Source organism: Apaloderma vittatum, unplaced genomic scaffold (assembly GCF_000703405.1).
Source record: "Apaloderma vittatum isolate BGI_N311 unplaced genomic scaffold, ASM70340v1 scaffold17449, whole genome shotgun sequence".
Classification (NCBI taxonomy): domain Eukaryota; kingdom Metazoa; phylum Chordata; class Aves; order Trogoniformes; family Trogonidae; genus Apaloderma; species Apaloderma vittatum.
In genome coordinates this window covers 1-54,359 of record NW_009737163.1, presented here as the reverse complement: position 1 = coordinate 54,359, position 54,359 = coordinate 1, and the positions used below count along the sequence as shown (strand labels likewise).

The 54,359-nt window shown below is 37.8% G+C and overlaps 2 protein-coding genes across 2 annotated transcripts; one reads left to right on the top strand and one right to left on the bottom strand.

Moving 5' to 3' along the window:
* Positions 1 to 698: 698 nt before the first annotated feature.
* On the top strand, positions 699 to 8,278 carry WDR12 (WD repeat domain 12). The gene is made up of 11 exons (XM_009877244.1): positions 699 to 788; positions 1,431 to 1,537; positions 2,420 to 2,535; positions 2,992 to 3,146; positions 3,864 to 3,909; positions 4,668 to 4,753; positions 4,950 to 5,090; positions 5,188 to 5,293; positions 6,086 to 6,218; positions 7,022 to 7,094; positions 7,805 to 8,278. Exons 1-11 carry the CDS (start codon positions 747 to 749, stop codon positions 7,880 to 7,882), a joined length of 1,083 nt encoding a protein of 360 aa, XP_009875546.1. The 5' UTR covers positions 699 to 746; the 3' UTR covers positions 7,883 to 8,278.
* Positions 8,279 to 31,033: 22,755 nt separating this feature from the next.
* On the bottom strand, positions 31,034 to 47,268 carry FAM117B (family with sequence similarity 117, member B). The gene is made up of 7 exons (XM_009877243.1): positions 47,125 to 47,268; positions 42,209 to 42,301; positions 41,598 to 41,711; positions 36,151 to 36,294; positions 34,521 to 34,746; positions 33,546 to 33,666; positions 31,034 to 31,586 (listed from the first exon to the last, which is right to left on the bottom strand). The coding sequence occupies exons 1-7, from the start codon at positions 47,143 to 47,145 to the stop codon at positions 31,268 to 31,270; spliced, it is 1,038 nt and encodes a 345-aa protein (XP_009875545.1). The 5' UTR covers positions 47,146 to 47,268; the 3' UTR covers positions 31,034 to 31,267.
* Positions 47,269 to 54,359: the final 7,091 nt, after the last annotated feature.

Genomic DNA, 54,359 nt, shown 5'->3' with positions numbered 1-54,359 from the left:
TGAAGCGGCCCCGCCGGATTGAAGGGGTTTTTCGGGGGGGGGCGGGAAAGGGACCTGTGCAGTGTTGTAAAAAAAAACCATCTGATTTTCTGTAAGAAACTAGACTAGTCATGTCTTTATCTGCCAAGACTTCTTCAAGTTGCTTTTAATGCATGAAATTGCAAACAATCATAAATAGAAAATTAGTGCCCGGGGCAACGAATGTGGTGCCTTCGTGCCTTTGTCAACTGTGCCGTTAGAGAGGGAGAAATATAAACCAACAATTCTTAGAATTTTGTTGTTGCTACCTCTAAGACAAGGCTCTAGCCCATGATCATAAAGATGCGGGCTGGCAGTGGCAAGCTCTTTACAGAACACGATGAAGCACCACTGGAGGTTGCTTAGATGTAGCTCCAGAGAAGATTTAGAAAAGAATATGTTAACAAGTAAGAGGCAAACTTAATTCTTGGAACCTCAGCAGCGAGTTTTCCTTCCTCTTAAGTAATCCTGTGGAATTCATGGGCTGCCCAGTTACAACTGGGAGAAGAAACTGTTTGGGTTTTGTGGGCTTTTTTTGTTTGCTTGATGTTTTGGGTCTTTTTTTTAACCTCTTGCTGGCTCCATTCTCCTGAATTAGCCACAGAATGATGCTGCTCTTGATGATGTCAAATAAATAGTGATACCCAAACACAGATTTTTCCTGATTTATTTCAGCGGATCACAAATATGTGGAATTCGACTTCCTTATCAATGGACAGTTCTTGCGCATGCCGCTGGTCACACACATGGAAATGGAAAATATCTCCACGGTAAGTAATGCTCAATTTCTCCCCATCTTGGACAGTTGAACAGACTTAGTCAGTGTACTCCTGTCTGATTTAGGTATTACAATGTCATCCTGACTCCTTGCTCGGTTTTATATCTTTCTTACTTCCCTAGGAGAATTCCCTGTGTGTTTAAGTCCATTCTGTAGTGCAAAGGGATTAGAGAGTGTGCGACTGAGCCGTGCAAGGAACATCCATATCCAGTCTGTTGTCTGTATACAGTTCAAAGGGGAAATTGTCTAACTCAGTTAATATATTTTTGTCTCGTGCTCTATCTATTAGTTATGTTGGGGGATAACAGGTGAGGTTAGTATTACCTTTAGAAAATGTTGTGAAGTATTTTAGACACCATTTTTCTATGGGATAAATACAGAAGAGGAACCTGAGAAGAGTGAAATGATTTGCTTTTGCTTCCAGGTCACCATTAATAGTAATTTGATAAAATTATGGAAAGGAATATAATTCAGACATTTTTCTGAAGACTTTAATTCCATTAATGTCGCAGGAGACTTGGATACCAAGTTTTGCCCAATAAACTTGTATGTTTGCATCATGCTACAGTTAAATATTACTGTTATTGATTAAAGAACCGGGTACACTAAACAAGTATTTTGTTTGTGAGCTCAGGAAGAAGTGGTGGAAATCGAGTATGTGGAGAAATATATGGCCCCCCAGCCAGAGGAATGCATCTTCCATGATGACTGGATCAGTTCTGTTCAAGCCACAGAGGAATGGTACTGCACCAAGTCAATTCTAAGTTTTTGTCTTGCTTACTCTTGTTGCATGCAGAGGACTCCATGGTGTCACATGGGCTGTTACCCTGACTCTTTCATAACCTGTTGGGTTGAGTTTTTGTCCTCCCCTCTTCACTCTATTTTTTTTTTTTATTTTTGTTAACCTGTCAAGTTGACAGCTACTTGGTCTCTGTAAGCAGTTCAGTTTTAACACCTCTATTCTATGCCGCCAGTGACTTTCACACAAGTTACAAGACAGCTAGGGTCACTGAACGTGAGATACTGTTAATACAAGTGCTGTTCACTGTCCTTTCTCTTAATGGACAGCAAGATTTCCTCATCTCTCTTTTTAGCTTAAATGCTTCACTTTAAAATATGACACTCATTAGCAACAAATTTAATAGTGTACATTTACGCAGATCTTTTCAACCACCAAGCAACCGTAATTGCTCTTTTCTACTGTATTGATATGTATATTGCATTCATTTTCCAATCAACTTAAATTCATTCCTTAAATTAAGGAATAGTTTGAAGATGCTTTGAGATCCACTGGTAACATACCGTAACACCTTTTATTTTAAATGATGTAAGAGATCTTAAATCTCACCTACCAGAATATGCAGTACTGTCATTGCTTTTCTTCTTGGACTGTACTCCTAGCCTTGCAATTGTAGGTTTTAATGAAGCTTTGCTCTGTAACAAAACGTGTTTTTTTTACTTTTCTCAACGTTTTTTTTTTTAACACATAGAGTAGCTATATTTTGAATTCACTTCAGCTAATCAGTTACTGTGCAGAAAGTTTTCCAAGTTTCTGATTAAGGCTTTTTTTCATAAAAATGTTGGGTTTCAGGACCATAATGTTTCAAATTCTGTACCCTGTAGGATATTAACTGGCTGCTATGATCAGACTGCTCGAATCTGGTCTTTGGAAGGAAAGTCCATCATGACAATACCTGGGCATACAGAAGTAGTGAAGGATGTGGCATGGGTGAAGCAAGGTCAGTACCTGTATTAGGGGAGTAGTAATAGTTTACTACTAAATAAATTTACTAAGTTTATTAATTTTTACTTACTTTTCTACTAAATAGATTTATTGGAGGGGAAATATGAGTATTCCTCATTCATGAATATTTAAGTATCTAAACTCTACAGTCATCTGTTAGTGGTATTAGAAACAAAGTCATGGTGCAAGTAAAACAGTTCATTACCAGTAATGAGTAAACTTGGTTTAACCTGTACGCCGTCTATCCAGCTGCAGTCTTCGTTAGCAAATATTGGCACATGTATTTATATTAATCATAATTGCAGGGTAACATGCTGTAAACTGAGATACATATGAATTTCTGCTGATTTCTATCTGTCTGTTATTTCTTCTCTCACTACAACAATTATATGTAGACTAAAGACCTGGGAAAGCTGAGCTGGGTGTGAAAAGGACTTTTTTCCTTTCTCAGATAGTTTATCATGCCTGTTACTCAGTGCTTCTATGGACCAAACTGTCCTGCTGTGGGAGTGGAATGTGGAGAAAAACAAAGTGAAAGCCCTTCACTGCTGCCGGGGACATGCTGGGAGCGTAGACTCCATTGCTGTTGATTGCACAGGAACTAAAGTGAGTGACTCTTGAAAAGAAACCTTTGTCTTTTGGGATGTGACCAGCCCGTGTCTCAAAAGTCATCTTTTTGTCCCTGCATAGGTACTAGTCATCATGTTATTATGACTGATAAATTTCCAGTCTCATTATGTAAATGGTGGTTATTGAGGATGAAGTGTGCGTACCAATGCTCGGCTGTCTCTTCAGAGGGATGCACTTCACCTCTAATATCGCAAAAAGCTGAAGGTGACTTTAGATAGTACAAGCCATTATAGTGCTGCCTTTGAATTACATGATTGAAGTTGAATGTTTCTTTTAACATGTGAATTTTGACCTAAATTTTCACAATAGTTTTGTTGGGGGAGAAAAAAGTCCAGAGTGATGCTGAGAAAAATCAGGTGGTAGAAGAGGGCCTTTCTCTTTATCCAGGAACTCAGCAGTTAAGAGCACTCACACCAAAGGTGGAATCATTGCTCCCAGCTTGACTTAATATCAGACAAATCCAAATAGAACCTTTTTGTGCTGAAGGAAATAGAAATATTTTGTAGATACTTTTCCAGCAAAAGGACAAAGAAGAGTGATTTGATCTATGCCCAACTTTTTTTTTTGAGGAGCCCAGCACTGTTCTTCACATGTTATAACCCACTGGATAACTTTTCAAGCAGGAAGTATATTTAGTATGACTTAAAAGTTGATCCAGACAGACCTTGTAACAAAATGTTTCTGTTCATACAGTTCTGCAGTGGATCTTGGGATAAGATGTTAAAGATCTGGTCTGCAGGTAAGCTAAGCGTAAGCTGAGATTCTTGGCTCTCTTAAAATAGTACTTAAAACAATCTGAAAGACATGAATACTTTTTTCTGTAATAAAATTTGAGTCTGTAATAATAAAAGCAAGCTAGATCATATATTTTTTTAGGCTTTGTAAGGCTCTACATCACTGTATTAAGTTACTGTTTTGGTTGGTAACACAACTTCAGATATGGTTATCAACTGTGCTGATGTTTATTCAGAACACAGTATCTTTTTCATTTATTTTTAATGGATTTATAGAAATGTGCAGGTCTGAGTATAGAATTCTTAAAAGTTTGTAGCTTATTTTCTGGTTCCATTATGAACATCATAATATGGAGGGACAGTAGGGTGACCAGGTCGTTTGTAGAAACGTAGACTAATCCCATTTGATCTGAATGCTTTCTTTGTTCCAAGTCACATCCTTTCAGTTTGGGAGTACATCTAAAAGAAAGATTGTGCTTATCACACACCTGAATTACTGGTGGAATGTTCCATAAGTAAAGGTGGGCTTAAGAATTGATTGGGACTTAATTTTAAAACTGTATGACCTGGAGAATATCACATAATTTATTTGTTTTCCTCTTGCTCAAAATGGAGATAATACTGATCTGATCAGAGGTGTAAGGTTAAAATATTCATGTCTTATAAACATCTTGTAAATACGGAGATTTGCTTAACTTTGCTTTACTTACATGAAAATGCAATCAAAAACTTCTAGATGAAGTCTGACTGTTTTCTGTCACAGTACCTACAGATGAAGAGGATGAAATGGAAGAAACAGCTAACAGACCACGGAAGAAGCAGAAAACAGAACAGTTGGGACTAACAAGGGTGAGATGAGCTCCAGGTCTCTCCAGGATTTTGTTGTAGAAGTGTGGCCAGACAAAATAATTTCTTTTTGTTAAAAGTGACTATATGAAAACTTCTAGTGACATGTCTCAGGCTGATGAGACACATTTTTATTTGTTTAAAGAACAGATTTTTTTGATGACATTCAGTCTAATCTCCTCTCACCTTTAAATTGTAGACTCCCCTGTCAACGCTCTCTGGCCACGCAGAAGCTGTCTCCTCTGTGCTGTGGTCAGATGCTGAAGAAATCTGCAGCGCATCATGGGACCACACTATTAAACTCTGGGACGCTGAGACTGGAAATCTCAAGTCAACTTTGGTGAGATCATTATACTTAGTCCATAGGTTCAGCTGGAGTCTAGCTCAAAATAAAAAAAAGTTGTGCAAAACAGAGTTACTATTTTTTATCCTGACAGACAGGAAACAAAGTGTTTAATTCCATCTCCTACTCACCACTGTGTCGACGTCTTGCATCTGGGAGCACCGACAGGCATATTCGACTATGGGATCCTCGCAGCAAAGGTGACTGAAACATGCAGGTTCTCAAACATGGGGTTTTTTCAAAATCAGAACTTGTGTCTGTTGGGAGACATCTCAAACTGTTTTCTGGACCCTCTGCTTGAAACAAGCCATTTGGGAGCTTTTGTTAAGTACAAGGATGACATCTATTTTTTGAAACTGGGTATAAGACTTCCTTTGATTTCTCACCTAATAATTTAGAAGACTAACTCAGCTTAGGTTGGTTTTGTTTTTCTTTTAGACTTACTGATGAATAGTGAACTGTGCTATTGCAGGCCTGAACTTTTTGTTCTAAGGTTCACACTTAAGTGTGTTGGACCATTGTTAAAGAGAAACAGTGGTCACTTTGTTTGGATAGAGTGGTGCCACGTGTGACAGGATTGCAGATAACTTGCGACTGAGCCTAACAGATTTGTTTCATAGACACATTTAGCTTCTATAAATCTAATTGACAGTTTTACATATTATCTTCTTATATGTTAATAATAGAAGATTTTTTTATTATTTTTTTTTCAAAAATATTTGAAAAGAGAGTTTAGTGACAAGAAAATACATTGGAGTTTGTTTGTTGTATTTTTTTCCCCAGAACTTGTATGACTTATTTTTGTTTTCCTTCTTTGAAGTTCACTTTGATTTTTGAAATTAGAGTTACTGGTGGGAGAAGCACTAGCTTGACCACAAGTATGTTGCCGACTGCTTTTCTCAGTGGGCTTTTGTATGCATCTTAAAATGCCGGTTTCATTTGGCAGCTGCTGATGTCTTGGGTTAGTTTTTTTTCCCTCTTTTTCTGTTCAGATGGCTCCTTGGTTCTCCTGTCTCTGACATCTCACACAGGCTGGGTGACAGCTGTGAAGTGGTCACCTACCCATGAGCATCAGCTGATCTCTGGTTCTCTGGACAACATTGTGAAGCTCTGGGACACAAGGAGGTGAGATAAATGAGCGTTCTTCACTGTTCAAAGCCAGAGTCAGCGAACCTAATGAAAATAGCAAAAGCAGTCCAAGATATTAATTGGAAACTCCTGTGGCATTTGTGAAAATCCTCTAGGTTTTAGGAGCCAAACATACAGCAAAAAGGAGAAAAATACTTGTAAGTCTACCAGAGGACCTGTTGGCTTACCATCCGTGAGAGCTGTTTGGTGTCCCGACACAGGACTTAACTGGCATTAACAGCACTGACTGACGTGCACAAGGCAACTGTAAAATTGCTGCTGGGATTAGGAACAGCAGAAGATCTGCTAACCACTCCTGTGTTCTAATGAACAAATTACATTATCTTTCTAAGAAATTAGTTTAACAGTGTCAAGTTTCAGTCAATACTCTTTTCAGACCTCTCACTACAAATTTCCATGTAATGGTTTGCAATCAGAAGGCATAAATGGCTCTTCTGGAAAACACACACAGCTGAGCAGCATCCACATTTGAAAGAAGGAAACTATATAATAAACTGTTCCTAACAAGCTGATTGATTAAATTTCAGTCTCAAGGTAGCTTGCAAGGAGGTGAAAAACTTTGCTGGTTTTGTATTTAGTGATATAGGTGAGGTTAACAATGACCTGATCAGCTCTGGAGAAAACATCACAGATGGTAGATAGCTGTACTGTATTTGTAACTGCTAGACCACATCTGTTTGATAGCATCCTGATAGTATCTCTTCCAGGGACCAGTTTTGTTTTCTGTGATTGCTTGTGTAACTTCAGATGTGTGAATGTAAATACCTGTGTTTCACCAGTTGCAAAGCTCCTCTGTACGACTTGGCTGCTCATGAAGACAAGGTCATGTGTGTGGACTGGACAGAAGCCGGGGTAAGAATCTTAAAAACAAGTTACCCAGTTTACAGGCCTGGTGGCTAGGCAGAGGGCTACAAGCCATCATGGACTTTTTTTTTTTAGTTTATGCTTAAACATAGAAAAGAACAGGAAGCATTACTTGTGTTCTAGTTCATATGCGGTTGATGACTGGGTGTTATCAGTGTATGTGCTGCAGCACTTCCCAAGCTACTGTGCAAAGGAGTAGGATAAGAGTTTAAGCTCTGTAGCGTGAAGTGGGTGTTACACTGATATTCCAAAGAGAAGCTGAGAACAGCCCCACACCTGGCTCAGAAAGTGTTCCAAGATGCCGTGGAAGCTAAAGCAGCAGCTTGAGCTGATAGCTGGGCATGGCAGTACATGTAGAAGGGAGGAAATATGTTCTGCTACTGTAGTGGTACACACGTCTAAAATCAGGAAAAAAAACATCAGCAAAAGGTTCGAGGTTCTCAGTGTGACTCCTCAGTAAAAGGCAAGAAAAACTTTAGAAATTTTCTTGCAAAAACTTTGCTTCTAATTTTAGGAGGAGAGTGAGAGATAAGATTGCTTCTGCACTTTGATCCTGGTTTTAGTCATGCCTTAACAGTTCATTTATTCATTAGTCTTTTTTTTTTAATGTCTTCAAGGGAAAGAAAGAGTCCTCAACTTCTGTGTACATGTTCTGCTTAGTTCTGATATTAATCACAGTTTTCTTTTCCTCTCATCAGTTGCTACTGAGTGGCGGTGCGGACAACAAACTGTATTGCTACAGATACCCAGCTACAGCTTCTGATGTTGGAGCATGAAGGTCAACAGCCAGAAGAGATTGATTTTTTTTTTTAAAACAAGATTTTTGCAGAATTCACTCTCTGTTAGCATCCTTGCATAATCAACATCTGAAGAAAGGAGATTTTTTGTTGCTCTGAGAGCAGTTGTTCTGGTTTTTCTTTTGGTAACCTATATCGGTATTTGTTACAGAAACATGACAACAAGCCGTTACAAACGTGATCAGTGTGAAACAAAGCAAAGCGCGTTGCTTTCCTTTTTGATGGCTTTGAATTAGTATCTTTTAAATTGCTAGTTGTATAGCCCTTTTAATAAGGAGTGAACTGATCATGATACTTACAGAATAATTACTCACTGGACTAAATTATTTGGGTTTACCTGCTTTCCCTTGAAAAAAAATAAATCTTTTATCTACAGTTCATTGGTTTAGTGCCTCACTTCAGATAAATATCAACTTCAGGTCTCCTTTCAGTATGGCTGTTGGCAGTCCTTACTCTTTGGTCCTTAATTTACGAACCCAGGTTTCTTTCTATGATGAAGGCTTAAGCATGTTTGCAGTGCAAATGGTATGATATAAAGGAACTTGACATATTTTCTGGCAGATGAAATATTTCCTTTTTTTCCTCATAAGTTAAGGCTGTAAATTGCTTTATATATATATAAGAACGCACCTGCCTTTGCCACAGAACGTGTCATGTTGCAGTACAACTAATGTGGCACCTTACTCCTAAAAAGTGGCAGATGCAGAGAAACAAGTGAAGGGTCACACAGAGAAGGCAGAAGAATAATTTTTTCCTAGAAAGAAGAGATACAAAAAGTTGCAATAGGTTTTAAGTTCATAGAGTACTAGCCAAACATGCTCATTCTCTCTGCTGGTTGTCTTGCTTTTAATTCAGCATTTAAATGAACAGTTATTAACTGCAGGGAGACCTTATAACTGCCTTCCAATACCTGAAAGGAACCTACAGGAAGGCTGAGGAGGGACTTCTTACAAAAGTGTCCACTGATAAGACAAGGGGAAATGGATTTAAGTTCAAGGAGAACAGATTTAGATTGGATATTAGGAAAAAATTCTTCAGTACAAGGGTGGAATAAATTGTCCAGAGAAGTTGTGGATGCCCCCTCCCTGGAGGTGTTCAAGGCCAGGTTGGATGAGGCCTTGAGTAACCTGCTGGTCTAGTTGAGAGGCGTCCCTGCCCATGGCAGGGAGGTTGGATTAAATGATCTCTAAGGTCCCTTCCAGCCTAGGCCATTTTATGATTCTATGATTAAACCAGCACATTGTTTAACAATATTAAAACCAAATTTGAATACTCTTTCTCTTAGCTTTCTGTCAGTGTAAGACCTGTACAACACAATCAAATCAAATAGAATCATTAGAACCATAGAATGCATTGGGTTGGAAGGGACCTTTAAAGGTCATCTAGTCCAAATACTAAAATTTGTAAGATTAATAATTTTTCTTTGGCGAGTGAGGACTTTGACCTCCAGGTTTATAACATGGACATGTCCTGAGTAAGCAGTTTAGGAAATACCAGAACAGCAAAACTATGAAGAAAACAGCAAGGGTGCAGGGGATAAATCCAAGATCCCCTGGCTCTGCAAGTGAAAGAGACTGATCTTTACTTACAAATGCTTCTTATAAGGAATTAGTTCTCTTAGCATCACCTTATCCGTGTGCATGTTCTCAGGATGCTCCTCATCCTTTCTAAAGCAAGATTCGCTATTCATATCAATACAGCAGCTAATGGTTTTTTTTTCTTATTTAAAATTTATTCCTTTAAAACACTGCCCTCTACTCCACAAACTGGCACTTACACATATGGTCTGAATAATTATTTTGTTTTGTAAACTTATCAAAAGTACAAGGAAATTTTGAGCTGGAACATGGCACCATTCCTTGCTCCCCATTATTACAGATTTGTATAATTTCACATCCACATCTGTGGATACACCAGTCTATTCTAGCAATTTTCGGCCTATTTTTCATAAAAGTTTAAAAAAATCCCCAATAATTTTTTAGCATGAAAACAAGAGAGTAGTACCCTCTTTAGATAATCCTCAATCTAGTACACCTGACTTTTGGAGGTCTCAAACCCGTACAATTTGGAGATGTTTTTAGTGGAAAGCAAGACAGTGAAGGACAGCTGGAAGCTAGCTGGCTTCAAGACTCCCAGTGACTATTTAAGGTCTTAAGCTATTTTGTGTATAAGAAACATTCATTTTATTACTCTTGGAATAGAGAAAGGAATACACTTTCAGTGAAAACTCCTGAGATAAGAGATTTTATCCTGCAGTTTCTGTGGCATTTCTTCAAGAGAAAGCACTAAATGGGCATACACAGAGATTCCCCAGAGGAGAAATACTCACTTTCCTTACACTCTTAAGTTGATTTAAGTCTTGTTAATTATCAACTTGTTACTTAAAACACAGAATTTCAGAATTTTTAGCATTTTTCTAATAACTATATTAATGAAGGCTACAAAGTTATTGCCTAGATTGCATGATTCTAAACAGGTTTCTGAAAGACAAAAAATTTAAAAAAAAATGAGATGGACCAGATTTGAGCAGATTTCTTCCATGAGCTCACTGAAATTTCAGTATGCTCCTTTCCCATGCCATGGGCAAGGTGACATGATTTAACAGATTAAATACTTAATGATTCAGCATCAAAGAGAGGACTTGCTTAAATTGTGTGATTCTCAGTCTGAAGGCACTTTGCTGATTGGATGGTGGATGCAGACATCCTAGGGGCATCTGCTGAAAACATGTGCCTGGAAGGTGCGGGCATGAGTGTGCATTAGCAGGAAGAGTTGTTTACACTATAGTGTGGTTTGGATTCACAACAAACATCTGTTTTCTAATGTCCTCTGTTAAAGTAAATATAGTAATTTGGTTTTTAAGTTGAAATGCACAAACTTCCATCTCTCACCCATCTTTTCAGGTTTTCCCTCAACTTTAGCCTGAATCTGGGTTTGTATAAATTTGGGAACTCCTTTTGATCTTAAAATGAAAAAAAAATAGGAGAAAAAGCCCACTAAAAAGTCAAAATCTGACAGAATTTCAGCATGTTCCACCAGGGTGCAGAATCTGTTTTTGTACTTTTAAGATCAGAGTGAGCTCCGGCTCTTCCACTTTCCATTTCAGATGAGAGATCTTAGCTTTCAGCAGATCTTAGACTGGTAGTTCATTGTTTTGGAGGACTTTGTGCACAAGATGCGGCACTGGAATTTGCTGGCATTAGGTTTTTAACACTTGGAGAAAGGATCAAGTATAGTTCTCGGTGTTGCACAACAGATCTTCCTTCTACCTTGCATCAACATGCAAGCAGTCCTCTTAATAGGTCCATAGCATTTAAAAGAATAACAAATTAAATAATAATAAAGTTCTGCCTTGAGGTTTAAGAGCATTCAGAGACCCTGAGTTGATAGTCTCTGTGGCTTCTCAGAAAACTGCACTATGGCCAGTAGTTAACTCCTGCAGTTAAAATAGTAAACAAATTGTTTCCTAGATCTGAACAGAGATTTAAGCAGATTCTGGTTTCAGTTACACTGCTGTAACTCCAGAGCATGTCAGTTAAGACAGCAAAGCCTATCAGAATCAATGGACTTAATATAGATTTACAGAGGAGCTTACATGCAGCCTATCTGAAGGTGTAATTTACAATAATTAGATCTTGTATCTTGATGTGGCTGAAAATTGAGTCAGAACCAGTTTCCAAAAAATCAAACACTGCCTTGTCAGCAAAGCCTTTTCTAGAAAGAAATAAGATTTGTCTTCATAGTGACTAAGCTTTGGAGCAGAACAGTGAGGGGGAGGAGATGATGGTTTTTCTCCCCTTTTAATCCAATCTTTTTAAACAGAGGAATCAAAAGAGCAGATGTTTAGTATGAAAAATGCCACCTGAGATTGGTGCCACAGAATCCATCATGAACTCACCAAGGATGAGAAGACAAAGACTACAGCTTCCTTCTCTCAGTTTTACCAGTCTCCAATCTGTGGGCATTTAACTGTGCAGGTGTGGAATGTCACATTAAAAAGAAGCCATCATTTTTTGCCAGGAGAGCAGTTTACAACCCATGCACTGTCCCACCACGTGCCATTCTGAATCTCTGCAGTATCTACAGTACTGCTTACTAGATGCAAACAAAGGACAATGAGAGACAAAATTCTGTCTGACCAGATCATTCTCATGAATAATAATATTAGACTATGGACCAGAGAAGTCAGGCTTAATGAAAGAAGTCTTTATTACTAATCTTTTCTTAACTTGTACTGAAAAATATGTTCAGTTTGGGGATGTCTGAATATTATTTCTCATATCTTGGCAGACACATTTGAAATTAATAATTTTGCTTAGCTGGCTCAAGTCTTGCTTTCATGGTGTCCTACTGGCCTTCTCTAATTAAGTTTTACAACTTATGAGACAGCAGTTTGTCGGGCTGCTACTGTAAAAAGTCAGAGATAAACAGGAGTAGTATCGATTGATATTTGCCATTTACTCTCCTTATTTTGCCACCCACTGTGTGTTTGACAAGGAAAATATGTAGCTTCCTACTCCTCACAGGAGTATCAAGATCAAAGAGGTAAAGGTCTCCTTTTTAAATACACCAAGTTTTGACCTTTAGGCTAATGTGTCTTGATAGAGTAGACACTCCAGGTGCCTAATCTGCTGCTCCTCTATTTCTCTTCCCACACCTATCACTGACTACATCATTTGCCCTTGACACATCTTTTTCTCATTTACATTTATTCTGCAGATGTCTCTGCTATTGGTTTTCCCTCCGATCATTAGAAGAATTACTGAGCACGTGAAGAGCAAGCAAAAACATAACAAAAACCACCTTGGGAATACAAAATCAATATTCTACAGATAAGAGCATTTCTGGGAAATTGCTTGGAAATTAATATTTAGAATTACATTACAACTGCATAGCCTTTCAAGATGCTGTCTGCTGATTGTAATGAGCATTTCCAAAGAATTAAACATCCAGAATTCTTTCAAAATGTTCATTAGCGTATACATAAAGACATATACACACATGCTCCCTTGTACGTATTTTCAACTTCTTGATTTTTTTTTTATTTCAAGAATTATTAATACATGTATCTTACTTATATATAATTTTTTCCAAGCTTCCATAATAACTAAGAAAAAGAACACAAAATTTTCCCTTTTAAAAATTCCTGGAAATGTTACATTGCTAGGAATTTCTTTCTAAGCCCCAGAGCTCAATTAAAGACATTTAAGTAGAAAACCAGCAAAAAATACCAGGTTTAGTAACACAGTATAATACTCACATTCATCTTTCTTTGTAGCATGCCCATCTATTCCTTAGGAGTTTTTCTTCCCTTTGACCATCTTTTCACCATTGTTCCATATGAAATCTGACATGGACATTAGTGACTTATTTTTTAATTAATTCCTCCCCCAACCCCACATATATCACATCTAACTACAAATGTTGTCAAAACCTGAAGGTCTCTTTATGCACCTTATCATTTTGAACAATGTGCTTGTTCTGCCACCCCCAGAGTACTCATGATAAAACTAGTCGGTAAGTTGGAATTGCCACACATTTTATTTTTCAATTACTTCCTTTTATAGCCATATCTCAGTAAAAAAACAAGCTAGGGCTCTTATTAATATTTCAGGCAGTGAAGGGAAGGATTCTCCTTTCTTCTGCCCAGCAAAGGTTTTCAACTTCTTTTTTTTTAAAATAGTCCTCATTCAATCAGTTCAAATTCACTGCTGTTAATTCAATTGAAGGCATGATTCAGAAAACATGCATGTGTATAGTGCAGAGGTATTTGGAGGGAGATGTATCAAAAGCAAAAGCCATTTTACACCTGAACAGAAAACCACTTTCCTAAACTCCGATATATGTAAAGTACAAGTGAGCAGGTGTTGATGATCTGGTGACAAAAAGGAGCTCAACACACCTCTCTCTCACCACCATTAGAGACAGCTGAAGCTGTGTGCTGGCTCTATTTCTTTCCTACACATTCTTCTGTTCCAATTGGGCTACGCAACCAGTTCAGACTGAACGTTAAAATAAGTCCATCCACAGAGCTATATCAAATCCAAAATTACAGCCTGATACGTTAACACTTGGCAAGACCATACACTGTTCCGTAGGAGGGATCTTACTGCTAAAGCGCCGAGGCAACCTTTGAGCTATTATTGCACATTTTTGGTCAACGGATTGAAGGCGCATTCAATGCTGCTGCTGGGTGGGTAGACACACAACTTGCTCTCACAGTCAGATCCTTCACTCGTGTACTGAGAGTTGGCAAGAGCACAAGTCACTATTACTACTGCATGACATTTTAATTCTATTTATATTCAGAGTACTGGGAATTCCAGTCAAAAAAATGGGCATCGCCTAAGCTGGGCATTTGCAGTGTTCAGAATGCATTGTTGGCCATGAGCATGCAAACAGGTTCCTGTTATTGCTGTAAATACAGGGATGCATTTATGAAACATGCACCTCTGGTACTTTTACACTTTGTGGCACAGAATGGAAGAAAATCAACTTTATCTACTACTTTTTTTATCTCTTGCCATGTGTTAAAAAAGGCAATGAGGGGCAGCCTGTGTGTGAACACTGATGAACAAGAAGGTTAAAGTCTTAATTTTACCTATGCTATAGTTACAGCCAGTCCACTTCTCCCACGTTTCCCCAAAACATTCTGCTCATTTAGGCTCTTGCATATTTTATTATTTTTTATTTTTTTACCTTCAGATTGGCCCTTGTCTCACCTCGGGCAGGAACTACCAGCACTCAGCCATAAAACCACAACACCTGATACCCTCTGAAACAAGCCTGCACAGAATACAGAGGAGCATCACTGTGGATGGAGGATGAATCCCAGAGGCTGTATTCTGGTGACCGCAAGTAAAATGGGGGATTCCAAAAAGTAAACGTTCGCTCATCCATATAAGTACTGTCTCCGCTAGACAAGGTACTGGTTGCCAGCAAGTTCACCATGATCTAAGCAGGGGCAAAGGCACATTTTTTAGCTACTGCTATCTACTGTATCTCATGAGTGGGCTCAGCAAATAAAACAAAAACAAAAGTGCCCCCTCCACACCTTGAGAACAAAACCCTACTGTTCTCTATATTTGTTATTGAAACAGAAGAAGGTGCTTATCACCACAAACAGGTCATCGTAAGAGGAATCATGCAACAAGTTTCCTACTCACGTAGATACTTGCTTTTTACAAGCCCCTCCATCTTCTGTCTCTCCATCAGCTGACCTTTTAAGTGCTTTTTTTCCTGAGCAAACAAAGAGGTAAAGGAAAACAACTCTGCTTTCTGCCTGCAGCACTCTCCTCCAGGATAATGCAGTTACTTGAAAAGTGCACAGAGTTAAAATTCCTTAAAATAAAATGAATGGGAGTCAAAATTGCGCATCTATTGCTAGGTAACTGTACAAGATTACATGTGTATATGCAATATGTTTTCACTTTTAGGAAGTGAAGAAGTTGCAATTCCTATTCAGTATTTCTATGCTTTTCTCCAATAGATAGTCAGTTCCTGTGAGACAAACAAAATCACCTTATTATATAAGCACAGAAAAAACCCTAATCAGAATAAACCTCAGCCCTACAGATTTCTAAATTGGTTTGAATTTATAGATCTTCTAATCAGAGACTGTTGTGGAGAGCACACTGCATAATAAAATCAAAGACTGATCTCCCTTTGTTGCTGCATCTTCCCATTTTTATGGGTTTAGATACAGATGGAAGTAAGGGTTACCAACTCTGGGTCCGAGAAGCTGAAGGGGCACCTGTCAGAAGATTAACCTGCTTTAAGGCAACAGCTGTGCCCTGTGTTGTACAAGGAACAGCTGAGGGATCTGGGGGTGTTTAGCCTGGAGAAGAGAAGGCTGAGGGGAGACCTTATCACTCTCTACAACTGCCTGAATGGAGGTTGTAGAGAGGTGGGGGCTGGTCTGTTCCCAACCCGGGAGTTGGCAAGTGTTATGACAAGAGGAAATGGCCTTAAGGTTGTGCCAGAGGAGGTTCAGGTTGGATATTAGCAAGAATTTCGTTACTGGAAGGGTTGTCAGCCATTGGAACAGGCTGCCCAGGGAGGTGGTTGAGTCGCCATCGCTGGAGGTGTTTAAGAGATGGGTGGATGTTGTGCTGAGGGACAGGGTTTAGTGGTGTTGACAGGGCTGGGACAAAGGTTCGACTCGATGATCTTGAAAGTCTCTTCCAACCGAAGCTGCTCTATGATTCTACGCTGCCACATTCCCTGGCAGGCCACCAGGTATCTGCTGTAGCACCAGATCACTCTCCAGCCTGCCCTAGTCTCCCACGACAAAGCACACAATTTACTGTGGTAGGTACGGACCCACTGCCTTTGCCCGTCTTCTGAAATGACCTCTGCCCGTCTTCTGAAATGACCTCTGCTGAGCAGCAGTCTTGCATAATTTCCTTATGTTTTTCATTGAAAGACATCAAATGTAACCAACTATTTAAGATAAACTATTTTTTTTTCAACTTGAAAAATAAAAGCTGAAGAATTCCGCAAAGCCTTCTAGAAAGTACTATAAGAAAAGGCTGAGTCCTAATTCCTTGCCTTTCTCCAAGCAAGTAAAAGATTCTGTGCTTGTTCACCCTTGAATCTTCCAGTTATCCTTCTATCCAAAAATCACATGTACAAGTATCTGGACATGAGAACTGCATGCTCAGTAGTGAGTTTTCCAGTTTTAGAATATACGAAGCTTTATGAAGAAATGCCTGTAAGACTGGACTTTTTCAAGCCTGAGATATCTCATATACTTTTTTTCCCCCCAGTAAATTGAATAAGAAGCTAATTATTTCAAATCCACATATTTTAAAACCAGACAGTTAAACAGCAACACAAACAGCAACCAGCTTTAAAGTTGTTTAATGACTTCTTTGCCTCCCTTAGTAACCTTTCTGCAAAACAGCTCAACTCATATCCAAGTTCCTTGAACAGCCTGTGCACTGCCATCTGCATCATTCTATTGCACAGAAGGTAAATTTCTTTCATACTAAGACAATGGCTTTCTCACAGATGCCAAGTTTCAGAACAGGAGAATGATCATTTAATCTAGAATTAAACAGCGTTCAGCAAGTTCAAGGTCATTCCCTGTGCTAATTCCCCCATCTATACGGAAGTATGAAACATCATCCTCCTCCTTCACTTTTTCCCCTGTTAAATCTCTTTGGCCATATTGTATATTAAAATTCCATCTATAAAAGAGTATTTTTATGGAATTAAAAAACCCACAACAAATATCTAATGAAATCAGCATTGTAACTTAGAAATGGAATCTTCTTGTTAAGCGTGACAAAAATTTTGGCATATCATCTTCCTGAGGAAATGTAAACAGTCCCGGTGTTATGAACTATAACCAGAATTTCCGTAAGACTTTCTAAACACATTATTGAAACTATTTTTACAAGCAGACACTTCAGAGAACATTATCATTAAACATCTTGCACCGTACAAATCAATGAATTGGAGAGATGGAACAATACGTCAATGTGTTCTTTCTTAAGAAACATCTTTTTTCCTAGCTATTACAGAAATCTCCCTTAAACAATCTCACTAAAGAATGCAGGGAGAAGAAAGATGTCGTTTCCAGAAATATCAATAAATAACCATAAAAAATAAGCTCTAGTCCACAAGAATCATAAACATTCTGTACATGTTTTATTATGAAGGAAATAACCACTTCCCAGAATTCTTAAATAAAACCTAAACAAACACAAAACCTAAAAAAAGAGTATTTGCTAATTTCCAATTTTCCTTCAACTTGCAGTCTTTCATTTTTCTTCTTTTTCACCTTAGTTATTAATAGCGTACGTATCTTCTTTCACATTACAATAGTTCTAATTTTCAGTGTCCCTGGTTGTATTATATCACATGTGTAAATGATGATATATTCATTAATTTATATCTACTGATTTTTTTTAAAATAAAAAAAGTTACATACCTTCATAACAGTAATCTCCTTTCCCTGACATCAGTACAATGTCTGATGTATTTCCACTGAAGTACCTGGGGATGGGCAAATACAAAATCAGCATGAGGGAGACATAGCCAAAGATAGTTTTTTCTGCAGGCTTGAATATTACAGCTTAATGTCCAGCACCATGGTGATGTGGTAAAGAACAACTGCTGTATATCTTGGACCACCTCACCAGAAATGCCAAGTAGTTCCCTCTATATGCAGAGACTCACGTCTCCAGGCCTTAGAACTGCAAAGCCTATGATTTATTGTTTGTCCTCTCTCCAAGTGTAACTCCTACTTTCAAACTTTGGCTGTCTTCTTAAGGGGGAGCTGCACATCAGAGGTGACCACCCCAACACTAGCGATGGAGTAGCAGGGCAGCACTGGCACACACGAGAAACTGGCTCTGTTTTCACCTGACCCACGCTTGGGAGGAAGGCAAAGAAAACATTTTTGTTTTTATTCCGATTTCAGTGGCAGCTGTCGGAAAACTGCTCAGCAGTTTGGAATGTCAGAAGTAGTCCCTTTGGAGCTGGATTAGAGGGAGATGGAGACAGCCAAGAGCACTAAGCAGATAGCTGTATAACCATGGAGTAAGACTTACTCCATATTCACAGCCAGAAAGAACTGAATTCTCTGTCACACATCGCTCACTCTCAAATCGTGCAAGCAAGCCCTGAACTAAATGTTTTCTGTAGCTCATTGAATATACTTTCACTAAATAACTGTGTAAGATATATATTGGCACAGTATCTCTACAAATAAGTCTGCCAGCCTTACTGAAGGGGAAGCTACAATGTCTGCAAGCCAACAAAAATAATGGTTTTTCATTCTACTTAAAGTTCAGGAAAAATATTCATGTTTGCCAAATAAAAAAACCGACAAAACTGATGGGAACGGAAAATATTTTCATGCTGAAAGAGGATATTACAAACAATGGAGAGTCAAAGTCAAATTCTCTCATTATTTCTTTTAAAGGAACTTTCCAAAATGTAACGCCCAATTTTTGCAAGAATGATGTAACCTTTAAACAATACTACTGCAAATAGTTTGTCATCTAGCTTCTACATTATTATTTCTTTAACAAATAATGATGGGACTGACCCACCCCATGCATACACATTTGTTTGGGAATTTCTTCTGGCCTGCTGGCCTTAATTTTCAGCTCTTCTGGCAGTATTTTTTCAGCTTGGGACTATTTTTATTTACAGAGTTACTCCAGAAGTTCAGAAGACAGAAGTTCAATGAAGAAACAATGTGCAGATAAGTAAGCCTGATGATTCTTAGCTTTTAAGCCCAGAAAAAGAAAAAGGCAAGGAAATTCAAGAAAAATGCCTTTAAAACCCATGCTTACAACTACTTTTTTACATTTCTTATTACTATTCTTCAGAAGAGAGAGTAGATGGAGCAGCTTTTTATGAGATCAGCCTTAATAAATAACCTAAGGGTAATGTAGGCAAGATAGCTACAAGAAGTATCATATAAATCATTATTCCTCACCTGTAGCTCAGATGGCTCAAAACCCCCAACTGTCGTGTACTGAAACGTGTTAACAACATTAACATTTTCCACTCAAAGCGCTGCAAGGAGGAGGGAGTGTTTGAACCTGCCAGTGAGTTGCACAATCTTAGATGCCAGCATACATTTTCAAATGCTTCCTATTCAGAGACACAGGCGTGATCATCATCTGCAAAAGACAGGAACAGCTGGCTAATGTCTTACAGGCACACCCCGTGTTAGAATGAATCAAACCAACTACGGCTTAAAATGTCCCAATACAGCTACAGGGAACAAAAGGTTTGCTCTGTCCTCTGTGTAGTAGCCAACAAGCTAGTTCTACACCACTTGCAGAATTAGCTGCTCCAAAGCATGAAGTAATTTCTAAAGACCCTGGACTTCCAAATGAGAACATGCACTCATTTAAGAAATGCCATCTGAAATCCAGTAACAACTAAATGAAAACTTCATTACTTATAGAAATTAACTTTTCTTCCTGAAAGTAGGTTATACTACAGTCATCTGAATAGGTCTGCGCATAAAGACATTATATCCCATTGTCCTACTTTATGCATTATGAAGTTTTGCGGGAGAGAAGACAACTAGTGAACTAAAGAAAGAGGAATGAAATTCTGTTACATATTAGCAACTAGAAAATTGAAAGAACAGGAAAAGTCATCCATTCTCAGTCTATTCTAATAATACACCAGGAATCTGGATCCCTTAGCGAGTCCTGATTCTTTTAGTATTGGACAGATCATCTAGCAAAGTGAAAATACATTTTTCAGTCTTCAAGGTAGGCAGCCACCTCAGGAGTCATTTACACAATCAGATAGCATAGCCAGTTCCTCTGGCTTCCTTTCATCACAGTGCTGAAAACATCAGGATTAAGTATCTGCGAAGTATCACAGGTCCACAGCTATTCTGTATTGTAAAAAAGACAGGGTCTTGCTTCCACTGAGAAAAACAGCAAGACTCTCATAGCAAAATGATTTAGTCTAAAATTACTGTAGCGTTATTAGGGACAAATGTATGTTACCCAGCAGTCATACCGCACAACAGTACTTTCACCATTCAGACCACAAGTGTATGCTGAGAAGAAGGTAAAAATATTTAGCGGTAAATTCAGGTGCTGCAGATGGGAAGCGACTCAGTCACCACAAAACCTGAGACACGGGCACTGCATGGGACAGAGCCGTGGGCCTCGCTGCACCCTCAGCATCTGCCATTCCGCTGCTGACTAATGCAAACAGGAAATACTTACACATGGATCACCTTCTCTGGGAACAGAAGTGCATCTTTTCCAAAAATTTGTTGGGTTCAGAATTAGGTAATTTGAATGCAGAGTCTTCAAACACACATTTTAGAACACCCATCCAGATTGCTTTTTCTAGATTGTTACTGTAAAAGAAACAAAGAGTCAGAAATAGGCTTGGATTGAAGAGATTAAACTGAATTCTTGTAGACTTTGCAATAAATCCACTAAAAAAAAATAAATAAAACTTCAGTGAGATTGTCTTGCATACAAAAAATACAGATCTAGATACACCTGTATCAGTACTTCAGCCAAAGCAAAAATAAAAAGAACTATCTAACTCTTCCAATAATTGTAGAGCATGTTTTTAAATGTGAAATATGTAGTGTCCAGCACTACATAAAAATCAAAAAATGTTAATACCTGATGGAATTAACACTACCTATTTGGGCATTATTTCCTTAAGCTACTCAAAGGAAAGGCAAAATCCAGACAACTGGAATAAGTGCTAATTTATAATAACTGAGCCACCACAGTGTAGCCTGTGTTTCGTACTGGATCTAATAGCTCATATTTGACAGTTTCTAAAGCTCGTAGTTGATCTCCATTACTTCTTAAAAGCTTATCAGCTAAAGTGATAACAACTGAATTTCCAATGGAAAAAAGACCCAGCATGTGACCTCTAATTCTACTGCCATTTTAGGCTCCCACTCTGCCTGACAAATCCATTTTTCTTTCAGATGTCTATCAGAGTTTGCACTTCCAAGTGAAAGCACTAGATGCTATAATGTCAGACAGCAGTACTACGCTCTTGGCACAGGGAGATAATTTGTTCTATACTTTGCATACTCTTCAGTTCCACCAGCACCAGAAAACGTGCCAGTATGACAAGAGAAAAAAGTAACACAAACACTCTTATCATGCAGTATTGGCCACTGGCTGTACTCAGTCAAATGTTATGGAACTCATGCTGAAGGAGGGAGAAATGGTTTAAGCAGATTGTGTTCCATATTTTTTTTGTAAGAAACATCAACAGTTGCTACTTCAGAAGTCCTTATTTCTACATGACCTGTAACATACTTTAAGTTGCATTCAACTTGTGAAGCAACTCGATTTCCCACTTCACTGCATGTACCAATCAATTCAAGCTAGGCCAGCATTTCTGGTTTGCTGAGAGACAAGAAAGCACTCTAGTTATTTGTTTGCCTACACAAATATCCTGAGGTCAGTCTGAATATTTTATTATTCAAAAAGGTCTTATTAGATTTAACAAAAACATTAACTTTTTTTTTTCCTAACTCTTTGGATTATGACTGAAGCTGTATCAACATGGTTCAGTTTTTGCAGGTGTGGAAATCCAGATGTCACTGAATATTTAGCAGATGAACTGCTTAACCTTTAAAGAGTTATATGACAGACAAATATTTATGGTATTTTGTTACAGTGGTCATCAAAACAGACTGATTTCATTTTACCACTATAGAGAATTATTCAAATCCTGCTTCAAACATACACAATCATCCGGTGTGATGGTAGACATTTAAGTTCCAAGGAAAACAGCATCAAAGGATCCTACTATAAGCTTTAAGAGAAAATCAATCTGTAACATATAGGGTTCGGGACATTTTGGAGCTGGTTGAAAGCCTATTGAGTTGGTTTGGTTCAGTGCAGAAAAGATTTGTTTTCTGATGCATCATAGAGATTTTAAAAAAAAAAAAAAACCAACAAAAAAGGTGGGGGAGATGAGACCAGAACTACCTAATTACTTTTTATCCCATGGTCTTCTAAAAATAAAATCCCTGGGGTCACCAGGCAAATACTAGTTCCAGGAAAATACTCCAGGGCATACAATGGACTCTTTTTAATTGTTTTATCTTCAAGAAAATCACATGCTTAGGACTCACATCTCTGAGACAGCAAAACTGTATTTGGGACATAAAACTAAGACAGGATGATGGTATCATTTCCCAACCCTGAGGAAGCCATTACTTTTCATTTTTACCTGTACTTTGAAAGCTTTAGAATTGTCCTGCTAGCTATCTGCAATTTCACAGGATATTTTTCAGCAACAAAGGTGAGATTGAGCACAGGTTCTGCACTGTTTCTACTACAGTTAGAAATATAGATCCACTGTGGCAAAAATGAGGTCACTCATAGTTAAAATCTTAACATTGCTCAAGAAACACACAGAGAAATATCCCGACTAGGCCAGGATGTAGCCCTTTTATGAATTTCCTTAGTACAAGGCAATATTAGTCAAGCTCTGCCTTAACTTGTAACTTAACTTCTTGCAGTACAAAAACCAGCACTGATCCTTTGTGGGTTCCAGTAAGCCTTAGTCCATGGAGAACTACATTTCTTTTAGTTTGTATAGATTTTAGCTGCTCTTGCATTTCATTTCCTGTCAGCTCTGACTGCACAGCAGCGGTTTTCAAGGCTTTTTTAACTGGGGTTGTGGCTCTAAGAATAGATACACGGCACAACTGAAGGTGCTGGGGAAGTACAATGCAACCACAGACACATTTGTGAAACTATGGTCTTTGAAGAGCTGCACTTGATGTTGTCCAGAGATTGCAGTTTAAGACCAGAATTGCCCCACATTGTGACTCCTGAACTAAGTGACTTGCTGCTTTCCATGTATCTGGCTTACAGTGGGTATGGATATTGGTGATTTGGGATGGCAGCTGTTATACACCTGCAGGAGAATCCCACCATCCATCCTATTCTTGGGAAAAGGACATCCTCTTGCAGGTCTTATTTGGAACTTAGGAAACAGCTCCCAGAAACCTGAAGGTGAACTTTAAGGGCTTACAACTTGCATTAAAAGTCATTATGAAAAGATCATTTTTTGTGTGGCCAAAGGGAATTGTTCCACACATACTCCCAAAAGGTTGAAAACAGTCTTTTTTCTTTTTTTTGTTTAAACAAACTGCTCTATGCAAACAGAAAATTGAAACAAAAACTTCATCTCAAGTGAGAAATAACTTAGAATTATCTGACTGCTCAGCCTCGTTTGTAGTATGCCAGCTGATGTTAACTCTATTCACTGCAGTAATTGCAAGTAATTTTATCTACAAATTATAAACCAGATTTTGCTGTAGCTCTTCATCTACCCCACAGAGCACCTAAATGTGTCTTGCAGCTGAGCAGTGCTTCTACGAATTCCATATACAGAAGAACATTTTTAAGATATAATTAAGACCTTGAATTTGCAAAAGCCACAGAAGATTTGTCCTAGGCCAGGATGTAGCTTTTTTGCTAATTTGTCCAGTACAAGACATTGCAGGTCAAGTTCTGCTCTAACATGTCATTAATTGTGGGGGTTGGGAAAGATGAAGTGTAAACAGAACAGATTCTCACCTCCTGCCTGCTTGACAAATTCTGGCAGTGCTCACTACCCAGTGGGTACTGGAGTACCCACTGCTAGAAAACAGGGGAATCTCCCAGCCATTTCCATCCGCAGTAAAATTAGTGTTTACACTGGTCATCTACATAACTACAGCTAGAAAACACATCCAAAAAGTCCTGTATAACTAACAGCTTTTTAATCAATAGCTTAATCACAGCAGTTATGCATCCACTTTCGTTAAGTATAGGACTTAATGAAGAGTGTTCTACTTTGCTTGCAGTAATTATTTTTTAATCTACAAGCAATGTCACCACAACACGAGCGTTACTCATTACAGACACACTGCTATGTCAGTACAAGCACCAGTTACAGGACTGTGGCCTCAGGTATATGAAACGGCCTTCGATAAACATTGCAGGAGGCTTGTTTGACAGGATTAGGACTTGGAAAAAGGGTACATGCAGTGGTGATGAATCTAACCTATTTCAAGTGTTGGAGAACTTCACCTGAGTTATTTCCTCCACCCTCTTCTAAGTTTAAGTCTACCCTACAGAGCACATAACCAGTACACGTTTGGCAGCTGAACTGTGCTTCTGAAGTGCTGTACACAGAAGGAATATTTTAAAACAGTGGCATTTAAAAAGCTGCAAAGTCTGTGTGGGATGACCATCTTGTATAACTTTGAAATGCTTAGCCAAGAGCCTAGAGGAGGCACGAGGATAACAAGGGGATAGGATAAAACATGTTCACTCTTCGCCTAAAACTTCTGCACTAATTTGCTACACAGTCAGACCTAACTCTAAGGCAAAAACCCCTGAGATATCTGAGAAATCCTCCTACCTGGTTCTCTCACAATCTGAAGAAACAAAACGAGCAGCTACTTAACTGAGAAACATAACTCACAATGAAAACAGTGAATCAAGAATTGGAGGGCTGTCATTGCTCACCACACAGAGTTACTCTTTCAGTTCTCTGCATTCAGATTATCTTCATTGGCTTCCTAACGCCTTGCAGTTTACCTATAGGTGATAAAACATGCAAAAAGAATTTAAACACCACATGTATTTACAGGAAAAGCATCTTTACATGCATGAAACCATAAATACTAGATTTGTAATTATTGAAGAAATAGTTTAATGCAGAACGCAGTCACAGCCAGTTTAATAAAGAATAGGGCCCTGTTCACCTGAGAAAGGCAAACATTGGCAGACAACTGAACAGGTGAAAAAGAATAAAATGTGAGAAAGCATCAGATACAGAAAGACTCCTGGATTCTGCTCCAGACTTCAACAGCTGTGAATTCCTCTTTTACAGTTTAACCAAGTAGTTAAGAGTTCAGTGTGAATTTACCCACAGACTCCGGCTGTGGAAAACACACTCTTGGGAACTTTGCATCAGCCCAACCCTTTCCAGTAAGTGAAAAGCCCAAGCCAGATCTGCTTTGAGGGGCACACACTGGAAATAATTCAGTTCAACCTGGAATGAAACAACTGACAACGATTTTCCAGAAGGGGAATTGCTCCAAGCCTTTTAGACAAGATATTTAATATCAGAGCTAGCAAGAAACCCCAAAATACATAATTTATTGAGCTCACCATTTCTAGTGTAAATGAGGCATGGCTCCAAATTCCACTTGTGAAGAGAGAAGCTTGTTTTGAGTGAATAAAACATGTGGAATATGAGACTATTTCAACAAATGGTCTAGGTACCTTCCCAGGTACCGCTTCAGCAGTTGCATTCTACTGAATAGCACTGTCAATCTATCCAGATCTTTTTTCCCCAGTCCTGTTCCCATACCTTCAACTCCCAGGAGAACACATGCCAAATCCTTTTGTTCCCAAATCCAGGACTTGTGGCATCTTCCCCTAATATTGGAATTGTACAGTACTCAGAAACTGACCAAACCTACTGCAGCTGAAGATGGGGAAAAGGCAGATTCTCAGGACTATTCCGAGGATGCACTGAAGGAATAAAGGTATGGATTAATCAGAGATTTCCACCCTGATGAACTTCCTCTGAAAGGGTTAAAAGTGTGTATTTTTCTGAAATAAACACCTACTACCCTCAGGGTAAATCCTCTGGCAAATCTTCAGGCTGTCAGAGTAAGCAAAACCCCTCACTACTAAAAATAAATCCAAGATTAGCCCATAGCTTGAAGTGATGACTTTTTATTTTAGGAAAAAAAAATAAACCCCAAAAACATTCCACTATTGCAGTTTGTAAAATTGTCACTGTTTTCAGTAGAAACAGTTCACAAGTCAGAACTCAAGATTCAAAATAACATTGTGCAAAACAGTACTGGCACAACTACACATAGCAAAGAGACTAGCGTAAATCAAGAATTCCACTGAAATTAGTCGAGCTGCTCCAGTTTTACACCAGTGTACATCACCTCAGAATAGGCCCTTTTTGCAGAACATGCTTGAAATTCCTCTTGCGTACAAAAATGGCCTTACATGCAACAAGTAACCTATCAGTACAAGATACACGAGAACACCTCCACAAGTTATCACAGTGTAACAGAGGAAAACATATCAGCCAATTTCATACAAAGGCAAATGTGATGGCAGTTTTGGACACTCCTTGACTTCTACCCTCAAAAATTGCACATATCAATAAATGAAATAATTTAGAATAGAGCCAAGTAGTATGCTTTTGAACTGACAGTACCTTGACAATTAGAAAGGTCCAGAAAGGCTTTTACTTTTGTTTTTCAGCTTACTAGATTTTTCAAGGACAGTTGTTTCAAAAGGAATTTGTGTAAGAAATGTTAACTTGCAGTGTTACCAGGCCGAGTCCTTTCCTGCAATTCAGATAGACCTGTCAACACCACAGAAGCCTCTGTAGTCAAATACAAATCCCAGTGAAGAACTATTAAACAAAGATCATACCTTAAGTATTTAACTGATGACATGCAATGAAATCAAGGAGTAACTGGACTCCATCTACATTTAGAGCATTCAGAAAGAGACTGTTGCAGTTCAGTTGACTCAACACCAAAGTAACAGTTTCAAAATGATGCATCTAGGTCACTCTTTGTCTAAATAAAAATGCTAAGAGCAGAACTGATTTTCAGAGTTGCTGACCACTCAGAAACTCATGTCAAGAAAATACAGAGGTACATCTTACCATAAGTGGTCATTCTGCTTTCCTGCATACCCATAAAGATAAAAGCAGCAGGCCTACGCAGACTGTATGTGCGCATGCGGGGGTGAGTCAAACGGAAATCAAAATACCCAAGAAGTCACCCTACAGCACTGATCTTTGTAACTGTCAGCCTCTGGCAACTTTCTACACATTCTCCTTCGCCCTTTCAGTTTCACAGAGAAGTTGTCAGGTACTCAGCAAGGAAACATTCAGCAAGGAAATAGGGACATCACTGGCAGTGAGTTACTGTGAAGACATAGGTTGGCATTTGAGACAGCATGGAGAGAACACATAGTGCTTCAGCAAGGAATTATTGCTGTGCCACTGAATTGCATTAATCCCAATAAGCAACAAGAAGTTAGGCCTGAGGCACAAGAAAGGTTAATGGATATGACTTTGGTTTTTTCTTCCCGAAAGGCTCAGCTTGTTCAACAATCTCAGATTCTGAATTCCAGTTGCATTTTACAACAAATCAAAAAATAGCCCTGAGACTAAGCATACTTTTTAAGAGCTGCTATTGCTTCGTGTAAATCAAATACAGCAATCATTCACCTCCACAGTATGTAATAACTAATACTCACTCCCTTTTTTCCTCGCTTGGGATATGTATGTGCAAGCAAGAATTTCTTTCCAAGACACCATGTGCTCAAGCATCATCTATTACTTTTCTGAGTACTTAATTCTGTTGCTACAGAACTATGGCACCAAGCAAGGAAAGAAGAGCTGAAGCAGGTAAAATTTTAACAAAGAAGTCCTCTTTCCTTGCTCCTTAATTTTTTTAAAAAGGGATTCCAAGTCATAGCCGCTACCACAGACTTTCACTACACGATGACCTCCTTCCTTGTGACTTATGTGGAATTTACAACTGAAGGAACAACATCGAGCATATCTCAAAATGAACTGTCAGGGTTACTGAACACTGCCACCAGTGTTTAAGTGTGGCTTTGCACCAAAAAAACAAGTATTAAGTGTGTCACATTGTGCATAAAACCAGACATTTAATTTTTCTTAAGCTACAAAGTAGGCAGTCAAGAAACTGATGAGGCCTATGCATAGTTAGGATTTAAGGTTTGCCCGCAGAAGTCTTTCAGTAACACTGTGCTTGAGTAATGCATGGGTCAACTCCCCCAAAAAACAGAATAATCCATTCCATACATAAAAAAAAGCTCCATGCACTCTCAAAGCTAGTTTGAAATTTCTTTAAATACTTTGTCTAACAGCTCTGTTATGTGTATGGCACAAGACAGCATATAAAAAGTTTAAGGCTAATTTTTGTATGCACACACGTAAAAGCTGGTCTCGGAACAAGAGCTGTGATATTTTCTTAATTCTGAATCTTTAGTGTGGATTCATAACAAAGTAAGAGCTGCCACAGCAATAGTAGAGTTGTCCTGCATATAAAATAGACTGAATGTTGTCCTGAATGCAGTTTGTTTTTATAAAAAGCAAAAACCTTACACACATTTGGTTTTTATCAGAGCAGCCCACTAATTTGTACAGTACATTGTCCAGTAACATACAATATAAACTACCCAAGAGATGCTCAAGCACTACAACAACGGGTGCAAAAGAAGTCCTAAGGTAAGAAAGCCCACTGCTATTTGGAAGAGTCACTGTGTGATGAAAACAAACATCAGAATGCAGTTTTGGTGAAGTCACTTAAGTCTCAAGGCTGTAATAAAGGCTATTTGTTAACTTTAGCCCTTTGGTTCTTAACCATTCAGTTAAGATCTCCTGATAAAGCACCAGGCAGTTTGGCATTTATGAAGAAGCTCTTTACATGCTACTGCTACAGAAACAGAAAACGGACTTACAAGCACTTGCTTCATTGGAATAATGTGATCTTCCATGAACCCAGTCATACCAGGTTTAAACAAACCTATCTAAAGCAGTTTATTTTTTACTTCAGATGGCACTGTAACTGTTTCAGAACAAACTGAGTAATAACCAAAAAATCTAGAAAAGAATTATCAACTGGCCAATTTACACTAATTTGATGCACAGAACTGCTTATTTTAAAAATCTGCTCTTCAACAGTGTAAATCAGAGCTGTTACTTCAAAACAAGAGTTCTTTAGTCCCATCTGCACAATCCTACCCATTTCGATGGGAAGAAGGATAATAAATCAAATTCTGCTTGTCTACTAATTTAACAGGTCTAATATTCTAGTAATTCCTGGTACATTTTTCATGTGCTGATTTTTCGCATGATGTTTTAAAAAGTTAATTTTAATACAAACAGGACTTGCACAGGCTAGTGTGATTTACACTTGTTGAGAAAAGTACATTGCTATCAGTATTTAAAGGAATAGTAAATGTGCAACAAAACCATAACTACTACCTGCACAGATACACAGGCATTTTTTTTTCCTCACAAGTGAAATGTTTGCAACCAAATACAGCATATTAAGCACTGAACAAAATTGTTGTATTCAGTATCATCTTTAAATAGACGTAGTTATGAGGGGACCTGAGTATACAATGGATCCATGGAAGCTACATATATGAAAGCCAGGGAAAACTGCTCACGTGTAACAGACCAATATTCAGACCCAGAGACTGCCCACGATGGCACTTACTTTGAAATTACTAGATCTAATTCTGTAAGAGATACAAGGTCAACTTGTTTTACAAGTTGATATGATACTGGTGTTTGGGTCACTACAGGTTTTTTGCACATATATTGTATTTACTCAAACCCAAATAATGCACTCCAGTAACACATGAGAAACCTCACTGAAGTTTCTGAAGAGTTTCCATCTGCAATTGCCTTCCCCCCCATTTTAATAATTTTAATGATTTACTGTAATTTTCAAAGTAGCCATAAACTGCTGCATATCAGGACAGATCAGGTATCAAAACCCCCTATATTTCACATGCCAGCCTAAGTGGCTAGTCAAAAAATGGGAACATATCTGCTGCTGTAAACTTGTGTGTAACAGATACCATGCCTGACAAACGATCACCTTCAACAGACACACAAAACACGACTATGACAAAAGGGAGGAAATCATGCACAGGTATTTCAGTATTACGTGGCCAGGGTCTATAATACAGTGATGAATCACATCAGAGCAAATTTGTGCCAAGAGTGATTAATGATTCAGGCTGACTAACTGTGTAAGTGGCCAAGCAGCAAGCCTGTAAGAGTCAAATGGCAGATTTTCTGGAAAAAAGAATAGCGAGTAAAAGAATAACATGTGTTTTCCCTACCCCTGCACAAAAGTTCTATGAACAAATAGAACAATACTGGGGCAACTGCTTTAAAATGCAATTTTCCAACCAATAAACCAACAGTGGTGGGAATTCTGTGAAGGAAGGAGTTTTTAAGAATGCCACTTACCTGAAGCACAAACTTCTGATATCAAAAAAGCGTATGCTATATACTAACATTGCTCTTTGTTCTGTTTTGAAAGTTTCAAATGTATTAACTTGTCTCATTTTGATTAGGTCAGAGGCCATTCAGCAAAGTCAAATAATTGAGACTGCTGAAATAATTCAGCAGTCCTTTGGTCCTAGCAGCTGTAAAACAGCCAAGTAAAAAAGAACCATCTCTAAAAAAAACCCCCAAACCAAACACAAAAACAAACCAACAAAAAACAACCAACATCAACCAAAAACCACAACAAGAAAATGGATGGGGGGGGGGGATGATCATCACCAGGAAAGCATCATCTAAACACCATCTGCTATGCACCAGAAAAGGCAAATTTTTGTTACAAAATACACATTTTCATACAAAAGACATCTTGTAAAACCATCCGATTACCTCTCCCTCTGAAAATTACCATGGTAAATGAGATCAGCTGGTCGGTCTTGAGATGTTTTAATGATTAAAAAAAGTCAAAGGACACACAGCATCACAACAACTGGTCCTTCAAATGGCAAAGGATTATGACAGTCTTTATTTTCACCAGTGTTTTAAAAAGCAGGAGAGAAATAAAACCGGAGTCGTCATAAGCAGGAAGTAAAATAGAGTATCAGCTGCTGCATCCTCCTGAACTTCTCAATGTGCTACCAAACTGTCAATTATACAAACAGTTCAGCTATGACAGTGCCATAAACTGTTAAAAGAATGCAAATAGTGTGATCAGAAAGGCCCAGTCAATTATCCCAATTTTTTCCCAGTAGTTGCCCAGAAAAGCTTCAAGACAATCTAAATCTATCCTTCAGCTTCCTCAATACGTCCCGATTGCTGGAGTATAGATGTCTGTGGTATTACTGTACTTGTTCCACGAGAGATTCTGTCTTGATCTGTGTTTGTAGACAAGGAGGCCATAGAAATGGGCTGTAACAAACTGGGTGTCATGCTGGAGGAGACAGTCAGGCTGTGTGTAGTGCCCTTAAGTGTGAGATCCTGCGTGGGAAGAAGTGGCTTGAGGATGCTGACAAGACAGAAAGCTGAGCCACTTTTAGGAATGAAATTCACTTTGTTCTTGTCAGGGCAGTAGAAGGCTGGAATTTCATGCAATGGCTTTGGCCTAGAAATAAAATGCACACAATGGTTTTAAATTGACATTGAACAATGAAATTCTGTCAGTGGCAGGTATGTATTGCTGAAAACATCACCAGAGACAAGTTGAGGTTTAAATTTGAAGTATTTCAGGTACTCCGTAATGCACCACACAGCAAATGGCAAAACAGTTACACTGCTTGTTTACATGTACTACAAGAATGTTTTTAGGGAAGGCTGTCTTCAAACCCAAGGAAGACATTAACTTCCTGTTGCAAATCACAAATCTGGTCCATGAACTGAGATATCAAATACATGAGAAAGTATTCTCAATCACGTTCTCCAGAAACTTGCACAATCCAACAAGTTCTGTCCCCTGTCAGACAGTCTTAACAAAGCAAGCCTTGTAAAAGAAAGCTGAATTAGCAATGTTTCCAACATAGCACACTTTAGAGCTGGTCATGATCATAGGGGGATCTGCTTTTCTGCATTTTTACTTCCTTTGCATATTCATCTCAGTGTACCCTGAATCTCTGTAAAAGATGAGCCCATCTTAACGGAAAACTCAACATGGAGAGTAAATGTAGCATTCAGAAAATTGCATTCATGATACAACCTGGGAAGGAAGTGTGAAACACTCATTTAGACCCTGACATGCAGTTTTGCCATCGCGGCATGTGATATGACAGGCTTTTATGAAAGCAGACCTGGAAGGGAAATTGTAGATAGCACAGGAATGTCTTCTGGGTCTAACTCTGCTACATAAATCTACTGAACTAGTCTAACTCTACTTCAAGGGAAAACTATGGGAATCTGTTCCAAAGACTCTCTTCCCTGCTGGAGAATAATCGTCAGAAATTTATACTAATTTTTCTTGTTGACAGGGTTGTCCTTTAGCTTATAAGCTCCTTCCCTCTTCCATGTGTTTATAAGACAACCATTTTCATTCTACTAGGCCAAGCATGCCAATCTTCCCAGTATACTCTTGTAGGAGATAGTGTAGTTTGAAAAGCAATTCTGTTGATGAAATAGAGTATGTTTTCATGATAGCTGATTCTCCAAGTGTCCAGAAAATTCAGCCCCATTTATATTTTTCTTTTCCAAATGAAAATCCTGTGAACTTCAGCAGAAATGATGTTAAGCAAAAGTTGAACTTTAAATAGTCACACTCATGTACTCCAGGTCCATGTGGAATGCAAGTATCAGACTAAAGAAAGATTTTTGCATGAGACTGCAGTGTCTAAGAAATGCCGTATGTAGGTATGTGTATAAGCCTGTTTCACTCCACAGCAGAACAGTCCTGTAGCTATACAGCAAGGACAGCCAAAAAGAAATGCACATCTAAGATGAGTCAAAATATAATATATTCTTGGAGCAAGTGAAGACAACTTAATCTATTGGCAGCATAGGATGCACACTAAAATTGAGACAGGTAACCGTTTCCACATTGCTATGGAGAGGCCATAGAGACCTCTCAAAATCCATTTGCACCAAAATATTGCTGTTACAGAAGCCGACTTTTTCAGAATAACCAAAGCCTCAGATACTGAGGGGCAAATCCAGTCCTCCGTCACTGGAAGTTTCACAGCTAAATAGATGTAGCTAAAAAGAATATGGTCTTCAGAGTCCAGGTTACTGGATGTGCCTGCCAGCTGTGATGTATTATTAGCTGATGTACCTGCATCACAGCTTCTTACTACTTCTCTGTACCTGACTATTTGAGTTCCTCCCCCACTATCTGCCAGGTAAGGGATAGTCCTCTCATATTGGCTTAAAAAGATAAAAAGCCTCTCAGTATTGGAATTTTAACACAAAATTCCAGCAACACAACAAATACAGATATAACAGTATACAGTCACACAAAAAAAGTGATTAGACTATTAGCATGGTTTTAGCAGTTGTACTAATAATTTTTATCTGACACAAAATCAATGAACCAATGAGTAATCCTGAATATCTTTTTTTTAAATACTAAAAATCAACTTACAAGCTTTCCTCAAAGACTTTCACCTTTTCACAGCCCTCTGGAGGTTCACGCTTGAACATATAGCTGTTGTTGGGTTTTGGTGAGGTAGCATATTTTGGCAAGGGAGAATTATTTCCATTCTCTGCAGGGACAGAATATCGCATTACTTAAATGTATCACAATATAATATCTTTAAAAGCCCCCAAAGTGAAGCCCACTTCATTACCAATGTTATACAATTAAGAAACATTTTAATTTGCCTCCAAGTCTTCATTTCTGAATAAGCTTTCTGATCTCAATCCTTTTCCTCCTTTCTATTGTTCCTTACATCATTTTCAGGCTCATCTGAAATCTCTGTTCATTCCTGGACACTTTCAGTTTGTAACTGCAAATCTGAATCTATTAGTCCTCTACTGTCTCCATCAAGCCAAAAGAAATGGGCAGAAGCCATATGCCTTAAAAAAAACATAACAGGTTTATCCTGAAGTATAAAATTCTCCTAGTATATCTCAAAAGGCCTTCAGTAAAAGAAAACAAAAACAAAACAAACAACAAAAACCTACCCCCTCCCCAAAAACAGTTAAACTTGGCAGGTGCATGTATGAAATGCTGCAAAGTTGCCCGTTTTGTCCAAGATCTTAAAAACATCTGATATAAGCAAGAGAACTAGGCTACTTTGCTGTTACACTTGTTGGGGTACACTCTTGCTGCCTCAAACTGCTTAGAGTACTTGAGAAATCTATTATTTAAAACTAAAACTTGTTGGGAATCACATTTCTCCATCCCATCTGTCCAGTATCAATTACAGAGCACTACATATGCATGTGCACATAGTATTTGGAGCAATGTGGAAAAAAAAATAGATGACTTGCAAAGAAAAAGACGTTCTATCGTTTCTTCATCGATGTGGAAAATAAACCTCCTCTTTTTCTACATGTTCATGCACACAGCAACAAGAAAACTTAGCATTGTTAAACTTTTCATGTTACACATTACCTTTATCTCTGGAATCAGCAAGAAGGTCATCTGTTGAACATGGACTTTCCTCACTGCCTTCATTGGAGATAGTAAGAAACGAGGCTGGAGATACCGACTGGCAGCGGCTGCTGTTGTTACTACTCCTGTCTGCTCCACCAGGTGTTTGGGTATCAATGCTGCGAGTACTACTACTACGCTGAACCAACGGAGGTGGTGCACGATGCCCATCTGGAATATCTTGGGGCTGTTAAAAATAAAAGGTACAAGCTGGCTGCTCTTGTTCGGCTAGAAATTTCTTTAAATGCTGAGGGGTTTTTCAGGTTTCATAAAATTGTTTGAAGTAGAAAATTTTATTTGTTACACAAAAGTCCAAGAGAAAATAAAGTTAGTCAGGCTTGGAAACTAAGGTCAACAGTTTTCAAGATTTCACAGAATCACAGAATTGCTGAGGTCGCAAGGGACCTCTTGAGATGACCTAGTCCAACATCTCTGCTCAAGCAGAGTCAGCTAGAGCTGCCTGTCCAGGACTGTGTAGTCAAGTTTTTAGCACCTCCACAGACACTCACTACACAATCTCTCTGCCAGCTTGCTCCAGTTTTGAGTACTCTCACATATTAAAAAGAAGAAAAAGTTTTTCATGTTTGGATTGAATTAAATGTTTTTGTAAGTTATGCCCACTGCCTCTTGGCCTGTCACTGGGCACTACTGAGAAAAGTCCACCTTCCTCCTCTTATTATCAGGTGGGCCCATGCCAACCTCATTAAGTTCAACAAGGCCAAGCGCAAGGTCCTGCACCCGGGTCAGAGCAATCCCAACCACTAATACAGGTTGAGCAACAAGAGGATTGAGAGCAGCCCTGCAGCACTTGGGGTGCTGGTTGACAAGACACTCCACATGAGCTGGCAATGAGTGCTCACATCCCAAAAAGCCAACTATGTCCTGGGCTGCATCAAAAGAAGTGTGGCCAGCAGGTCAAGGGAGGTGATTCTCCCCCTACTCTGTTCTTGTGAGACCCCATCTGGAGTAATGCATCCAGCTCTGAGCTCCTCAACACATGAGCCATGGGCCTGTTGAAGTAAATCCAGAGAAGGGCTGCAAAGACGATCAGAGGGGTTCAACATCTCTCCTGTGAGGACAGGTTGAGTTGGGTTTATTCAGCTTGGAGAAGGCTCTGGGGAGACCTGGCAGCTTTCCAGTACACCAAGGGGGCTTACAAGAAAGCTGGGGAGTGACTCTTTAAGCATGTAGCAATAGGATGAGGCACTTCTAAAATTACTTAACAACAAAATCAAAAAGTTAAAAATGAGCACGTTATGCATCTGCTGCAATGGGCAAAGACAAGAAAAAGTTCTATTTAAAACCTCTGAAATCAGACCTTTTGTCTTTTCCTCTGGTTTTACTGTGACTTCTTACTTCATTGGAAAATTAATTACATCACAGTAATCACAGAGGAAAAGGTCCACATTCAAGCTGTAATTCTTTTTTTTTTTGCTTTCCAAGAGACTTTTCAACTACCTTTATTAAAGAAAGCAAAATTAATTCCAGCCACATTTAATCCAAAACCTGTGCAAAATAAAGCTTATTACTTAAAAGCCTCAAAGCAAAACCGAAGTAATTATAGAAAACAATCATGGTGGCAGATACATACAACAAGCTGTTCCTCTTTGTCTCCTGTTTCCTTAATTATTATCTCAATTTCCTGATTCAGTCCTTCTACACTGTTTCGGAACCGTGATCCTGTTGATTTGGTAATAGGTATCACAGGAACAAGGGCACTTTTTGGGATGGGAGCCTGAAGAACCAGAAACAGTGAGAAAACAATGTAAATTTACTGGTAAAACAGTTACTATTTCTACTCCAAAGTGAAGCTTTAAACAGAATGCAGAATCACAAGGATTACATGAAACTACAGTGATTCTGTGAAAATTAATGCCTTACATGAAAATATACCTGAATTTTGTTTCAAATTAATTTCTCACAGGAAAAATTTTCAAAGCAGTCTCAAAAACTTCCTTTATATGGTCAGTCTCAAGCTGGACATTGCATTACAAGTGAAAATTTAACAGTAAACATTCAGATGTATGTAATTTTGTAGCCTTTAAAACATATTTGCATTCTTTCTGAAGTGAGCTGCACCACAACTTCACATCATTCACTGCTGGATTTAGCACTTGTAATTTCATTAAAATTTTATTTTAATGGAAGTTTGCTGTCACATACAACAACATGACACATGCAGAAGAAAAATTATCCTATGAGTGCAATATTGCACTATGCTAGAAATGAATACCAACACGGTAACTACGTTAAACCAGAATAAAGGGTTCACAAAATTTAGGAAGACTTTCACAGAAAGAATAAAATCCCATACCGAAACACAGTTGCTGCAGAATGCAGGTATTATTTTAAAAATCCACCATTTCAAGGTATGCATGAAAACTCCATTCTCAAAAACCACGTTACTGAACTTTTCCAAAGCTCCTTTGGTACACCACAACTTCTTGAGATTTCCTATCCTCCCCCTTATTAAAAAGTCATGCTTTTGGAAATTAGAAGATTCCACCCTGAACTTCAACATAGTCTCTTGGTGACTATGCAGGGCACTACTACAGGTAATGGAATGCTTTCTGCAGATGCTTAGTTCAACTCAAAAGAACACGTCACACCAGAATTCCTGTGTTGAACTCATAGACTCTCCCAGCATGCTGTGTTCGAGAACATCTCTACTGACTGAAGGATGGTAGGATTTCCACCTGCTCTTTAAAGCGGTTCATTTGTGGGTTTTTTCCCCCACTAACAAGACTGTGCATAGGCAGACACCAAAGCATTGCAAGTTCACATATAATGCAAAATTCATCTGGCAGAAAAACTACCTCAGAAAAGCTAGTGTAAACAAGAGAATTCTAAGCACAGATCATAGTGCAGACTTACTCACATGAACACAAATCTCTTAAGGCCTACCAAAGAAATTTTTAGAATCATAGTACTATCTGAAGAGCTCAAAGTAGAAAAGTGCAAGTTGTTCCAACAGAGTTCATTATGGTCCAATACAGCATGTTTCAATTCCAAGAGAAATAAGATTCTGCACATGATCCAGGATGACTTGTTAACCTGGAGTACTGGAGGGTGGGAAGGGAAGAAGATACCATTGCAAAGATGGAACAATCAAAAACTTTATATTAGAAATACTGCCCTGACAGAGGTCTGCATGGAGATGGCCTTGGGCATGCAGGAATAGGCTACCAACCTTTGACTACTCATCTGCATGTTTGGGAACGCACAAAATGAAACAAGGTGCCAAACACAGAATAGTAATTACAGTACTTGTGTAATAACACACTGTCAAGGAGTTTAGGTGCAGGATAGTTAGAGTCCTGAAAATTACAAGTATGACAAACTCATGAGATATGAAATATGAGTGACGACAAATCTAAATGGTTTGCAGGCATTTTAGAAAAACGCTCTAAGATATTCCAATTTTTCAAGCAGAACTTTCCAAGGAATCCAAGGTCTTTTGATACTTTCAGATACTAACATCAAACCATGTCAAGTTTGAATGCACCACAGCAATTCCACTATGAAAACAAAATTTTCTACCTATGTAATGTGGTAAGTGACATACAAAAAAAAAAGCAACACTGCACTCTGTATGCAGTTGGTTGCTTAGGATCAATCGATGGGTAAGACATTAAAGAAACGTGTTTCCCAGGAAAGTGAAAGCACAGGGCTTGATGGTTCATAGTGTCAAGTAGCAGCGCAACACCAAGGAAAAAAAGATTATTTTGAAAGACCTAATCCATTTATTCTTCTGTCTGGCTTCAGCTCTGCCCTCAATTCTAGTTTCTTTACTACACTGAGAATAAAGGAAGATCCAATTAGCTTGACTCCTGTTTACAGATCTACTCCATGCAATTAATTCAAAATCCAATGTTCTCGGAAGCATTCCAAGATCACCTGAGCTGGCTACGACCTTTCTGCAAACCTCTTTTACCATAAAGAGAGGCAGCAGAACAGAATACTTCCGGCATCATGAAAAAACAAAACCAGAAAATGTTCAATTGCTCTCAGAAAAAAAAATGTAGTCAGCAGCAAGGACCTGATCAAGTCCCTCACCAACTACTTCCTGATTCTGAGTTGAAGGACAGGAGTAGCTAATAAGCTTATTTCATAGAGACTCTGTAGATTTCTTTCTTCAAACAAAAATCACAGACAAGAGAAAAGAAGCACAATCAAACAATCAGTTGGAGACTTAAGTGGCAAGAACCACTGTAAAAATATTGGTCAAACTGAAACACTTAAGCTTTGCCACAATTCTTATCAGCAGGGAAGAAAAGAGGAAATATGTGCACTGGAATTGCTTCTTATTTTAACTAAAAGAGTAGGCCATTTCCAAAGCGTAAACGCAGTTTACCCCAGTCTCTATGAAGGGACTACCGAGGCAACTTTTTAACACATCCTCTTGGACTTGTCAGGAATCCAACTCCCCGAGCTCATAAATTTTTGTATGACCCTCTAGAGTCAATAACTGCAAGCTTCCTTCAAGTTGGGAACATGAAAAAATTTCTAAATATTCCAATTGCTAACAGCAAGTGTTTCCACACAATGCTTCCCACAAATCCTGAAGGAATTGAGCTGCTGCGAGAAATTCTAGTTTGGCAGTTCCCTAGAAAGGAACAGAAAGCCTAGGAACTTTGACTTTGATGCCTACAGTTACAGATTTTCACTCTGACTTAGAAAGCAGCGTCTAAATGCCATTTAACTAAACTCTTCACTTACTCTTTTTGAAGCCTTCTCTAACTTCCCCCCTTCACAAGTAGCTTCCCACAGCTGGCACAAAATTTACCGAGAAAAACAATGGTTTGTTTTGTAACACAATGCTGAAGAAGATGCTTTGTCTCAGTTTATATTTTATAGCTGTTTCACAAGCCCAAGAACTAATTATCTGTTGTGCAATATTTTATTCATGTATTCTAAAATTTGGCAAAATGCAAAAGACCTTTATGTAGGAAGCAAAATTTCATGAGCATAATACTAAAATAATCATGACAAAAAAAAAAGTTGCACACATAATTTTCTGGGGGTATTTCTGAGTAGTAGCATCACTGGTCCTTTTCAAAATTAAAACTCACTAAGACTGTCTAAGTTAAAGTGACAATGGCTCAGCATTCAGAAACCTACAGGTTTGTAGAATATCGAATGAAAGCTGTCAGGCTGCATGTAATTCTCCAGTGTACTGAAAGGCCTACACCAAAAGTTCCTCAGTACACTTTTTTTTTTGTTTGAAATGCCTCAGTTGCCCACAAGTACAGAAAAAATCTTCAAACAAGTTCCACTAATTTAGGTAAGTTATTCATCAATTATTTTAACCTGCTGCTTTTTTTAATTCCCAAATACATATTACCAATTTTCAAAAGTTTTCCCAAAAAACCCCTACAAAGTGCTTGGTCATTTATTTGTTATCTTTCATCATTTTGGCCTGACTTGGGCTACAGCAGTCACCCAGACTAGCAGCATGCTACACTGCTCCAATGCTTGAGAAAAGTAGATCAAAATGCAGGAATTTCTACTAGACAGCATGTTTCAAATTCAAACTGTTGTTCTGCTACACAGAAGAGAAGGAAATAATTTCTGTTTCCAGTTAAAAGAGTTCGAAGAAGTAATTCCTAAATTATGTCCAAAAAATGTAATTCTAAAAGTCACAAATAGTCACATAATTCAAACTAATAACAAACTGAATTCAAGAGGCACTTATATCCTGAAAATTCATGACTCATAATTAAATGAACCGATTCACTCAGACACCCAACTTCTATCTATGAAAGAACCTGGCTGCTCAGGACTGTGTGTATGGTTCTCCCTATTTTTTATTTCATCCTTTATCAGAATAGCTAAGTACCTGTAGAATAGAGCATATACTCATGCCACAAGAGCTTCCCCCCCTGGCCTAAATTATTTCAAGAAGGATGGAATGACAGAAGTGAAACAATTTTCACTAATCAGTATGAAAGTATGGTATTTATTAGAGCAATGCTAACTGTATTTCAGTAGTAATTTGGAACATGCTCAGATTTGCAGAGAAGCTTCACAGCTGAAGTTCTTTCTCAACTCACAATACTGACAATTCCAGATTTTCTTTCAGCTATTCTGACTTGCAAGGCAATTGTGAGAGATTAGGCTCTTTCTGTAACTGTTAAAAACCATTAAAACTGTTAAAAAGTGTGTAAATCATAAATATGCATTCGTTAGGTATTACTAGAAGAAAAAAAAAAAAAAAAAAAAAGGTTTTCTTCTGAAAAATGACCAAACTTTCCAATTGGTTTTCTTAAAGTTAATCAAGGAAAACAGACTTAAAAAAGGATCTGTGAGTCTAAAACCTTGTAACTTTTTCCCACCCACTATTAACTGAGCTAAAAATATTACCTCTCCATAAATGACCTCATTAACAGTCTTGAGATAATACTAAAACTGCACATAGACAGCCTAATCATCATAATTTTAACTGATTACTACTTCAAGTATCAAGGCATGATAAAAGACAAGAAAAAAAAAATCTTAAAGGCAGAATGAAGCCATCAAGAGTATAAACACTTCTAATATAGTACATAAAAATCCCATTGCATAGTCTTCTGTCAGGTAAGCTCTGAAACCAGTTCATCACAGGATCAGACAAGTGCTATTTGTCAAAACACGAAACGTAATCAGCAAAAACTACAATTATGAGTGTAGTATTTTATCACCAGTTCACTGCATGCTATATTCTGCATGCAAACTCATAACTTACAACAATGCGTAATGAAAAAGGTGTCTATGGGTTTAGGTTAAATTTATCTGTCATCCTTTTGCAGATTCTGCAGAATGTATTTGAAGAGTCTTGCTTTAAGGAAGGATCTAACTATCTAAATTCTTAAGTGGGAATTCAAAGCCAAACCAAAGATCTGGGACTCCACAGACTTGAGGAAGCCAAAGGAAACTGATTCACCTACAGCTACAACATATTTAGCAGTACATGATATTTCTAAGTTCCCTTTAAGACAAACTACAAATATCGAAAGGACTATTAGTTAACGAGTATGTTTGAAAAGCACACAGCCTTACCTGACTGTGGTTAATAGCTGAATGGTTACCATGAAATGGAGACTGTCTTTCTTTATCCCGATGATGCCTACTGCTGTGTTTGCTTCTCTGCAATTGTTGACGCAATTTTGCAATCTAATAAAGGCAAAATTTACATTTGATTTCATCAGAGATATGTCAATACACACAGTTTCATCAATTCCATCACTTAGGTAAAATTCTTTACTACCAGAGTCATAATTATTACCAGCATTAAATTAGACTTAATTCTTGCAAATGTAACATGTTAGTTGAAGCCCAGTAGATACCTCTGGAGGTTTAATGAAAGATTTTGAAATACAAAAAGTTTGAAAGTAGGTTGGTCACTGTTATATTTCCTCCTTTGATGAATAACGTCACCTGCATTTGACATGTTCTTTCCCACATATTCAGATCAAAAATTTTAATAGTCCTGCACCATTATATGAAACCAATACCAAACAAACAGCTATTGCTTATTTTTTAATCAAGTCCACAATCTGTATAATAAAACAAAGCAGTACGATAGTCATACCATTGTGAAAACTCACGGTAACAGTGCATGCCAGTAAAAAAATTAATCCAAAGGTATCTCCAATAACAGTATTTCTGACCTCTTTCAGTTGATCATTGCTGCCCCATGATGCTGAACGTTTGTGTGAGCTTCTCTTCTTTTCCAAATATTCTTCAGCCCAGGCACTTTCTGTCTGCAGCAAGAAGATTACAGGACTAAATTAAAAAATGCAATTCCTTCTTTCTGGCAGAATATTTTTGAGACAAATTAGAAGAGAGAACACGGTTAAGATTTGCTAGATTAAGAACTGCAAGTGAAAAGCAGTTACTGACTAGAAGCCTTTTCTGACAAGTAAAGTATGAAAAAGTGAAATGAAACTATGTAATTAAAAAAAAAAAAAAAAAAACAAAAATCCAGCCCCCCCCAAAAAAGCCCCCAAACATAGAAAAACAACTTTCACATCTATACCGGAATGTGCTAGTTTCCCTTCCATATTACTGAGCATAAGGCAGTATTAACAGCCAGATGTACCACAAGCTGCTACCAAGTTCTGAAGAGCCAGTACAACAGTGCTGAATTTTGGGGAGATGGTGTATTTTATTTCCCGCACAGATGCTGACCTTGTTATTTTTTGATGCATTAGCAAAGGTAGCTTGGTGTAAACTTTGCAAAACCTACACCAGTACAGCTTCAAAGTCATGTTCTTGCTCAGGAGAAAAAGGAAGGCAATGCACATAAGCACCACTAGAGCTATTGCAAAACAAGGAATTTATTAAAGCCTCAAAGCACTTATGGTTCATAGTTGTCTCAGGCCAGGCAGAATTCAATAGATAGTATTAAGCTAGTTTCACTAAACCAACAAAGTCTTTAACACTTGATAAAGAAATCTGCAAACATTCTATAGTGAAAAAGTTCTGAGAAATTCGAAGTATGATTAAGACAAACTGCATTTGTTTAAAGTAACAAAATGTACTGGGCAAGCCTGCTTTACAGACTGTACGCCTGCCTAACCATGCCCAGAACGGCCTTCAAAAGCAGCAAACTGTAAAGGCTCTAAGAGGAGGGATAACATCACCTATTGGGAATCTCCATGTGGTTAAAAGAAATACACCTATAATAAAGCATGTGAGAGGATTTCTGGAAGCAGTTTACACAGTGAAAGAGACAGCAGATTCCTTTAAATTCACTGTTGCCACAGCACAATTCCTGGCATAGGGCAGTGATCTAGCTAACTCCTCCATAGGAGTCACAGATATCTCACTTTCTCCAACAGACAGGAACTTTGATTGCCTCAAAGCCTTCACATCTTTACACGTGGTGAGACTAAGAGCTCGCAACCCAGGAGCTGACCTTACCCCATCTGTACTCAGAGCACAGAAACTCACAAAGCCTTTGAATATGTGGTACTAATCCCCATTTTGCAGAGAAAATGAAGCTCTAAGTCCAAACACTCAGGTTGCAACTCCCGTTGGCTTCAGTTACAGATATAAGTTTCATTATAAACAAAACCGCCACTATCAGTAGTTTTCCATCTTCATCGTTCCAAATCAAAAACTAAGTAGGACAAATCTGAATAAAGAAGTTAGTAGCGTTCCTTTGAAATTCCCATTTCATAGCAAAATGAGAATCCATTAGAATCTCTTTTTCCTGAAAAGCACTCAGTTATCAATTATTCTATTTTATGATGTAGATAACTCCCATTCCCAAGTAGCAATCTTCGTCTAGTCAATTCCCAAATGTCGACCTGGAGTCTCATCCTATCTCTAGCACCTAGAAAAACAAGTTTTAGCCAACAATTCTAATTTCCCAACCCAGCACAACCATTATACTTGCCTACAAAAATCCAATTAACATGCTAACTAGTCTTTGCATTTAATTTATATTCAAGACTTTGGCTTACAATTCAAGACTTACTCCATAAATTAATATCTGATTCATTTTAAAGGATTAAAGACTGCTTTGATGCTCATCCTCAAAACAGATAGTTGTAAGAGTACATATAAAACATTAAACTATACGAACCTTTATATCGAGACAGGAATGTAATACTATTTTAGCAAGTCTCCTCCTACTTATTCCACATACTTTGTTTAAAATACTTATTTTCAAGAAACACAGATGCAATAACCAATAAGCAAGCAGGGTTTTTTTTATTTCTCTAGGTTCTTAAATCACTACTACTTGCTTATTAGTTGTTATCATTTATAACATCCTTATGATGTTCTGCAGTTGCAAACAGAAATGAGTTTAACACTAAATTTATCACAGATAGTAGAACAATTCAGAAAAAACAAGTCTTACAGGCAAAAACTTTTCCATTAAAGTGAATTATTCTTAAAGAATTAAAAAAACACAAAGCAATTGTCTAATTTAAACTTGTATTTTGACATAGCTCTATTTCAAACAACCACAGGCAAAGTAAAAGAGGTTTGATTCAAAGGGGAAAAGACATAAGATTACCAACTATTTCAGCAGCGCTTAAAACAGCATTGCACATACAAACTCTAGCCAGGACCTAGGACACTCAACAATACACTCGTCCATCATCCAACATTCTGCATATATATAATTCAACCTGGTTTTACAGACAAGCTTCATCAAAATAATCAGTCAAAGACGAAGCCTGATACACAGACAGTCTCTGCATGACCTGGGATCTCCTACACAGTTCTCAGCTATGACCTACGGGCATCTCTACAAAGGCTGGCGAGCCAAAGCATGTCACTAATTGCTGCCTCCTCCCAGTCTGCTTCCTGAATAACTCTACTCCCTATGCCATAAACCTGCAGAATCAAGATGTCCTGCTTACTCAACTTGAAAAATCTTTTCTATCTTAATAGATTCAATTCCTGTTCCCTACACTTTTGAAATCTGAACACATTCATCTCACATCAGACTTTGTGAAATCTAAAATTACAAACTGGAGTCAGAATATCTTGTAAATGAAACTTCATCCAAACACCACTTCTTCAGAAATGCTAAACAATACAAATGGAGAACCTATTTTATCTTGGGAAACTAATCATTGCATATCACATTTTAAACTTCTCTCTAGCTCAGATGGATGCTCTCAAGCAGACCAGAAAGATTAAAAGCAACGATGTCTCATCAGTGTCATATTAATTAAGATTTGGATGTACACGTACATGTTTATAGTCCAAAATTTTCTACTGGTTTGATAAATTTTAAATTAGGGAGTGCAAACAGATCATTCTATTTCCCTCAGCAGTATACTAATATCAATCACCATTTAATATACTCACTCCACAGAATTATCTAATGCCCTTTACGGTCTTCCCATTAATCTTTGCAAATATGTTTTCCCTTACACATGAAAACCCTACTACCACAGGAGCTAGATGTGTCAGAATTAGAAGAAAAAGACCAAAAAAAAAAAAAAATTAAGCCAAGAAGGATAGTATCTAATAGAGCCGGAAAATACACAGAACATAAAAGCTCAAACATGACTCAAACTGAAACTAAGCTGAAAGAGATCAATTGAATACAGCAAATTCTTCGGCAGCGAAGAATACTTTTTGAAAAAAGTATTATTTTAAGAAAATATGAAAATTGATGGCTAAGGCACCCACACTGCTTTAGTTATGCCCTTTAACGATGCCTCTTTTAGAACTAAGCATAAACAGCAATTCCCAGTATATCATATGTCTGCCTTCATTCTCCTCCTCTTACTACCAATTTGCTCACCTTCTCACTGAATTTTCTAGACATCTTTCCAACTAATTTTACTGCACAGAAAGCTCGTTTCTCAGCTCTTCTACTTAACCAGTTGTATGTTATTTTCACACGTGCATATTACCTTCGAAACACCTTACTTTTCTACTGATCTGCTCTTCGAATTGTGGTCCTTCTGCAAGATGTTGTGGATCCACACAATAACAATCAATGCTGCAGACATCATCTGCTCAGCATCCTACACATCTGAACAGACAGCACACTGAAACTCACCTGGACACATTTTTGTTGCTACCAAGCCTAGGGCAGGCTCAAACTCAAGTACATCCCACCTGCTGTCAAGTTTCTCTTCTAACTGCATTTTGCTTATGTTCTTTGGAGTTGGTGGAGACATGTTACTGAAACCATATTCTAGGAACAGTGATTTAAAATCTGACACACTTGGCTCTTTCATTCACTCTACAAGTTAGAGAAATCCTTTGCCAGACTGCATCCACAGAAGAAATGAAACACTGGGATATTTTACGAAAAAATTAATCTTGAAACACTTCTGCATGTATCTGAAACACTTCTGTAACAACTCCCTCCTTTAAGTGGAATCATAAAACAACTGTCATGAGAAGTACAGAACTCTTGTAAAACCAGTTTCATTCAACTGTTTGCTGGTTACATTTTTACAGGTGGCATGGGACTGAACCATTAAAAGCTTTTGAAATTTTGTCAGGTTGTTAAAGTTTAATAACAAACATGTAGTTTTTAAATACTAATCAATTGAGCTAATTTTAAGTATTATTTATGGTTCAACAAGGCAGTTCTTCAACATGTATAATTCTATACTTTGTTCATAGATCCCAGGTGAACATTAAAGGTCTCTCAGAATCAGAAGATGAACAGCCTATCATAGAAAAGGCTACAATAACTTCTACACAGGCACTACAGAAACTTTTTTATTCAGTTTTACAGCAGACATACAAGGACTCACTAACTTCTCTTCTATAAATTTAAGCTAAATACTGTTTAACACAAGTGCAATTGAGTGTACTGCATGCTGCAAGAACCACAAGAAAACAGATATGCAATATACCAGTGTTTTTCTGAGGCACAAAGCAGAACTCTTAACAGATAATAAAATTCTCACCCTTCTCTTAGAGAAGAAGGCAAATAATTCACATACCTAATAGCAAAGGTAGGATTTCTGCAAATTGAAAGTGAATAGGAATTTCCAAGCAAGAAAGCTAAGGTGAATGCTTTCAAGAGAAAAGCTTCCGACTTTTAAATCCTGGTTTTACATTTAAATACTTCCAAGACAAAAATTCATCCTACCTGTGTGGCTTTGTCCCTCATACATGGAGCAGCTTGTCCATGATTATCACGAGGCCACTGTCCAGCAAGGTACGGAGCAGCAAGTGTATCCAATGAGGAAGTCCGGCGAATAATACTGGAAGGGCTTGATGATGGTGGTCTTGATTTGTCAGCTAGAACAAGAACACTTGATTAGAAAGAAAGTAAGATGGAGAGCGTAATTATTTGCCTACAAGAAATTGCACAAAATCAAAATAGCTATGTTAAGTATATGACACAATAGTTCTAATATAGGAATTAAGTTTGCTTTTCCAGGCTCTATTCAGTTTTAATAAGCAACAAAATGGGGTTTTATTGTTTCCCTAAAAATATCCTTATGTCAACAAATGTTGTATCAATACTCACACACCACTGATTCCCTCAAAGGTGTAACAGCCATTGGATTGTTAAATGATGAAGGTTTGGAAAACAAAAAGAACCATGTTTCTTCACGCATAAAGGCTAACAAAGAAAATCTGTGCTGAACTTCAATTAAATGCCAGGTTTAGAGTTCTTCCCACTAGCCCTTCACCTACTTTAAACTGACATGTTTCATTAACTACCCCGTATACAACATATGGCAGATTCATAATGAGTTACATCTAACCCTTATATCCAGAAGTCAACTTTGATAAGGTAATGATTCACATCTTACAAGATAATCAAGACATCTTCACACGCTACTTCACAACTATATTTGTATTTGCCTCACACTACATCTTCTGCAACACCTCATTTTTAATGTTTACACTGATATCATCTGTCAGACCAATTTAGATACTAACAAGAACCCTTACTGAAAAAGGTTATATATTTAACAAGCACAGTAAGAAAGATGAGAAGGAAGAATATGATTACAAATAAAAATTTCCATCTATCCCATATGTCAATGGTATTTTAAAATGGCAGTAGAAGTCGACACAGCAAGCTACTAAGTGTAAACACTGTGAAGAAAGGTTCCTCAAACAATAATTGAGGTTTGTTAGAGACCAATGAGCATTTAGATATACCTACACACTCACACATTGTTTGTTACAAGCTATTCTAGACATAAAATGCAAATCCAGGGATCACATTGATCTAAGCTTACTATCAATTAATCTACATCCCACAGAATTATACCTGAAAAAAATCACGTACTAGCATTACCTATAATGAATACAAAAGCCTGAAACAAAAGGCTAGAACACAGCAAACAAGATACAGAGATCAGATGGAAGCTTTACAAGGGCACTGGACAAACTCACTCATATGTCCTTCCTCGCTGTGCCTTAGAATGAATTCTGCACTACAAGTAAAAATAACATAGTGATTTAAATTCTACACAATCTCATTTATGGGCAAAGAAAGTTGTGCCTGATTAGTGCCTGACTGTTAGTCAGAAAATAAAAACACTGTCATCAGCAGTCCAGATTTCAATTTCTAAGCCATTTCAACCTATTGAAGATACATAAATATTAATATAACCTGTTAGGAATAGATTTCAGTGGTGTGGACATGATCTTAGTCTCACAGAACACTAGGCTTTCAAATGTAAATTTACTGATATTCTACACTAAATATCCTCATGAAAATTTTGCATTAGAAGTGTACACATTAAAAGTGCAGAAAGTATTTCAATCCAACTATAAGGAAACAATTATTAGCATTACAATCACATAAAGCAGTCCAGAAACCTCATTGGGTTTATAATTTCTACTAGTACCAATAATGATAAAATCTTACTACTGAGATCACAGCAGATCTGCTCCCAGCAAGTGACAGCAAAGCTCAGTTTGAGTTCCCATGCACTTAAGAACCCTGTATCAAAGAAACTCTCTGACTACTACTACCACCATACAGCACACTGGAGGGTCTGTTTGTAGCAGAGGATTTCAAACAATTCCTTTTGTATATATCATGGGAGATTGTGGCATGCTAATACAACATGCCATTCCTTAAAAATTATGCTTGCCTCTAAAGTTATATCAAACATGTATCTCAGAAATAGCTGCTATACTCTTCCTATTTATTTTTCTTCTGAATTATTATTCATCCTCTTCAAGAAACTTCTCTCTTTTTACCAAAGGGAAACAAAAAGGATATGAAAAAAAATTAAGAGTCAGTAAGTTTATGTAGTTAGTCACATCATCTGCAAACCCACTGGAAGAGAGTTTCAAAACTGTAACAGCAGAAACCATTACCCTGTTCCCTCCCATCCCCCCAAAAGTTGAAAGAATATTTTATTGGGCAAATAGAAAGAAAGAAAACTGAAGAGTCTGTTTACTATTTCAGTTCAAGGGAAGCTTGAGTACTTTCTTATCCCCTGATTAAAAAATTTCTTCACGGAATCTTGTTTTCAGATTCTGTTGATGAATTTCTTTTTCCTTGTTTTAAAATTGGCTTTTATTTAGATAGGGCAAAGATGTCTGGATACATTTTTACTTACTTTTCCACCTCCACACATGTCTTAATACAAATTGCTAAAGCCTACTACACAACTCCTCTTTCTGTTTCAAAACATTTCAATGGGAATGTAATACAACGTTCTCATTGCACTTTCCTCTACAATACTTGTAGCAAGTGCTCATCTGCTATTTTTCCTTGATGTGACCTACATAACAAGAGATCTGCCTCCACAGAGATAACAGTTACAACAGCTGTGGCTGATGAAAAACAATGGAGCTGTTTCATCAAACAGACGCTTCTTAAATATTAGATCTGCTTTAATTGGCCCGATTATCTCTTTAAACCAATATTTGTGATAAATATCAACCCTCCTATCCATCCACCCCTATTCTAAATCTATTTAGAAACAAGGTCTTTTTGCAATACATCTTCAAATAAAGCAAAATAATATAACAAAACATAAACAGAACATACAAAATACAAGTCGACAAAGTTCATAATCTGGATAAGTAACAACTAAGTTACTGCATCTCCACAAGTCACTGCAGTAATAACTGACAGACTGAAATTGCTCCAGGTAAACTGGTATCACACACATCTGTTGCAGTTTTGAAGTTGGGTACCTCCAAAGGCAATCTGAGCTAAGGCAGTTTAACAATGTGACTGAAGAGCAAAATTTAAGCATTACCAATAACCAACTGAAAGGTCGGAAAGAACACTGACTTGAGGGGTCTTAACACACAACTGCAATTACAGCTGAAAAAGGAAATTACAGTGTGAGAACACATACCTCTGAATTGCATGCTTCACAGAAGAAAATTGCTATATATAAAAGAAAGGGAAAGTCTTACGTATAAGAAAGCTTTACGAGATAGAAAACCAGAAAATTCATCTTCCGATTTTTCAGGAGAAGTTCAGAACTGTTACAACTGCAAAATAAGGATTACTGATTATGTATAACTTGAAGATGGATCTTACAGTCCTGTTAATATCCTTCTTCATATTTGAAGTTAAAATTTTGAGAAAGTAAAATAAAACTCCAAAGAAACACTTTCCAATAGGCAGCATGAGAAAACAAAACAAAACTAGCAAGGAGCAGAAAGAGCCAGACCTCGCAAAGTTTCCTGACAGAGTTCTAAATGAAGAGTTTTATACAGGTAGGAAACAAAAAAAAAAAAAGTGAGAAAGAGTGAGACCCAACTAGCTTTTCTGACATCTAGACATACAGATGACTTCTTTGTTTGGTTTTGGTCAGTCTTTTACTCAGAAAGGATATTCATGTGATCTCTGCCATGCATAGCTGTCTCTTCCCAAAAATTTAAACGCAACTGATCTCCAGGGATTCACCTACTTTTTATTTTTCATTGCAAGTATTCAACAGGCTCAGACAGTTGAAAAGACACACAACACAACTGTGTGTATTTCCTTGGGAAGACAATCTTGGCTATTATCTTCACATAAATGTAATCCAAGCAAACTCTTCTCAAGAAACCTGAAGTATGATGCTGCAAAAATGAATTCACTTTCTTCACACCACCATTTGTTAAACAGCTTATGTAAGCTAAGCAGGCATGTAATGGTACACAAAGTCTTCTGTACTCTCTTATCCTACAGCCATATTTTTGAAACCACTGCAAAACCTTGGTAATTAATGTTGACATGTCTGCAGCTATTATTGTGTCACTCACTAAATTCTTAAATAAATTCTATAGTGAAATTTAAGAGTATAATTGAGTTCCAGTCCTTCTCCCTACCCCAAGGAGGGGTTCACATCTGAACTCATTTCAATACAGTTACAACAATTTTCATCGTTTCCTTTCACATAAGCTTTAGTATTACTCTTTCATGTACTATTCTAAACAATTAAAGACCAATGTAGTAAGAGATAAACCCAACAATTTTTTCTCCTTAATTTTCATAATGAATTTCAATGTTCACTACATTCACATCTGCAATATACCAGAAAGTTCACCATCCAGTAGAGAAACTTCTCTCTGAAAGGGTCAGTAAACTACTGTCATGGCACTGGCCTTGACCTTCCTGTCTGACAGCTTGGTGTAACACCATTTTTGAAGTTGAACAGTTGACCTCTTCTGAGAGGATGTGCTTTATGTAAGAACACAAGTAACAAGATCACAATTGATCTTTATTGTTTTCATCTTGGTTTATCTACTGAGTAAAGGTAAAGCATACACACTTCACTATCTTGTTTTGCAACAGCAAACTAATAGGTCAAAATATAAGAGGCATATGTGAAAACTGAACCAAAATTGGAGATTGCAAGGCAGACCTTGCAGTGTAGAAACGAGGCCACACCAGTAATGGGAAGGATAGAGCATATCAACATGCAAATAAAAGCTGAAGTCTGTTAAATAAGTGCTAGAGACTGCAGGAAGGGGAAAGTAAAAGTTGAAAACTCTACAGTAGGAATATCTAGGTTTTTGGTCATATCTAGGAGGGAAGCAGCAAGAAAGACACAAGGAATCTTCAGTTTGTAATTATCTCATCATCAATAGAAAATTCAGTGAGGTTATTTCCAACATTTAGTTGCATTTCTGTTCAAAATAAAGGAAAAAAGCCAAAACAAAAAAATCCCCACACAGATGAAAAAAAATGTATCCCAAAAAATAACCACAAAAGACGCTATTAAGTCACATTTGTAAATTCAAGTGTTGAGTAGGTTGATAAAAACTATGTTCAAGACTATTCAACTTCTGCATAGAAGATCTGAAACCATGAAGTTGAGTCTAAAGTATACAACTTACAGAACCAGTACTGAAGGTCAAAGGAAACTATCGTATGTATAACCTCGAGGTTCATTTTAATCTAAAATGACATGGCTGCAACTCTAGGAATGAACAAAAGTCATCATCAACTGAAAATAAAAAATATGAAACCTCAAATTATTCTGCAGTAGATTCTGACTGACACCCTGAAGTGCCCTGCATGGCTTCACAACCTTAGCCTCATTAGGAAAAATGAAGTTCCACTTCCATGTTCTCAGCTACCACTAAGTTTTCTCATCTAGACGAAGAAAACAAACTATCCAAGTCGATCTCTGTCTAGCACTGGACTACACAACACAACTGCTAAGCAACATCAAACATGTTTAATCTGCATTTTGGGCCAACAAAGTACTGTTCAGAAACTTAAACTCATGGAAGCAATTAAATGGACACTACTCTTCTGTTTTCACACATCGTGTAAAAAGCTAGGGGAGATATCTTAATGCAGCAGAGTGATCAATTGATTTGTTTCTTTCTATATGATAATTACTAGATGCAGTAAAGAAGTTAGCATGTTTTCAACAGGCTTCTACACAACAATCTGAAGATGGTGCAATTTTTCCACCCTAAGCAGTCTGACACATGCCTTCACAAACAGCTTTTGAACCTGGATCTCAAGGCTAGCCATCCTGTTCCTCATTCTCCAGGCCAGCAGATTGCATCCTGGTCAAGAGTTTTATAAGGTTCATAGGAAGAAGACAGGATTTTGTGATGTATATAAGGTCTTTTGGATTACTGATTAACAAGAATCTCAAATGAAGGATACACACCCAATCCAAAGCCTTAGAATATAACCTTAAAAAAATCCCATACTACTCTACTCTGAAAAGCAGAAAACCAAATTCAGAACCCATACTCATTGCTCTCTTACACTGCAGACACACAGATAGTCTTAAGGAGTATGTCTGAACTAATAAATAAATAAATAAATAAATCGCAGAAACAGTAGCTTAAATACTGTACCAATTGATTATGACTCTCTAATTTGGCAGCATCATTTGAGAGCCATGATAGAAAAAAAAAACCCAACAAATCAACAACAAAGTAGTCTGGTCAGAATTGGTTTAGAAAGGGGGAGCAACATTAGGAGAAGTGTTATAAGGAATCATGTTGGTCCTAGATTTCTGCAAATATACTTCTCCATATTAGTAAAACTTTCCTGTGTAGGTTGCCACATGCAATTTCATGTAGTAAGAGTAGCTGTAAGCTTTGTTATAGCAGATTTGAGGACACCAACAAAAAGCCTCACTCAGGCGTTTCTGAGTAAACATTTAACTGAATAAGAAAAAGGACTTACATACGTAAGCCTCTATTATCTTCAATAAGATGCCACATAATGCTTGAATTTCAGTGTTTCAAATAAGTATGTTTTAATTATTCAAAAACATAACAAAGCAGTTTGCTACACAATGTACGCCATTTGTGGGAATGTCTTCTGTCTTTGCTATAGCACAAGCTTGTCATCACTCTCATGTTCACACATCCTTCTGCAAGCTTCATGTTGAAAGCAACCGCTAAGAGAAATACAGACCACTTTTTACCTATATCTATGTGCAATGCCTATGGTGCTAACTAGTTTTCTAATCACAAGCTTGTGGAGATCGCCTGGATCAAAACCAAATACCATCTGGCATGAGATGCACAGAAAGATACTATACTATGATTCTGTAGGATATAAAAGCTTCACAGCAGCCCACAACACTCCATTCACAGAATTGCAGAATGTCAGGGGTTGGAAGGGACCTCAGAAGATGATCTAGTCCAACCACCTGCCAGAGCAGGATCACCTACAGTCACACAGGAACGCGTCCAGGCGGGTTTTAAGCTCGTACCAAAGTATGTGAAGTCCACCTCTCCTACACCACCGACTCTCATCCAGAAACCTTTGGCAGCACTTGCTACAGGAGCGACTACAATTCCCCACATGGCATACGGGCTTTCTCTGTCCCTCTCCTAAAGGCCAGGAAGCAACGGCGCAGCAACAAAAGCAACAAGCCCTTTGCCACACACAGGCTTCACGGGCGCTGCCGTCAAACCCTGCGA

Excerpts from the sequence above, each read along its gene's own strand:
- WDR12 (XM_009877244.1), top strand. The coding sequence starts at position 747 with ATGCCGCTGGTCACACACATGGAAATGGAAAATATCTCCACG. Across the intron at positions 5,294-6,085 it reads ATGGGATCCTCGCAGCAAAG|ATGGCTCCTTGGTTCTCCTG; the intron begins GTGACTGAAACA and ends TTTTCTGTTCAG. Across the intron at positions 6,219-7,021 it reads AAGCTCTGGGACACAAGGAG|TTGCAAAGCTCCTCTGTACG; the intron begins GTGAGATAAATG and ends GTGTTTCACCAG.
- FAM117B (XM_009877243.1), bottom strand. The coding sequence starts at position 47,145 with ATGAGGGACAAAGCCACACAG. Across the intron at positions 42,302-47,124 it reads TGAGGGACAAAGCCACACAG|ACAGAAAGTGCCTGGGCTGA; the intron begins GTAGGATGAATT and ends TTCTTGCTGCAG. Across the intron at positions 33,667-34,520 it reads TGCTGATTCCAGAGATAAAG|AGAATGGAAATAATTCTCCC; the intron begins GTAATGTGTAAC and ends CTGTCCCTGCAG.